General features: G+C 40.9%; 1 pseudogene; it reads right to left on the bottom strand.

Annotated features, from left to right (window-relative positions):
* Positions 1-41,498: 41,498 nt before the first annotated feature.
* Positions 41,499-62,642, bottom strand: LOC147466101 (uncharacterized; annotated as a pseudogene).
* Between the last annotated feature and the right edge of the window lie 9,447 nt (positions 62,643-72,089).

Genomic DNA, 72,089 nt, shown 5'->3' with positions numbered 1-72,089 from the left:
TTTTGCCTCATGCTCCAGGATGTAGCTATCTGTCTCACTTTTTCTGCTTTCACACTCACAAATTTCATTAGCTTCCTTCAACACTTTCAACATAAAACATGAAACTAGGTCGTAGCCTTCTTCATCACAAAACTTGGTTGGAATTACCTCATTTACAGACACATCCAATGTTTCCAGTATTTGAGTCCATCCAAATGGCTCAAATAATTGCTCTGGAAAGGGCTCCGCTATGTTAGCTTCATCGTCCATTGATCGTTCTAGGATGCAATCCTCCTTCACTAAGCTTCCACACTTCGAAGCACCACACATCCAAAGTTCTTGTTTGGTTTGTAGCCACGCAGGTATCTTTTTCCCATTGACTATAGTAGACTCAATTTCTTCTAAAGGAGTTCTATTCACATCTCTATAGCTATGGTATTTTATGCTTATTTTTGTGGTGATATTTTTATGTCTCAAGTAGATATAGTCATAGCCCCAATCTTGAACCATCTTAAGTTGACGCATGAAAGGTCTTCCTAAAATGATATCAAAATTTTTCGCTTTTCCAAAATCTACTATTGCAAATGTATGTTCATATTCAATTCCGCAAGAAGTCACAATAATTTGCTCTAGGGTACCCAAAGGTTTTTCTTTGTATCCATCTGCAAGTTGCAGCTTCATTCTAGTTTTCCTAAGCACTGGTCTACCCCATTTTTCCCAAAAAAATTTTGTGGCTATGGCTACTCCAGCCCCGCTATCAAGTATAGCCAATGTTTTAACTTCTTTGTATTCCACAGGTAAGGTGGTGTTTCCTTCTTCTCCTTCGCAATATTCCCCCACCTTGTTTATTGGCACAGGTTTAGCGTTTGCACTTTCTTGTTGAGTTTTGTTTGATTGTTCATTTAAGGGTAGATCTTGAAGAGGTATCTTTAATCCCATCTTCCCAAAATTGTTGCCTACTTCATCCCATACATGTGGTCTAATCTTAAGCAGTTCAGATAGAGTAATGATGCTCTGTATTGGAGCTGACATCAACTCTTGCATACACTTTGTATCCATCATCTCGGATATGGCTTTCCTCTGAGATGGCACCACTCTAGTCTCTGAGTCTGCCTCATGTTCTCCTATGTATGAGGGTAAGGTCTTCAAGGACTCTGGTTTGCTTTCAATTGAAACTTCCGTCCCTGCATCTCCATTTAGAGATTGAATGTCTCCCTGATAGACTTCATGCCCTGTATTGACCTCAGTTATGGGTGCAGATTGGAAAGTCGCACTTTCATCTTTTGCACTTCTAATTGCTTCCCACAATTCATTTGGCCATGGTTCATCTATCTCTGGGATAGGTGCCATAAATTGTGATCTTGACCTTGCATCATTAGTGGTGTTGGCCACTACTTGATCATCTAGCTGAATTTCTAGGTTGTTGGTTTCTTGTGTTGCGGTCTTCTCTTGCACATCCTTTTGTGATTCTAGCTCAATGTTTCTTTGAGTTAATGTTTCAACAACCTTTGCCTTAGGCATTTCAAATCCAACACTTTTTGGTTTTGTTTCTGGAGGTGGAATTGGTGCTTTAGGCTCCATCATTGCCTGTGCAGTTTGTACCAATTCCTTACACATTTTCAACCTCTCAATCTCTACCTCAGCATGAGGATATTTCATCCCTCATTGCTCTAGGCTTTGGTTGGGTTTCAATCTAGCCTCATATGCTTCCAGTGCAGCGTCTAATGGCTCTAGGACTTTGTCTACCAACACAGATCCTCCGGAAGACGCCTTCCTTGGTTTCTTATCGCTCACCACCGTTTTGTTTTCCCGTTCTTGTTTTAACTGCTCCTTTGTCTCTTGTAATTCTGTTTGAAGTGTAGTTTGATTTGTAATTTTTTTTTCTTTAAATCTGTCTCTTTTGGCTTTCCAGGATTTTCTCCCAGTCCTCACTGACACACTAGTTGTTTCCCCTTGTTTGGGTTGTTGATCTTTCTCCTCATTAGCTTGGTCCTTAGCATTTTTTTTTGCTTGTGCTCTAGTCACTACCTTCACAAGAATTTTGTGTTCTACCTCTGATCCACTTAGAGAAGGTAACACTCCCACAACATTCATTGTTGTTTTCCCCTGTTTGTTTGGGTGTTTTGGACAATTAGGAACAACGTGTGTAATGGGACACTCCAAACAATATCCAATTATCTCTACACGAGAACAATTCTTGGCCCAATGATTGCCTCCACATTGTAGCATGGTCCATCTTGTTGAGTCACTCGTGGCACAATTGATGGTTGTTCTTGCTTAGCCAGAATGGTCTCTGGTCTACGCTCTTAATTGGCTATGGACATCAGAGTGTCCTCATTCAATAAATAGAGTTTTCTCATAGGTTCTTGACCTAGCCTAGGTTACCTTAGCTCTTTGTAAAGCCCTTGATACAACCCTATTTTGAAATAATGGATGATTTGGTAATGGCATTTGTTTTTCTATTTGATGTCCAAATAGTATTCCCCTCATGTATGTTTGATTATAGTAGCACTCACTCATCTCATGATTGGTCCATTTTTGCTCAATGGCACACCATTTTATTCGTTGTGCTACTTGCGCTGCTAGCTCATCTAGGTTGGTCATTAATTGAGACATAACCACTTGCCTTGTGTTGGTTTCACTAGATACTAAAGGAGCATTATCCAGAGTGATCTTTGTATCACCAATTTCCTCGCCATAGGCTTTACCATGTTGTCAACTAGGTATAACGCTTCTCTCGTGACTTGCTCAAAGGAAGTACATCCTTTTAAGTGCAAATCTTTCTTGAGAGTCTCATTTTTCAAACCCTCTATGAAGAAAATTGATAATCTTTCATCCTGTGGTAACTCGCGTTCTGGACATCTCTCTATATATTGTTTGAAGCGTAGCGATGCTTCCTTCACTCTCTCACCTTCTTTTTGCTTGAATGCATAGATTTGGGACACTGTGTTATGCTTGATTCCCCTTTTAGAGAACTCCACAACAAATTCTTGCAACAATTGTTTGATTTTTGAGAAGGCAATTTTGTCCAACGGTTGGAACCAATTCAATGCTATCCCTTCCAAGGTTAAGCCAAATCCCTCATACTGTGTATGAAAATAAAATACTTGTTCGGCTCTTAACACTTGTTTGAACAATGATGCATGTACGTATGGATCCCTTAATCCATCATACTTCTTGTTGACACATTTGGCCAATTGATATGGTCTCATTGGTTCTGGTTCAACCATGTATCTTAGCGTGCTGGGGTCTCTCTCAAAGACATCCCTCGTTCCTTCTTCTCGTCTTGGAGCAAATCCTGGTGGAATCCCCTTTGAGACATGTTTTGGAAATGTTGATGGATTTGTAAGTCTAATTGGTGGTCTCTTTCCACTCAATGAGGTAGGAGCTACACTCCCGTGTGAATAGCTATTTTGGATGTTTGAGGTCCATTTGATCCCATAGTTTCAATGTTAGCTTCTTGCAAATCAATCTCCAAAAACCTTGGTATGCTTACACTCGGTTGAAAGTAGTAAGCAGAGATTGGAGTACCCATATATGTATATCTTTCAGTTCAATTGGGCTGATAAGTTCAATTGGGCTGAGAAGTTTGTACTCTCTTCCATACTTATCTACCATTAGAACTTGCACTCCCAGGTCATCTGTGTATGTGAAGGCATAGAGGTTCTTGTAGTCTGTCAACTCTTTAACGATGGAATTTAAATATCTATAGAAGTTTTTTTGATCCCCAATAGGTAACCTATAAAGTCCATCATAAGTGTAATCCGTTAGAAATCTCGTGGCTTCATTGGTTTTGATGAACCTCACGTTGGGTTTGCTGATTAGAGGATGCTTCTCCTCTAAGTCTCCAGCAATTTCCACTTTTTCTCTTTCAAACTCCTGCCTTTTAGTTGATTGGTTTGGCTTCCAGTGAGCTACATGATCACTTGACAAATATCCATGAGCCATGCCTTGAGGTTTGATATGATTGATAAGCCTCATGGTTTGGCTTGATATGATTGATAAGCCTCATGGTCTTGTCTCAAATCTCTTGTTATAGGTGTTGTAGTATTTCTGGTTGTTTGTGTAGGTGGCATAGCTCTGAGTTGAGTGGGAAACCCTAATGATGGATGAGTTGTCATGATTAAGCCTCACTCAATACTCTCAAGATGGTCCTTGATAAGAACACCTTGGCTTAGTGCACACAATGCCTTTTTGCCCCTGGTCAACTCTCTAAAAAGTCAGGAATTTGTGACTTTTTTGGTCTCTGGAAATTGGTTATGGGTATCCTAAAAGTTTGGAATTAGGAAACCTAGAAAAATTCAGCTCTAAAACCTTTCTTCCTAGCTATACCTGACTTAATTTGGAGTTGTGTGTCAAAAGTTAGAGCACTTTTAGTGAACTGCACTTGAAACAGGACTCAAAACAGTCTCAGGACCAGAACACAGGAACTTTTGTGCTTGTATCTTGGCTTCCAAAGGGTATTTTTCACTCAAACTTGAGATTTGGGATGTACTCAAGTAGATCTACAAACTTATGAAGTCCGATACCCCCATGTAGAGGTACACCGATCGCAATCCTTGACCCCATGTCACAGATTTGAAATATTTTTGCACAGTAGCTAGCCCTTGATGTCTTGATACCAAGTGTCTTTGTATTTTTTAATTTGGAGATGTTTTGACCATTGAAAACTCAAATCCCATGTGGTTTTGCCTGATTGTGTAACTGGGACTTTTGACCACTTTCTTTTGCTTTTTTGACCTTGCTCCTTTTGGAAAATATGTTGCACTAGATGTCAGCTACCTACTCAGAAATTTTCAATCCAAAATGTCACTGGGGTACACCGATCGCGATCATAGTTCCAGCTCCTTTTTGCATGAAATTTTAGGAGTTGATAGACATGGGTATGATTAGTCTATTCCCAAACCCACTTTGCATTTGGATCACAAAAACTTGAATTTTCTCAAAATTTTGGTCTGAAGGCTCAGTGATCAGTGTTTGCCCTATTTGACAACTGTCTTTTGGTTTTTTGACCCTGGCTCTTTTGAGAGTTGTTTGTCTAGTTATCAGCTACCTACTCACCAAGTTTCAACTCAAAATGTCACTATGGTACACCGATCGCGATCGTAGTACTAGCTCCTTTTCAGATGAAACTTGTGGATATGGTAGACAATGATGTGTACAGTCTACTCCCCAAATCTTTTTGAATTTGGACAAGAAAAAGTCAAGTTTTCACCAGATCTTGGTCTACTGCAGTGGTTTTCTGACTGTCTGCTATTTTTGGCTATTTTGGTCACTTTTTTTACTTTTGAAAACTCCTGGTATCTTATATAACCTAGGTGTATGTGTGGGTCAAGTCTGGTCAAAATCTGGCACTGAGGTACACCGATCGCGATCGTAGTTCTGAGCCCAAATTGGATGAAACTTCACCAACTTGTTCACTAGGCTAATTGAAGACTACTTGCCGAACACTTTTGTATTTGGACTCAGAAAAGTCAAGAATTTACAGTTTCTTGGTCTGAAGTGCCTGATTTTTCAATTTTATCATGTTTGATTGATTTTGATGTTTGATTTGGGATTTGAGAGATACCTAGGCTTGTCCTACACACAGGCTATCCTGCATGGTTTCTTCCCAGTTTTCATGCGTTTTGGTCTACTAAAAGTCAATTTCTATGCCACTTTAGCAGTTTTTGACTTGGATCTGTATGCAGATGGTTTGACAGGAATTTTGAGGTTTCTGGCTCTAGTTCCTTTAGACTTTTATGTTTGTATACACCTGAGGATCCCACAGATGAAATCTGGTCAAAATCTGGCACTTAGATACACCGATCGCGATCGTAGTTCTGAGCCCAAATTAGACCAAATTTGGCATACTTGTAGACACTGATGTTTTAAGCCTATCCCCCAAGTCTTTTTGCATTTGGATCACCAAAAGCCAAGATTTTGCACTTTCTGGGTCTGTCAGGCTAATTTTACCCAAGTGGCCTGATTTCCTTAATTTTTGATGTTTTTGGGTGTGGTTGCTTTAGACAAACTTGTTTAGAATCTTATCAGGAAGGCACATGTCAAATCTTGTACAATTCTGACACTGAGGTACACCGATCGCGATCGTAGTACCAGAGCCAAATCTGATGAAATTTTTACAGGCTCTCTCTGACAAGTATTTCGCAGTGTTTGGTGCTACCACTTTGTGATTTGAATCAATTTCAGCTCTGTTTGGTCAGATTTTCTAATTTCAGAGTCTTATGGCCCTTTTGCCAAAGTTATGGTTTTTTGGCTCTGACTTTTTCCCCAAATCTGACTGGAATGTGATTTACTTATCCTACTCCTAAGTACAGAAATGAAAGAACATAAGAAAATGAATCAAACAAAACAAACACGATAAAAAACGGATGATGGATTAGTCCTCAATCGATACAAAGAAATTTGAAGAGAAAAAATGCTTAAAGCAACCTCACTCACAACTCCCTATATCTCTCAAGAGTAGATCTAGCCAGTCCACCGACCCTATCTCCACTAAGCACTACACCCCTGTCTAGATGCTTCATTAAAATATGAATGGAATGGAAATTATCTTTTGGAACAATAAGAAAACTCTGAATATGCACTTGGTCACTCATCACCTAAGATTCATTCCCCGGCAACGGCGCCAATGTTTGCGGGTCGCCGCGACGGACGTCCATAGCATAGCTCTCAAGCATCAACATAAAATTATCGATACAGGGGAAGCGACTCGGATGAGGCATGGAAACTCACTAGGGTGTCAATCCTAGTGAAGTGAACTTGAAGAGATGCAACTACTAACTCTACAAGCAAATCAAATGCACTAAAGCCATGTAATCTGCCTATGTCCTTCTACACAGCTCTACAGTCATCACGCCCGTTCACCATGCAAATCATATCGGAATCGCACAAAACTTGAAGGGAAGCTACAGGGGACTATCAGGAACATATCCTATCACTGTCACAGCATTCTCGAGAGGTACATGGATTGCGATCGTTCGTCCCAAAGTACGCAAAAACAGTAAACGGATGACCCTAAAGGGTCGTTTTTGGGTCCCTAAAGCCTCTCCTAGGGTCAAAACAACATAAAATACGTATATAAACACTGAAAATAGCGATTTACGGCCTAAACAGATGCGTTTGAAACCTTCACCGAATCTTGAATGCTTACACTTGAATGAAAGAGCAGAGTAAGAGGAACACAATGCAAGAAACAAAACTGAATTTGGATTACCGTAGCCACAGAAGCGATGATTACAAGTTGGAGCAAAGAGGTAGCTCTCTGTGCGTAATGCAATAGTCACTCATCCTCAAAAAATAATCTCCCCTTTCCCACTAACCTTAGTGTATTATATACCTAGGGCTTTCTAAAGTGGCCGGCGGCCAACTTCTCATGGACCTTTACATACATCATTGGAAAAATTACATCTTTGACTTAGACTTGACATAGACGATTGTCATTAGGCTTTTACAGTGTTTGATGTATTAAACATCGGAAAAATAATGTGACCACATCAAAACTTTGGCCAGCTGACCCAACGGGCGCTTTGGCTAGGTGGGCACTTGTATGTTGTTATCACCTCCAAATAGGTTTGTAAGCCACAACAAGGAGAGGAGAGAACAGGTCGCATGTCAACAAATTCCCTACCCATAACCTCTTTTTTTTAGCAAAGCTCTTTTGGGGTGAAGATTCTCTCTCTCTCTCTCTCTCTCTCTCTCTCTCTCTCTCTCTCTCTCTCTCTCTCTCTCTCTCTCTCTCTCTCTCTCTCTCTCTCTCTCTGTGTGTGTGTGTGTGTGTGTGTGTGTGTGTGTGTGTGTGTGTGTGTGTGTGTGTGTGTGTGTGTGTGTCACACACACACACACACACACAACATTTGTGGCTACATTAGCAAACAAATTAAATGCAATTTACACCAAATCTGTCAGAGTGTGCAATGGTTGTCTGATTCCTAATTTTCCACCCATGCTTGCGGGGTTCACCATTCAATAACCCCTATATAGCGTGCATTCGTGAGGTATTAAAAAAACCCCTCTTTTAACATGTCTGAATGAGTAAAATGACCCCTTATTTTAGGAATTTTTTCCTAAATTGAATATAAAAACCCCTTATTTGAATGTATCTCTATGAAATTGCCTAAAGATTTTGCATTTTAAAACCCCTCCTTTCGAACTCACGTTATGCGTGAACATTATTACGTAGTGCACCCCCCGAGGTAAAGCAGCACGACACCGTCTAATGTGGTCTCTTAGAATGCATTGCTTACATGGCCTCTCTCTCTCTCTCTCTCTCTCTCTCACACACACACACACACACACACACACACACACACATAGCTCAAAATTAGATTGCAAGGAATTTGTCCAAGTTTGTTGTTCCTTAGGTATTGTAAGTTATGTCCACCAATGCAGGCATGGCAAGAAGCTCTATTTGTTCCAATGTACGCGAAGCCAATGATTCTCTGAATGCAATCATCTATGAATACTTGGACTATGTTTATTGCACGATCTTGGAATACAAATGTGAGAAGAGCCTTGGACTTAGTGTAGACTTTCTCAACCGCTTCAGGGTCACAGTGTAACATTGAAAAGTCAAGAATGGTCTCTTTAATAGAAGAGGATAATTTTGATTCCCTAGGATGGACAGGGGATATTATTAAAAGAGGCAACATCTTTTGCCATCTTGGAGCTCAAATAGGAGAAGGAACTACACACAAACAAGGCTTTGAATGGGTGGAAAAAAAAGGAAAGAAAATGAGGTGTTGGGAGTTCATCCTTGTTCCTTTCCACTGCAGAGCCAAGCTAATTAACACATTTATGATCCCTTACATAACTTTGCATCTTCTTGCCTATAGATGTCTGGAAAGAATTGGAATTCCTTCTCGAAGCCTGTCAAGGATTTCCTTTGGAGAAATAAACTAGCAGGAGGGAGGCCATGGCAATGGGTTATTTATGGTTGGCAGTGGCCAAGCCTAAAGGGGATGGGATGCTAGGAATTCTTGACCCAATAAATCATGGGGTGGCTCTTTGTGCTAAACTATTTTGCACTCTAGCTAACTCAAAAGAGAGATAGGCAATCATGGCTAGGGAAATGGTGATGGGAACAAGCATGAAATCTAAAAGTGGGTTATGGATGAACCTCAACATTCACAACAAACTTATGCCTGCTAAGGGTGTAAGGGCTCAGCTAGGACGATTTATTGGGAAATTTATCAACAAATGTTGCAAAGCCACAATACACTAATGTGGAGGGAGGATTCCACATATTGGAAAGGAACAGTTGGCTACTGGTCACCCTGGGGACCTTTACTGGAGGGCCTTGGCTTAAACGACCATTGGCTCAAAATAGCTAGGCTTCTCAACAATAAAGGATTTAACACCATGGACTCATTTTGGAACTATCAAAAAGGGAATTGGTAGTCCTTGGGACACTTACAACAAATTGGCAATTTCTCCCTCCAAGAAGAAGTTCTCATCGATCGATAACTAGGAAAAGTTTCCGCGACTAACGCTTCCTCCATACTCCACACCGATGGATTGGAAAGCATGGAGGTGGCCCGGAGAGAGGATCATTGCCTCGCCCATGACTAAGACTATATATGATAAGTAGTGTTGTACAGACGATTGGATTGATCACCTGAACAAAATCTGGTCAAAAACATGGGTGCGAAGTAAGTGGACTTAGGTTGTGAGGAATATTTGGAAATCCAAGTGCAAGGACAAGGATAAAGTGTTTCAATGGAAATTGTTGTTTGGCTACTTACCAACCAGTGATAAGGCAAAAGCGAGAGGTCTAGGAGATGGAAAATGTACGAGATGCAAGCACCAGGTTGAAGACATCATGCACTTCATCTAGGGTTGCCCAAAAATTCAGTCTTTCACTTAGGAAATCTAAAAATTGGTGGTCACAACACTGGACACTCCTTTCTTTAGACGAGACCTAGCATTGGGCTCTAGGCGCCTTGAAAAGAAGGATATTCTAACTAAAATCTGTATAGTCAGAGCTACATTTTTGAAAGTCCTCTGGTAGTCCAGGAATGAACGGATTTTTCACAACAAGTCTAAGCCGCTCCATGCTGGAAACGTATTAGAGAATTGTTGGTGGCTGATTTTAAATCAAAGGTTTTGGATTAGCAAGCTAGATAAGAATGAGTGATTGGAAGTAACAAAAACTGTTGAAGCTTAACATGGCCTGTATGGTCAGATGTAATTCTTTCAGCACCTTGTGGAAAGGATATGCCAAGGCATATTGTAATCTTTTTCATGGTTAAATATATTCAAGCTCAAATAGAGCACTTATTAAAGATTTATAAATTTTCTTTTTCGGTGGATATGAGATCTCAATTTGTTATAAAACATGTCTACAAGTTGAATTTAATGTTTGGTATGATAAGTCATGCAGAATTGCAAGAACCATGTGTACCGGTCTTCTTAATAGCAAGTTCAAATTTAGCTGGAATTTTTCAATTTGAGCCGGTTAAATTACAGTGTACCCCAGTTTTTTTCTAAGACTGAATCAAAGGGACAAAACATACACACACACACACACACACACCAAAAAAAAATTAAAAATATTATATATATATATGTGTGTGTGTGTGTGTGTGTGTGTGTGTGTGTAGTGTGTAGTGTAGTGTGTGTGTGTGTGTAGTGTGTAGTGTAGTGTGTGTGTGTGTGTATATATATATATATATATATATGTGTGTGTGTGTGTGTGTGTGTGTGTGTGTGTGTGTGTGTGTGTGTGTGTGTGTGTGTGTGTGTGTGTGTGTGTGTGTGTAGTGTAGATTTCCTAGTTGAAAATGAAAATTTAAGTATAAATCCTAGTAAATACCTCCTATCTTGGTGTAAATCTTGGCCGTATTTCCAGATGTCAACTTACAATTCAAGTAGAGAAAATGGTTTTCGAGCACGGTGCATCGCTAAAGAAAAAGTGAACATAGGCTTTGATACAAACCCTAGGAATGGCGACGCGATAGCGACGGGGTGATTTTATTCCGCAAGGCTGAGAGAGAGAGAGAGAGAGAGAGAGAGAGAGAGAGAGAGAGAGAGAGAGAGAGAGAGAGAGAGAGAGAGAGAGAGAGAAAGAGAGAGAGAGAGAGTGCATTATCATCCATGAAGGTCATATATGACCTATGGGACCAAAAACAAACATTACAGCGGTTGTGTTTTATGCAGAGGATGACGCTACATATCTGTCAAGGACTCAAGGTCTATTAGGAGGGTGAAAAAGAAAAAGGTGGAGACAAAACCTAGAGGGGGTCGGCTGTGGAGAGAGCCGGTTTAGGATTTTGAAACTCTTGGATGCTAGATTTACCACTTCAATAGACTGCCCATTTACCTTGTTTATGGGCTTCACGTACCTTCTTGAGCTTTTCACTTTTGCGCTTGAGTTGTAGCGTGGTGAGTTCTTTTGCGATCCAAAACTTGGTGTCTTTGAGAAGACGTCATTGTTGGAGAAGCTTGAGACAACCTTCCCTACTTCTGAATTCCAGGATGGCATGCCCACTTGGTATGGGTTTGTCAGGGTCTCTCGAGGTGATACAATCTATTGCGTTGTAGTCGAGTATTGGCTTGAGGGTTTCATTGAGGAAGTTGATGCGCTCCAAAAAGTCATTCTTGGTCGTATCCCACGCTTGGGGTAGCCCACCAATGCGGACCTTGTGGGCATTTTCTTCTTGGAGTCGTTGCTCTCAAAGTTCTACGGTCATGCATGTCTTCACCTTTGCAAGTGTTATCGAGTGGGTTTCCATGGCCTTGGCTTCAACCTCCTTCACTTTGCTGGAGGCAAGATCGACCATGGAATCAAATTGTACCTCAAGCTTGCTAAGGGGAGCTTTGAGGTCGCAATTCTCTTCCATGACCCGATCAAGGGCTGCTTGAAGGCGCTCGATTCGATGAGATTTACTTGGGGCTGCTAGGATGGCATCAAAACTTGGTTAAGTTCTCCCGATCTTCGGGGCCAAAAACCTGAGCAAGAAGACGTGCCCGATTTGGGCTACTAAAGAGGCACCGATAGGTGCTCATGGCGCGATTGAGGCCGACGCAGTGACGCAGTAGGATCTCGAGGCGTACAACAACAGACTGTTGGCGACCTAGTTTGAAGACCGAGGGCGGTTGAGGCGCTAGGGGGTAAATGTAGAGTCTCGTTACTGCAGCAGGACACCGACCGACCGATCGACTATTGGTGACCTTGTTTGAACACCGAGGGTGTTTGAGGCACTAGGGCTTGAATGCGGCTGGGAGCATTTGTCAGGCCAAAACTTGTAACTTATGAAATAGATCTTCTACCCGCAGCACGGAAGATCTTTTTGTTTTAATAGTGATCCTATTTAGTGATCTATAGTCAACATACATGTGATATGTGCCATCTTTCTTTTGCACTAAAAGTATTGGTGAATAGAATGGAGAGGAGCTAGGCCTCACCATCCCTTTTTCCACCAATTCATGCACTTGCCTCATGATCTCCTCTTGTTGATCTTGTGAAACTCAATAAGGAGGTTTATTAGGCGGTGAGTTTCCTAGTAGAAGTTGCATGGTCATCACCCCCTTGTTTTAAAGGTAGCTCACTAGGGATGTCATCAATGAAAACATCTTGGAATCCATTTAGGAAATTAGACACCTAATTCCTCTTGATTCCCTTTATTTCTACTTGTGAAAACATTAGAATCATTTACAGATTCTCTAGCAAAAATCATCTACACAAAAATATAGCTTTTCATTGACTTATCAAAAGCAAGCATATTTATCAGGGATATGGTGTTCCCCGACTCATTAGAATCTATGTACATGCTCTTTTTCCTATCAGTGAAGTAGATTCTCCTTTCAGAGAACTTCATTTTGGCAGCCATGTGGTTGAACCATGGTGCCCCTAGGATAACATCCTCATGTTGGAGAGGAGAGATTAAAAAAACTCTTCTTTGTAGACGTAGCTTTGGACATGAAGCATCAACTTCCCAATCAAGGGAGTAACAGACGCTTGATGTCCCTTGAAAGCTATGTCAGCAGTTACAATATCTCCCATTTCAAAAGCTTGAATGCCCAACTTAGTGGTCAACTCCATTGATATAAAGTTGTGAGTAGAGCCAAGGTCAAAGAGAATAAGGGCATCATGCTCCCTTACTTTTTTCCAAGCATAGGATATTTATGAGCCTTTGCAATGAGTATCCTCTTTTGGAACTTCAACCATGGAAACTCTAGGAGCGTCATTGAGTACATTTCTTTTGGGGCAAGAATGATAACCATGTCCTTGCTTCTTACACTAAATCGTTTATGGTCTTTATGTAAGGCCTCTAATTCTTTGGGAGAGAGCTTATTTTTACCTTTGTAAGCTCCTTTCTCCTTGGCCTTGTTGTTCCCTTTAGCTTCATTTTGATCCTTGTTTTACATGGGCCTGAAATTTCTTCTTGCTCCTTGTTGGAAATTGATCCGTGAAGCAACCATAGTGTGGTGGATGACTTCGGTGATAGTGCTAGGACATTGTGAGTTGACATACTCGACCATTTCTTCAGGTAATACTGTATTAAATTGTTCTTTTGTTCGGAGAAGTCTATCCTTTGAAAGATTGTAGCTTTGAGATGTAAATCCCAAAACTTATCTACATATTTGTAGATAGACTTGTTGAAGAGCAGCTTCAAGCTCCGCCCATTCGGTAAGCACTTTGTCCTTTGCATTGCTTTTCAAGGAATTTCTTCATGACGGAAACACGTAGAGTTTTCCATGTCTTTGGGGCCTTGCCATTGCCACGAAGGCTTACCATTGACGAGCAGATTTCTAGAAGTGCATAGCTATATGGTGTAGCTTGGAGGACTCCGTTGTTACCATATACATGTGGTAGTGATGTCTGTGAACACACTAGGACCGCCAGGGAATTTTTTCCCTCTTTAGGAGGTTTTTCCCCCCGTGCATTGTATATACGCCCATCACTCTAGGTCTATCTATCTTTCCATTGCACACTAAGTAACACACTCTCTATGGTGTGCCTTGAGCTTCCTTCATCTTCTCCAAGCTGTGTGCGTTTCTCTGCAACCCTAATTCCAACAATTGGTATCAGAGCAGGTTTCATCCTCCCGGGCTTAGTCGCCAGCTGCTCCAGCACCTCGGGGCGGTCACTTATCAAAAGCTTCCTATATCACGTGCGTTCAAGAGGTTATTAATAATACCTCAATATACATACTATTTTTACACTACATGCCTATTTTAAAAACCCCCACCCCCCTCTGTATGTATACATTTTGATACATTTTGATCTTTTAATAATCCTCTCCGGTTAACTCACGTGATAGCATACACATTCTAAAGAGTGACCGCCTCGGGTCCAACACACGCCTGCTCATTTTCTCCGATTTCAGTGAGCTTTGGCAAGCGTTCGTAGGTCGACAAATTTTTGATTTGGGCTCATTTCGGCCTTCGTTTACTACAGGCAGTACTACACAGGCTATTTTGTCATTTTGTGCAAAATTTATGTCAGTGCCGTTTTTTGCATAACAGGTGCCTTATAGTCTTCTACAATTTGTGCTATATAGCACGTGTTGTTCCCGCTCCGTTTCTCCTATTTTCGGGAAGTTTTCACATCAGGTGAAGCATTTACCATGGCTGACAACAACAACATAGATGTGTTCAAGATGTTTGCTACTGAGGACAGGTTGGATGGGGACAACTACCCTATGTGGACTTATATGATGCAACATGTTCTTGTGCCAAAGAGCGTCTGGAACATTGTGCAGGGCATTGATGTACATCCTGGTTCTGAAGATGTAGGCGATGTTGAGGATAATGCAAGTCTTGCTGCTGTTAGAGTTGTTTTGCCTATGGCAAAACAAGCTCGTTGGGATGTTAAGGATGCGCAGGCTCATGCATTAATTGCATTGTCTGTGAAGCGCACCATTGTTCCTCACATCCATTCAGCAAAATCTGCAAAACAGGCCTGGGATATTTTGGCTGGTCTTTATGCAAGTTGCAATTAGGCTAAATTTGCTTTGCTGCGTAAAGAGTTGGAGTCGAAGATTATGCATGAGGAAGATGATATGGACACTTTCCTTGCTAGTGTCAAGCATATCAATGAGCAACTTATTTCTGTAGGAGAAGTCATTTCAGACAGTTCCCTTGTGCAGACTGTTCTTGATGCCTTACTAGATTCTTACCAGACTTTTGCTAGTACTTGGAGACTTATGACCCAAGGAAATCCAGAAGTTGTCAAGTTTGATGCATTATGCACATTGTTGTTGCAAGAGTCACTTTCCAAAAAAAACAGGACTAGGCAGCGTGCAATTGAACAGGCTTTTATTGCTTCTCAAAGAAAGGGTGGCAACAGTAATGCAGCCACTTCTTATGGTTCTGCTGCAAGTGGAAAAAATTCTGTTCCTAATGCTTCTGCTGGCAGCAATTCGTCTGGAAATTCTGGTGACAAGGGCAAAAAGAAGATGCGTTGACATTATTGTAAAGCTAATGATCACTTGATCAAGTAGTGTCCTAAGTTGAAGGCCAAAGAGGCTAAGAAGAAAGAGGGTGGTTCCACTACAAATGCTGGTTCCACTACAAATGTAGCCATTGTTGAGTCTTCTATGAAAGAAGACTGTAATGTTGATGTTGATGTAGAATGGGCTTTTAGCGTAGAGTGCACTTACAATCCTAGTGCCCATGATGCATGCTTGTCAGTTTGCTGCAGATTCACATGTGTGGTATTTCGACAGTGGTGCTACAAAGCACATTACCTCACATCATGAATTGTTTAACTCTCTCGAGTCTGTCCCTCATGGGAATTCAGTCACTTGTGCCAACAATGCCTCTTATCCAGTTCATGGAGTTGGAAAGATTGTGCTCATTGCTGCTAATGGCAGCTCCTTCACACTTGTTGATGCACTTTATGTACCTGGGATCAAGAAGAATCTCTTGTCTGTATCCGCACTTGCTAGACTTGGACTTGTAGTCAAATTTGTGGATGACAGATGTACAGTTCATGATCTCAGTTTTCGTGATGAAATTGTTGCATCTGGGCTTTTGTGTCGTGGGCTGTATAAGCTCACTTTGTATGACAAGTGTGGAAAAAAAATTTCAAATGCTGTTGCAGATTCAAGGGCTATTTCAAATGCAAAACTTTGGCATGCACGTTTTGGTCATCTGAATTTTGCCAGTTTGCTGCGTTTGCAAAAATCTGATATGGTTTCTTCTTTGCCGCCTCTTGAAGCACCTGTCAAACATGTTTGTGAAGGCTGTATTCTGGGTAAAATGCAGTGTTCTAAGTTTCCAAAGGATGGTTCAGTTAGGGCCACATGCAGGTTGCAGCTTGTGCGTAGTGATGTTTGTGGGCCCATGCAAACTCCGTCCTTGGGCAATTACCTTTACTTCATGACTTTCATTGATGATTACTCCAGGCATGCATGGGTATTTCCGCTTAGAGCGAAGTCCGAAGTTTTAATGTGCTTCAAACAATTTCTGGCTATGTCTGAAAATGTCTCGAAATGTACTATGGGCACCCTTTGTTCCGATCGAGGGGGGGAGTATATGTCTCATGAATTTAATGCATTTCTGGCTAGTCGTGGGATAAAACACCAATGTACAGTGCCTTATACACCTCAGCAAAATGGTGTTGCTGAGAGGAAAAACATGTCACTGACGGAAATGGCATGATGTATGGTCAAAAGTCAAGCTTTGCCGCATTCTTTTTGGCTTGAGGCCATCATGTGTGCCACTTATGTACTTAACAGGTGTCCTACGAAAGCTTTGCAATCTATTACTCCATATGAAGCATGGCATGATAGAAAGCCTTCTATTGAGCACATGCGTGTTTTTGGTTGTTTGGCATATGCTTTGGTGCCACAAGTGTAGCACAGAAAATTGGATGATAAGGCTTTCAAATGTATTTTTGTTGGTTATAGTGCTAAAAGCAAAGGTTACAGGTTGAATCATCCGCAAACAAAACGTATTCTGGTTTCACGGGATGTAGTGATTGTGGAAGATTCTGTTTAGCCCTTGTTGTCATGTACTAGAGACAGTAATGTAAGCTCACAGGACATTTATGACACTTTGTTGCCTCTTTTCAGTGGTGGAAATATGAATGTAAGTTCCAATGAGGCAAATGTACAGCCTATGGGGGTTTCTGAAAATGTTTTAGATCAGCGTATTACTGATGCGGATGTACATGATGTACTTGATGAGGAAAGGGTTGAAAATGAGCAAGATAGAGGTATGCCAAAATGGCTGGTGCACACTTTGCGTGATAGTAAATTGGATGCACCTTTGTCTAGTCATACTCGTTCAAGCTCTCGCCATGCATCTTATGCATCAGATTGTTATGCTTTGGCTGTGTCTAGCTTACATGATGTTGAGGAGCCTTTGTCTTTTGATGAAGCACATAATTCAGAAAATTGGATGGCTGCCATGCAATCAGAATATGATGCACTCATAGAAAATGACAAGTGGACTTTATGTGATTTGCCTCCTGGCAAGAAGGCCATTGGTACGAAGCGGGTTTACAAGTTGAAACGCAAGCCGGATGGTGAGATCGATTGCCATAAGGCTCGACTTGTTTCAAAGGGTTATGCACAACAAAAAGGCATAGATTATGAAGAGACTTTTGCTCCCACTTGTCGTATGACTACTGTGCATTTTCTATGTGCATTGGCAGCTCATTTTGGTTGGGATGTACATCAATCAGACATTGTTACTGCTTTCTTGAATGGTGACATATTTGAGGAAGTTTATGTAATGCAACCTCGCGGTTTTGTCATAAAAGGACAAGAGGACAAAGTGTGCAGATGTAAGAAGGATTTGTATGGGTTGAAGCAATCTTCTCATGCTTGGTATGAGAAAGCTAACACTCATTTGGTTAAACGAGGCTTTCATAACAGTCCAAGAGAAAGCACATTATATGTAAAGCATGAGGGTGATGTATTTCTCATTGTGGTTCTTTATGTTGATGATTTGCTGATCACTGGACCAAATGAGAGACATATTGCTGAATTTAAGGCTGATTTGAATGCTGCTTTCAAGATGAAAGATTGGGGGTTGTTGAATCATTACTGGGTATACAGTTTAAGCAGTGTGATGGTGGTATTTCCTTGTGTCAAAAAAGTTAAATAGAGACATTGCTATGTAAGTTTGGACTTGAGGATTGCAAACCTATTGACACTCCCATGGAAACAGGTTTGAAGTTGAGTCTACATGATGCTGGCGATCCTGCTGATGTCACTCTTATGTGCAAACACAGGACAACCTTGCAGATCTTTTCACAAAGGCATTGCCTCGTGAGAATCTTGAAGCTTTTCGCAAAGCTTTGGGCTTACTCCCCTTTGTGGACTGATCATGTCCTCAGGGCATGGCACTTCCCTTTACTCATGTGCCAGCTCTCATTCACCGCATCACTGTAGGGGGGATTTGTTACCATATACATGTGGTAGTGATGTGTGTGAACACATTAGGACTGCCGGGGCATTTTTTCCCTCTTTAGGAGGTTTTTCCCCCCGTGCATTGTATATACGCCCATCACTCTAGGGCTATTTATCTTTCCATTGCACACTAAGTAACACACTCTCTATTGTGTGCCTTGAGCTTCCTTCATCTTCTCCAAGCTATGTGCGTTTCTCTGCAACCCTAATTCCAACATCCGTGAAGCCCTCGTCCTTAAAGGCTGCATCAAATTGTTGGATGAATGCCAATACTTTTTTTGTGGCACCAAAGGTGCAATCATAGGTGAGAAAAGAGATACTCTTTCCTCCCTCTTTGAACTTCTTGAACTTCTTGTGCAATCATAGGTGAGAAAAGAGATATGATTTGCGATGTCCTCCCCTCTTGTTTTCTCTAGGAGAATAGCCATAGATTTTGTGGGAAGAGGAAGAAGGTGAAGAAGAAGGAGAAGAGTGGACCTCTTTCTTGACTTTTTCTTCCTTTGTTTTCTCTCTTCCCTTTCAAAGTGACAAGGAACAGGACTATGGGTTGACCGTTTCCTCTTCGAAGGAGTTGGCGCAATAGTCTAGAGTCATATTTGTGGAGCCACATGTTTAGAGGAACTTAGGGATTCACTTCTTTCTCGTTCTTTGGATTCCTCCTCTCTTATGGGAGAGAGTCTTCTTTTGGGAGTCTCATCAACATGCCTCCTAAAGTCTCTATCTCATCTTGGAGATGAAGGAAAATCCCATAAGCACAAAGTTATTGAGTAACTTTGGCTTGCAAATTAGGGTTGCCCATAGCTTGATGCAACCTAGTAATAAGATGTTAGCAACGGCTAACACAGGTTACACCGGTTGTGCATCAAGCGAGAGATATGCTATGGTTTTGCATAATATTTTCAACTCACTTTGTATAAGTCTTGGGCTCACTTGGAGTTCCAAAGTTGTATGTGCTAGTTAGAGGGCTCAAGATTAAACCCATAGTAGAAGGGATTGTGGTGAAAGCATTTAAAAGGAAGCCTTTATGCAAGGAGGCTTCATTCTTGAGTATCCACTCTTGAGTATCCACTCTTGAGGATTTACTTTTGAGAGCTCTCTCTCTCTCTTGAGTGTTCACTCTATGTCCTAGCCTTGAGCTTAATGCCCATGCTTAAGAGGCTAGTGCTAATCCATTGTAATTATAGTAATCTCTTCTTGATTAATCTAATTCCTATTTTCTCATTAGTTTAGTTCTTCTCTACATTTTATTATGTCATGAAGTAGTATTACACTCTCATTATCCTAGATTTGAGAGAGGTATGTACTTCTTGCTATTAACCAATCCTATTATTCTATAAGAATTCAATTTGTGATATTTAGCATCACTAATTAGGTTGATTAATTAGTGTGTGTGCCCTATTGTTTGCTTGTGTGTAAATAGGTTTTATGAAACTCTAGCACCATTCATCTCGTGTAGGTAGCTATTGATGAAGTGCCCTGATTGACATGTGGTGATTGGAGAGGCCAATACCAATGTAATTAGTGCGTGCTTATCATAAGTGTGCTTGAGGTTTCTAGTCTATGGTAAGTTGGACTTTGGTGGACTTGATGTGTGTATGAGTTGATTCATTAGTGATTAGAGTATGTTTAGAGTTAGTCTTGCTATGGCTAATCTCTACTTTCGTTGGAGAGGTGATCTCTTGAATCCTCTATTTCTATTCATCCGATGCTCGTGCTTCCATGTCCTAGGCAGGTTGCCGATCGAGGAATTTGATAATTTTGTGTGGGTTGCGATTAGGTCGTGCTACAACGCCTCCCAACACTTGTCGCCATTGTCGGGGATCGATAACCTAAGCTATTGAGTATAGGATGTTTAGAATAAAGTAATTTCACTATTAATTTCGTTGGTTTTTTAGTGTGTAACTAAATTTTGGTTTGATTTGATGATGTTTATGCAAGAAATTGAAGCTAATTGTTGGGTTATGAATATCCCAAACCCTCAATTCCACCCCCAATTTCATTAATTTCATACTAACCCTTGCTAATTTTGCTTCATTTCCATGCTGATTGTACTAATTTTTTTAAAATTTTGATTAACTTTGCTAACCTTACCACTAACAATTGAAGTGTAATGTATGATTAATCCCCTTGTAAGAGGTGGAATCATCACTCTAATCAAGTTAATTGTGCTAATTTATGCCTAATTTGATGATTTGAGTGTTTGATTTTTTGGCCTACAATGGTCAATTTTGGAGTCGATTTGATGGTGCACACACGTGTGTGCAATGATGCATCTTTGTGTGGAGCAAAGAAATAGCTTGGAGTGTGATTTTGATGTATGTACACTCACTTGCTCATGTCAATTCTTGATTGATTAATGTGGTTCAATGTGTGCTAATTATTTGCTAAAATTAGGTGTGTAATTCAATTGATCTACACTTTGCACCTAATTTGATACACTTGGAATGAATTGATGGTCAAATTGCGATTAACAAACTTTGTGTGTATCAAGATAATGCTTAATTCTCATCAAGAATTCATGTGTGTGCATAAAAATCATTGTGTGTGTAATACACCAGAGAGGGAAAAAAACTGTCAAAAATTTCAAGTGTGTGTGCACCTAACCTTGAGTGTGTGCATACATAGAAATTGATAAAATTGATGATATATGAGTATGAAATCATGTAATTGATGAGTGTTCTAAGCTAATTCAATCATTGGATAAGCCTAATTGCCAAAAATTTGGGCAAAAATTGAGTGTGTGTGCCCATCCAAGGCCACTTGATTTTCAATGATTGATAGTCAATTGGGGCACCAAAATGATTTTTGATTGTGAAATGTTCGTAAAAAGTGTGTGAAATCATTAGGTGTAAGCCTAAATGCATTGCCAATTGAGCCAAATTTGATCATTTGTGCTTAATTTTTGAGTGTATGCATTGCTTGATTGAGTAAAAATAGTGTAATTTTTAAGAAATTGAGCATGCATGCATGCACTATGCTTGATTGAGTTTGCAATGTGGAATTGATGTAATTTTTGCATAAAATTTTGGCCTAAATTTGGGTGTGTGTGCCTACTCAATGGCATGTGCAATCCGGTGCTTGAATGAATAATTGGTATTTTTTACCAATTATGATGATTATTTGGCCAGATAGTTGATGTGTTTGACACAATTGGCTTTGAGAATTGAGAAAGATTACTCAATTGGTACACGATTGAGAATGATTTTTGTGCATATTTATGGCAAATTGATTGGAGATCGCAAAGCATGTATTAATTTGTGCAATCATGAATTGCCATAATCAACTATGCATAGCCTTACACGCACCAAAATGGAAAATTCAATTGCGGTTCGAATGGCTTTAATATAGGATATGAGCAATCAAGTTTGCTATGATTATGCCTGTGGTCATGAAAATGGAAAATAATTTTGCCTTGCATTTTGTGTATATGATGCTTGATCCGAAGTTATTTTCAATTGGAAAAGCAAACGTGTTCGGGCTTGCATTTGAGTATTGGTGCATGAACGACATTAAACAACATTTCTTATTCAATTAAGGAATTTATTAATACACAGAAAATTGGCTTGAATTTGGTTGAGGAATGTTTCAATGATGTGGAACGGAAGGAGATCTATGTGTGACCATTAAAATAGACCGCAAAATTATTCCATATGGCTTCACAATTGTTTTTTTTTTTTATAAAGCATCAAAAGTTTATATGCATGTGCATGATACTTAAGAATTTTCATGATTAATTGGATTTGTTGCGCCCTTAAGAGAAGTGTGTATGCCAATGATGTGCCCAATTGCTTTGAGCGTGAACATACTCTTAGTGGACTTTTTCACCCAAAAAGTAAAATAAAAAAATTTGACTCTCTGAGTCAGCATACCATTGCCTCTATTTGCGCTACTAGCAAGGCGATGTTATCTGTTGCCGCCTCAGCGCTCACAACAGACACACGGGCGTGCAACCTGCCTCTGGAACCTAGCCCGTAACTACCGCCTTGGTCTCTGGACGGTGGACCCAACCACACACACACACACACATGCTCTCGAGTCCTCTCTCTCACTCTCTCTCTTCCCCATATCCCCTCATTGGGCCCTCGAGCTCGTCGAGTTGTCCTGCACAGCTGTAGCCTGCCAGTGCCGCCACCTCAAAACAAAAACAAAGCATTAAAAAGAAAAGAAAATAAAAAACTATTTAAGGTTGGATTCCCACCCCATGGCTTGGCTCAAAAGGGAGTATAGGAATGTGAACACTCATTATGTATATTGTGTGACAATCGATAGTTTCTTCTATCGGAGATTGTATCTTTGACTTATGGCTATGGTGCCTCATTTAGATGCATGGAGGTGAATCAAATTTTAACCACTCATAGGGGAGTTGACATTTGAGGATCTTTTTCTACGATGACTTTAAACTTTTACATGCAAAACTAAGCTAACCGCCTTGTATACATTCATTGGACAATCACATGTTCTCCTTTTTATGATTTGTATGAAAACAATTGCTAGTTTAAGAGCACGGATGTGGGCATTGATTGTGTGTGCTATGATTGTGTCTATGCACAAATGACCTTACTTGCATCAATAATTTGACTTGTGCATGGTGTAGTGCTCGGCTTGATTGAAGTTTTCATTACACTAAATGTCAAGCTCTTTTTGAAATGCATATGAGCTTCATGTGAGAGTAACATTGTGGATAATGAGTGGTGCTTTATGCTTGAGGTTGGCATTGCTTGATACATTTTAGTGCTCAACTTGAATGCAAAAATCACTGCAAGCACTAACATTGAGCTTGTTTGATAGCCATAAGATAGCATTACAAATTTCAGGCTTGTAATTAATTGTGAACTCTTTTAGTGCTCGTATTAAATGACCAAATGTTTAAAAACACTAATCATCGAGTCTGTTTTGAAAAGATGCGGCAAGGTTGAAATTTCATTTATCCAAGAAGGGGTCATCATTGTAAAAAATTACAAAATTTGGCTATTTAGAGCCATTTCAAGTCTTTGGATGAAAAGTTGTATACATGCTAGCTCATAGTGTTAAGTATGGAGCCTGATTTACCCTTGTAATTTTCTGTGGTAAAAGCGCACATTTGTAAGGCCCCCATTATGAGGAGAAGCCATCGTGCGTGAAGGAAAATCACTCACCGGAAACCAAAATTTTCACGGACAACAATCAGGGGCAACTTTAGAGGCCTTGGGGGCGGAGACCCCCGAGACTTTTTTTTTTTGTCGGAATATTCCTTTTCGCCGGAATATTATGGCCGGGCGGCGGCCAGAAAGTGGTCGGAAAACAACCGGTCAGTTGGCCGGTGGCCGGTAGTCAATGGCCAATGGCCGGTGGTCGGAAGTCAATGGCCGGTGGCCGAATTCAAAAGCGGACTTGTCTTCTCAAGGGCAACCACACATGGGCGGATTGGAGGGTCTGATTTGGACTTATTCGCACAAGGGCAGCTACACATGGCTGTCTCTCATAAGAGAGGGCAACCCTTTTGGCCTATAAAAGGAGGCCATTTCTACACACATTTCATAGTGTGAAGTTGATGCAACAAGGTGAGTGTGAGGTGGTGAGAGTGAAGCAAGTCGGGAGCTCCATTAAGGGTATAATCCCTTTGTAAACTACTTCTTGTTTTGAAGTACTAAATCCATTGAGTGGTTGCTTTCCCGTGGACGTAGCCCACATTGGGTGAACCACGTATATCGTGTGTACTCTCTCTCTCTCTCTCTCTCTCTCTCTATAATCTCTTGTGTGTGAAATCTATCTCTCTCCATTAAGTAATCTACTCAAATATCTATTTAGCTATGTCTTATATCCTAACACATAGCTTGGTCTAAAGTGAAAATGTTTTCATATGAGCTAGTGTTTTCCCAACTTTTTTGAGCACTTTCAAAGTACAAAATTTGGCTATTGAGAGCCACTCGTTCCATTTCAAAAAGTTGCAGTCATCTCTAGCTCATAGATTGCTCTAAAAATTGAAAAATTTCATGTGAGCTAGTAGTTAGCCAACTTTTTGGAAAGCTTTAAATTGTAAAATTGGCTTTCAAGAGCCACTTCATTTCATCAAAGTTGCATTATTTCTAGCTCTTGACTTGTTTTTAATTCCATAATTCAAGTGCGCTAGCACTTAATCAACTTTTTGAATCATACATGAGAGATTGTAAAAATTGCAAAATTTGCTTATGTAGAAGCTCATTCTCTCTCATTTTGATATGTATGCATATATTTGCTACAAAGAGCATCATGTGCATAACCAAAGGCATTTTTTTCCCTTGGGTGTTTTCCCTTTGGCAAATTCGGGTATGCAAGACCCTAGCTTTAGGTTTTCATTAATGTTTTTTTGTGGCTTTTCAATAATTGGCTTTTGTAGCTTGTGTTTACACTTAGCTTCAAAAAGATTCTTTTGCAAATAAAAAGATCGAGAGACTTCTCTACAAAGGGGATTCTTGCTAAAGGATGCACAAAGAGCATGAACAGGTGTGATCCTTCCATGATTTTTCTCTTTTGTTCATCTCTCCATTCTCTATGCTTGGCTTAAGTAACTTTTGCTTCTAAGCTATGGTTCTTTCATGTTCAAAAGCTAGCCATCCTAAAGTTTCAACACTTTGCTTTGTGAATATTAACTCATAAAAAAATTAGGTTCTATATGTGCTAATCATAGGTAATTGGCCTTGATGTTAGGTTAATGTAGGTTCATTTCTCATTAGTCCTAGATTGTTAGTGATAGTCTTTTTACTCCATTAAGAGAGAGAGAGAGAGAGAGAGAGAGAGAGAGAGAGAGAGAGAGAGAGAGAAAGATAGAGAGAGAGAGAGGGGGGAAAGAGGGAAATAAATAGAGAGAGAGAGATATAGAAATAGAGAGAGAAAGAGAGAGAGAGAGAGAGAGAGAGAGAGGAGAGAGGGAAATAAATAGAGAGAGAGAGATAGAAATAGAGAGAGAGAGAGGGAAATAAATAGAGAGAGAGATAGAAATAGAGAGAGAGAGAGAGAGAGAGAGACAGAGGGAGAGAGAGAAAAAGAGGGAAAGAGAGAGAGAGAGAGAGAGAGAGAGAGAGAGAGAGAGAGAGAGAAAGATAGGGAGAGATAGAGATAGAAAAAGAGAGGAAGAGAGAGAGAGAGAGAGAGGGAGGGAGAGAGAGAGAGAGAGATAAATAGAGAGGGGACAAAGGGGGTGAGAGAGAGAGAGTAGGTGACATAATTAATCCATTACTAACTTTGCCAAGAAACTAGAAATTATCATTAATTCACTATAAACATAGTGGATGATTGCTCAGGATATACTCAAACCAAGCCCTCTTGTTCCATTCATGCCTTAATGTTTTACATGTGATTAATTCAGATAAGGAGACTAATGCATCAAACAATGGAAAAATATCACCAGAGATTGAATTAGAGAAGTGGATGTCCATGTTACCTGTCACCATCACCACAAATAAAAACATGAGAATGTTAGTACATGTTGGTGGAAGACAGGTGTCTTAAGAAATCCACACTTGTTGTTGATGTCACCCTAATGCAAAAAAGAACTCTAAGTGATAAATGACCTGAGAGGAGGAATCCATGAGGTGAAAGTTTTGTGGTAGTAGTACCCTCAAAAAAAGCCTAGCATGTACCTTCTTCTTCTCTATCCTTTCTCTCTTGTCCTTTATAGAGAGGAGTCCTCTCATGCCTTGCTTTTCCAAGAAGTGGTATAGTTATGTTGGTAAGAGTGGTGGGGTCCTTTTTGGGAGTGGGAGGTATTCTTGGAGTCCAACGGTTTGAGTTGGTTAGAGAGTGGGGTCTTTTGGTTCCAAGAAACAATAATCCTTTGTCCCACGACATCCCTTATGTAATCCTTTTCATTTTTCAACAAATAGGTTCTATGGGTGTCCTTTATCCTAAGGCTAAAGTGTTTGGGTAAAAAAAGGAGAGAGAAAAAAGGTGGAGATAGATAGAGAGGGAGAGAGAGAGATAGAGAGGCCCTCCACCACCCACACTAGGTATTGTGTAAGAATATCCCCGAAATATGGGGGGCACTAGGCCCCCCATAGGGGTACTAGTGCCCTCCAATTTCCAAAGTTTGCAGTATTTTGTTTGGATCACAAGTATGTGGGGAGGCTATGCAATTTTGAAGGTATCCCCTCACTAGTCTCCATAGTTTGGCACGTTCAAATCCATTAAGGCAGAAGGCTTGAATTATATTGGGAGAATAGTGTATGAGCTTGATTGTTTGTAATATGTGAGGGTAAGCATATACATTGATTATTAATTAGGTGATCTAATACTTGGTGAAGTTCATTCATGGCTTGTTCAAGATTAGGAGACTTTGAAGGTATATGTCCTAAACCCTGTTTGCATAAGGTAGAGAGAGGGTTACTCATGAATGTTTCCAAGTTGGTAGAGATGATGTGTCCCCAAATGTCATCTACTTCGTTAGAATATCTCAAGCATTGGCATCCATGTTTATCTTGCAAAGTGAATACTTCTCTGGAATTACCAATCGTAAGTTTTAGGGGTGGGTCAAATGACCAACTAAGCATGCATTCTCCCCACAGGGGAGTAGTGATCACACTTAGACCAAAGAAGAAGAAGCTGAAAAAACATTTCCAATTAGGTAAATCTAGTAAGGGGTTTACAAAACGGATGGGGATGAAGATCCCTTTTATTTTTTCCATCTTGGATAAGTGCCAACGACCATGCGAGAGAGAGAGAGAGAGAGAGAGAGAGAGAGAGAGAGAGAGAGAGAGAGAGAGAGAGAGAGAGAGAGAGAGACAGAGAGAGAGAAATAGAGATAGAGAAAAAGAGAGAGAGGTATAAAGAGATAGAGTGAAAGAGAGATAGAGAAATAGAGGAGAGATAGGGAGAGGGAGGGGGAGAGAGAGAGAGAGAGAGAGAGAGAGAGAGAGAGAGAGAGAGAGAGAGAGAGATAGATAGATAGATAGATTTTATTATCGTCCTCGGAGGTCAAATATGACCTATGGGACCAAATTTACATGTGATGTAGTATGTGTATGGCTGATGAGTGACTCTCGATGCTCCAAAATTGTAGTGATGAGAGTCGCAATAGAGAGCCCACACTTTGGCTGGGAGAGGAAAGTGTGTAGGTCTAAGTTATGGCTGAAAATGTGAGAGAAGCAAGTTCGGATGTGATCAAAAGCTGAGCACTCTAGTAGTGTGTGGTACTTAGACTCTCGAACTTGCAGTGAGCATAATGTGCACAATCAATTTGACTCTTCTCCATTTCCCCAACGCCCTATCTCGCATCGAAGGAAATGGGAGCTAAGCCGAATTGCTGCGATAGTGCGTATCGCGGACAAGGGAATAGGCTCAAGCATGTAAGTGTGAGTACGGTTTCCTCTCTCAGCGAAGAACATGGTTTTGTAGTTGGGGGCAATATAGGTGGTGTAATGTATGAAGCGTGACCCACCGGATTTCTCCCAAGCCGTAAGACATTGGCGTTGTAGAAAAGCTTCATTCACTTGAGAGTCAATTGAAGCATCATGTAGCAAGTGTAATGCATCCCATCTCCCAAACCACTTCTTTATGTCTTGCATCCATCTCGTGCTCAAGATCTTGCTTTTATGCGTCTTTTGAACTTTTTTGCTTGCTTCCCATGCAATTGTAGGAAGTCGATGTGAGGGGTTTTGACGCATCTTTATCATGTACTCCACAACCCTTTCCATGCCCATAACCTCAATTGGAAGAGATCCCGACTCAAGAAGTAGGAGCATATATGGTGTTTGTGTCTTAACTTGGAGAAAGTTAGTAAGAAAACGCTTTTGGACATTCTCAAACTCTTTCCAAGTAGACTTTGAGATGCTCCCGCCCCACACTTCAACTCCATAAAGAAGAACCGGTGTCACCAATGCATCAAAAAGATACCTCTTGAGAACCCAACACTTGATGTTTCCCGCATTACACATGTTCTCAAATGCATAATATGCTCTCTTTCCCGCTTCCAAACGACGCATAGCACATTCATGCCACTTGTGATTGGATGGAACCTCAAGGCCAAGGTACTTAAAGCTCTCAACAACTTCAAGTGTCTCTTTGTTGTACACAATGTATGGCTTCTCCTTATGGTTGGTTTTCACAAGCATAACCTTTGTTTTGGATTCATTTACAATCAGCCCACTATGCAAGCAAAAGTTCTCAAGGACAACCATAAGCTTTTGTGCATCTTCTAAAGTGTGTGCTAGAAGCACTACATCATGTGCATACAACAAAAGCATGATTACCGCATTGCAAATAGTGACCTCTTCAATGCCTTCTTCTTGCATAAAGTCAAGTACCATTTGTTCCAATTGATCGATGCATAGACCAAAGAGAGTTGGTGACAATGGACATCCTTGTTTAACCCCAATAGTGCTTACAAAAAATTCTGAAATTTCTCTTCCCATGCGCAATTGACAAATCACCTTCTCATAGATTCGAGAAACTGCAAGCATAAACTCACTTGGCACTTGGAGTTCTTCCATCCTTCTCCACAAATTGTTACGTGGAATCATATCAAAGGCTTTCTTAAAGTCCACAAAACAACAATACAATCGCTTGCCTTTCAACCGAATTTCCTCCATGAGAACACAAAGAGTGACAAGATGATCAATGGTGCTATGGCATCGACGAAAACCCGCTTGTCCCTTTGCACGCTTGTCATTCTCTTCAGCCCAATCACTCAATTTCATCTCCATTATGCACCCAAACAACTTTGCCATAAGAGACCCAATCATTATAGTCTGGTAGTTGCTTACATTCTTTACATCCCCTCCTTTATGCAAAGGCTTAACCCAATTAGTACTCCAATCATAAGGCATACCATGTTGAAGTGCAAGGTTGAACATATCACACATCCACTCATGGGTAAAATCTCCCGTCCATTTGATCATCTCCGGCTTGATACCTTGAAGATCTCGCGCTTTGCGAGTGGCCAACTTTTCAAGCCCACCGCATACATCCTCAATAGTAAAAAAAAACGGCATACATGGGAGTGAACCATAAAATGGCATTTTTTCAGTATTTGCTTGCTCATATAATTGCCTACAATGTGTGTACATATCCACTAGACTCAAGTTACCAAAATTCTCAACCCGCTTGCCTCTCAAGTTTCTCCAAAATCTTCCACATGCATGTGCCTTTTCTTGGACTTGAAATTCTTGTTGCTTTACTTCCCATCTTCTTCTCTTCTTTTGAATCAATTCCTTGTATGTATGCAAATGACTTTGATAGTTGTCTTTGTCCATAGTTGCATCAAGCTTTATCAAGGACTTTCGAGCATCTTGACATTCTTTATCAAACCACCTTTTGCGTGATCTATCTTTGTTGATACCATGGAGATGCTTTATGGCAAAGCATTCTTCCGCACAAGAACAAATAGCTTTCTTGAAAGCTTCCCATTTAGTTTCCAATGGTGCATCACATTGAAGCTTTGTCATCCATAATTTTTGCTCAACCATTTCAATGTACATTGGTGCCCGTTTGAAATCCATACATAGTGATAACTTCTCTTTCCTTTGGCTGAGATTATCATGCTTAGTTCCTTCTCCACATGAAAGGTCAATACATAAGGTGCAATGGTCGGATTCTGGGGTCCATTGACCAAACATAAAACTCTTTATGCGATACATGATGGCTTCAGAGAGTAGCATATAGTCAATCACACTATCCCCATTATGTCTCCTACATGTAAATCCATTGGTTCCACTCCACAAAGATACACCATTGGCAATGAGCATACCCGTGCTATTACACATGTGTAAAAGTAACTTTCCATAGTGATCCGGCTCTTTCTCATCCATTGAAGTACGATCATACAAGTGAACTTCCTCCAACTCCCTTGAAATGTATGGCATATCAAATTGTTGAGTATCATGTTGCAATGTTTTTGTGCGAGCATTCATATCCCCAAATACAATAACATCACCTTCACCTTGGAAATAAGCAATGTCCTCTTCCAAATCAAAAAATGGTTGATCTCTATCCATGCAAGCATAAAAGGGAGAATCATGATGAGGAATGTAGCAACCGGCTACAAAAATGGGTGCTCTTTTTGGTGTCATAATTTTCAGCCATACATAACGTTTGTACTTGTCATCTTTCACAATTGATACAAAATCTTCCAATCCTTTCTTAACCATACATGCTAACCCTCCTTGTCCTATTTGTTGCTTGAGATTCTTTGACCACATCAATGAATGTACATTGTAATCCTCCAAGCCGTTAATCCTTTGTGTATCATGCTCCCAAGTTTCAACAAGAAGTACAACATCGGCTTTGCTTGTTAGTTCATCAATGCCAACCCCCGCATTCCATGGGTATCCATTACAATTCCAAAAGCATATTTTCAATTGTAACTCGGTCTCATAGGTCACGCATCCCTATTTGCTTGAGAGACTTGCCTCCTCCTTGGGCACATTTTCTTCATGAGAGATCTCCTTGTTTTTATTATTATTTTCCTCATATGCCTTGCGACGCATATTTTGTTGCTTAATAGTGCAATCTTCACATACAAAACATTTTGTATCCCTCAAATAGATCCAACTATTATCAAGGATAATCTTTCGCTTGGTCTCATCCGGCATGGTGCATACAATTGGCCGTTCTCCCGAGCGAGGAGCTCCTTGCTTCCCCACTCTATGTGCTCCATAGACCATAACTCCGGACATGCCAAAGTGGGTTTTGAAGAAATCTACAATAACAATGGCAAGATAAGGAGGTGTCTCTAACTTCTCTTCGGGAATTTCACGAATAACAATGTTCTTGGAACGTCGCTCCCGTTCCTTCAACTCCTCCACATCCACATTCTCAACATTCTTTGTTTGAACCATAGCTTGCATGAGTGCGGAATTAGAAACCACATTGCTACCACATACATCAGCCCAAGACTTGTTTGTGCATACATTTTTCATGTCGCATACATCCCGGCTCATAGCGTCAAATTTCTCCTCTTTCAATACATGGTCATGCTCTACTTTTCTCATCCGCTCCTTCAAAGCATTCAAGTCCACAAGAGAGCGTTTACATTCCTTGACTTCCTCTTCAAGTTGCATCAAACGTGTTGTTTGCATCTCAAGTGTCCTCTTGAGATTCTCATTCTCAACCACAAGTACCCTTAGTGTGCCATTCTCCATTGCAAGTGCTCGTAAGTCTTCGCCTTGTTTGTTTACGGTCTCTTGCAATGATACCAAGTACGCCATGATCATGGTTTCCGATGTCGTTGGTTGGGTGGTTGTGTTGCTATCTCCACACTTAGGAGATTTTGGATCATTTTCCACAATGGTTGTGGACCTTGTTGAAGAAGAAGAACCCTTGTGAGTGCCGGAAGACATTGTATGTAAAATAGGAGATGAAAATCAATTTTGTTGAACCTGTTCACTTCGGAAATGCTGCTACAGAAACTCCTTCCATAATTCTGAAAATTTATGTCTTTACATCAATGCGTAGAGGACTTTGTGCTCTTCGATTGAGGCTATAGATCACCCAAATCGGAGTTCGGATGAAGAAGTTATGATCAAAAGAGTGGACTGTTGTCTACTAGGTCAAAAAACGGCTGCGTTTTTGTGTGTGTGTGTGTGTGTGTGTGTGTGTGTGTGTGTGTGTGTGTGTGAGAGAGAGAGAGAGAGAGAGAGAGAGAGAGAGAGAGAGAGAGGAAAGAGGGGAAAGAGAGAGAGAAAGATAGTGAGAGACATAGATAGAGAAAGAGATAAAAAGAGGGAGAGATGGAGCTAGAGAAAGAGAGGAAAATAGGGGGAGAGAGAGAGAGAGAGAGAGAGAGAGAGAGAGAGAGAGAGAGAGAGAGAGAGAGAGAGAGAGGGAAATAGAGAGAAAGAGGCAAAGAGAGAGAGAGAGAGGGAGAAAAAAATAAAATAAAATAAAATCATATATATATATATATGAATGAGAGAGAGAGAGAGAGAGAGAGAGAGAGAGAGAGAGAGAGAGAGAGAGAGGAAAGAGGGATAGAGAGATAGAGAGTGAGAAATAGAGAAAGAGGGAGGGGGGGAGAGAGAGAGAGAGAGAGAGAGAGAGAGAGAGAGGGAGATTGAGAAATAGAGAAAGAGGAAGAGAGGGAAAGAGAGAAAGAGGGAAGGAAGGGGGGGGGGGGGGGGGGGGGGGGGGAGAGAGAGAGAGAGAGAGAGGGAGGGAGGGAGAGATATAGAAAGAGAGGGGAAAGAGGGAGAGTGAGAGAAACCCTAAACTGGCGAGAGGGAAAGAGGGTCTCGAGAGAAATAGAGATAACCATTGGGTGGGGAGATAGATAGAGAGAGGAAGATAAAGAAATAGGGAGATAAAGAGCAATGGTTATAGGCGAAGCAACCATTTTGTGGTGTGCATCGTGCAGGATGCTCCCACTTCTGTAGAGTTCTTTGTAAGAGGCCTTCTTTACGTGAAGCTGATGAACTCTCAAAAATCACTTTCTACTCTAAACCCTCGACCCTCGAACAAGGAGCTGCTATGAAGAGATGTTGTGCAAGAAGCACAATAAAGAATCTCTTCTTCACATCACTCTATAGTAGCGGGAGCACTCTCGCACTACGCACAACACAAAATGATGGTTACATTTACTACCATAACTATTTATCTATACTCAAAATGATGGCTACATTACATAATTGTGTGTGTGTGTGTGTGTGTGTGTGTGTGTGTGTGTATATATATATTTGTGTGTACATATATATTTGTTTATGCATGTATGTAGGCAGTAAGTACGGGAGCATAACACCCGAAGGTTAGACGCTTCCTCTTGGGTATAGTCCATTTTTTATCATGGCATTGCGATCGTTGATCCACTCATGCATGGATTATCACAACGTACCTTTGGTTTTACCATGGTTGAGAATGTGATGATATCTAAAGAGGTACCACTTGACCTTTGGTACTACTAGCCTCTTCTTAGGTATACTAATATGTATATGTATCTACGTGTTCGTGTTCTAATATACTTGTGTACGTATTTATAGATGAGTGAGTAGGGAGGGAAAACTAAAGCTGATATTGCTCTTTGTAATGTAGATGTTAGATGAGAGACCATTTGATGGGGAGTAGCCATCTGACTCTTCTTTTGGTTGGTTCACATCCCAAGCTCCCACCTGGGGTGGACATCGCCTTCAATGGACCCGAGTCTTGAGGCAGTGAGAACAAGCAAATAAATAAATATTGTTTCTGGCTAGTTAACCCTAAACCATGAGTATCATAGGTTTATTTTTGTTATTTGCAAGCATGGCCATCCTACGCCTACTCTACTCAGGTTCCTCTACCAGTCGTAGATCCAAACCTACAATGGGATCTCTCTTTTCGAGACCAGTACCTCCATTCAACCACTACAACAAAAAAAGGTGCCTTCGGCGCAGGTTTCAACGCGATCCATTGAAAAACGCGTCGAAATACCCGTCCCTATGAAAGCGTCAAAATAGGTGGCGATATACGTGTCGAAAGGCACAGTTTTCAACGTGTATTTCGACGTGCCTATCGACGCATATTTCGACGACCATATCAAAAAAAAAATCTTGGGCAGAGGACAAGCAGCCTGGCCTGTGCCCAATAAAAAGATAGACACAGCCACAGCCAGACTGCCTATCCTCTGCCCAAGAAAGCGAGCAGCACCAACATCAACCGTGCTCCCGTAGAAATTTCGGTAGAGTTCCCTTCGTTTTAACATAAACTTTTCAAAAAAAACCATATGTACGTATACGCCTCCTACATGATATCCATGTAGGATCTCACATGAGATTTAAGGCAAATGAAAGAAATGAAACGAACTTTGTGCAAAACCATAACCAAATTAAAACCATAACTGGCCATAACCATATCGATCAAAACCATAATCATAACCATAACCATAACCATTTCCAATTGACTGCAAATCATCTCATGAAGCTAGATTGTCTTTCATTCCCATGATTGTCTTCCAGAGGAGCTCTCCCACATTCTTGAATATATGCATTGGATCCAGCAAATGGTTAATTAGTAGATCACCCCAGTACGGCAACATATGGAGAATGGACAAACATTTCAGTCCTGGAACAGGTTGCCCCTCATGTTGCTCCCATCGGCAATGCTACTCTTGTACATGCATAGGACGACATTCGACGGGACCAGGCTGACCTTTGCACAAGTGATTGCCATCTGGAAGATAACGGTGGTGGCCTTGATAAATTGTCTTTAGAAGCGAGGCAAAATAGCACACATCCAAAGACGGCCCGCAAATTGGACATGCATTGTATCCCGAAGTTGTAAGCCCTGCATATATTAAAGCATGATTCAGGCCAAGGCAAAGTGCTTGCGAATAGCGAGAATTTTGGAAATCAAGAACCATTACCAGAAGCTTCACCGTATCCTGGCCAATCATGCATAGTCCACATAAGAAGTCCATGGATCCTTGCATGCTGTTGTCCTGCTCGTTCAACCGCATCTACTATGTTAATCCCATGCCATAACTCCTGGAGCTCGTCAACTAGTGGAGCTAGATAAACATCCATATTTTTTGCCTTGAACTTACCAGCAGGTACAATCAAGCCTAATATCAAATGACCCTTCTTGATGGCAAGCCACGGCGGGAGGTTGTAATTGATAAGGCACACAGGCCAAGTGCTCAATGACGAGCTTCTCAAGCCAAATGGATTGACTCCATCCATTGCCACGCCCAAACGCAAATTGTGTGGTTCACTCTTAAAATGTGGCCAGGTATCTTCAATGTGCCTCCAAACCTTTGAATCAGCGGACACCCTAAATGTTGCATCAGTGGATCTATTCGTAGAATGCCACCGCATCAACTTTGCAATGGAACCACAATGAAACATGCTTTTTATCCTCAGAATAATAGGGAAATGCCGCAACACTTTAGCTGGCACTGTCTCGCCAACCGCATCTTGTTTGTAGCGCATTGCTCCGCACTTAGGACACGACAGACAATCTGCGAATTCATTGCGAAAAAGAATGCAATCATTTGGACATGCATGAATCTTGTTGTAGTCCAAGCCAACTGAGGTCAATAGTCATTTTGCGTCTGGCTTGGAGGGGGGCATTTCATTGCTAGCCGAAGAAGTTGCTCCCGCAACAACCTGTTTAAGCCACATTAAATTAAAAAGCTCCCCAAGCACGTCACCATTGCAATCGGAAAATCTCTTTTGTAAGTTACGTACCTAAACAAAGCAGTGACACTTGCATCTGATCACCCGTACACTGACTGCAGATTCAAGAACGTCAGACAAGTACGAAGCACATATATTTTGGCACCTTCATAGATTGGTTGACGTGCCAACTTCCTCAACATGTCTTCAGGAGATAGGCGCACGGCTTCTGGTGCTGCTTCGTTAGCGTTTTCCTTGCTTGTCTAGAAGAAGGCATCTAGCATCTCCTCCATGCCGTCGTCTTCTGTTTGTAAGCCCTTTTCTGCTTCCATCCTTGGCTCTATATTGGTCGAACCTTCACGCATAATCCTTTTTCTCTCTCTCAGATGTAGGTGTTATGTAGCGAAAATCAATGCCCGTTCCATAGGAGTCGTATCGTAGATTCTGTACGATTTCTCTAGCAAACTCTCCGTACTTGTGCACATGCTCATTACATATCCTACGCTTGCGCACGATTTGATACTTGCAGAGTGTGCACGAGCATGCAATCTTTTCCTCCATGTTAGTTGATGACGTTGCCATCTACAATGATTATGAATTTTGTTTTAATATATATACTCCTCACAATGTAAACTACCTCGCATTCTCTAGCCTTGCCCGATCTCCGTACACCTCGGTCCAGAGGTATACGGAGATCAGGACCACCGGGTCAAAATCTCGTCTTTATTGGTCAAATCCTATATGGGTAGACACATACGTGCTCTCCCAGGTGTACATGACAATGCATACGTGCTCTCCCAGGTGTACATGACAATGCATGTAGCGGGCAAAACCCCTTTGCCTCTTTTAGTTCCATAGTTTTTTTTAGAGGGAGAGAGAGATAGAGAGAGTTTTTGTCCTTTTCACACAATTGGTCAGCCAACCTAACTGTTTCACGCCGACTTTCTCTATCTACTATCTCTCTCTCTCTCTCTCTCTCTCTCTCTCTCTCTCTCTCTCTCTCTCTCTCTCTCTCTCTCTCTCTCTCTCTCCTCTCTCTCTCTCTCTCTCTCTCTACGTACCCTATCTCTCTTTCTTCTCTTTCCCATCTCACTCTCGCTGTCTCTCTTTCTCTTTCTCTCTCTCGATCTCGCTCTCGCTATCTCTCTCTCTTTCTCTCTCATCTCTCTCTCTCTTCCCTCTCTCTCTCTCTCTCTCTCTCTCTCTCTCTCTCTCTCTCTCTCTCTCTCTCTCTCTCTCTCTCTCTCGCGTCTCTCGCTCTTGCTATCTCTCTTTCTCTTTCTCTCTCTCTCGATCTCACTCTCGCTCTCTATTTTCCTCTCTCTCTCTCTCTATTTCCCTATATCTATCTCTCTCTCTATTTCTCTATTTTCCTCTCTCTCTCTCTCTCTCTCTCTCTCTCTCTCTCTCTCTCTCTATATATATATATATATATATATATATATATATATATATATATATATATATATATATATATATCACTCTCTTTCTCTCTCTCTCTCTATTTCCTATCTCTTTCTCTCTCTCTATTTTCTATCTCTCTCTCTCTCTCTCTCTCTCTCTCTCTCTCTCTCTCTCTCTCTCTCTCTCTCTCTCTCTATATATATATATATATATATATATATATATATCACTCTTTATATCTCTTCTCTCTCTCTTTTTAATTTCTACGCACATCTCTCTCTCTCCCTCTCTCTCTCTCTTTAATTTTAATTTCCTACGCATACATTTTCTCTCTCTCTCTCTCTCTCTCTCTCTCTCTCTCTCTCTTTAATTTTAATTTTAATTTCCTACACATACATCTCTCTCTCTCTCTCTCTCTCTCTCTCTCTCTCTCTCTCTCTCTCTCTCTCTCTCTCTCTCTCTCTCTCTCTCTCTCTCTCTTTAATTTCCTACACGCACACACATCTCTCTCTCTCTCTTTTTAATTTCTTACACACACACACACATTTCTCTCTCTCTCTCTCTCTCTCTCTCTCTCTCTCTCTCTCTCTCTCTCTCTCTCTCTCCTACACACACACGATGTAGACAGAGAGAGAGGGTTTGGGGGGGGGGGGGGGGGGGGGGGGGGGGAGAGCTCATAATACCTGCGCAGCAGGTTTCGGCTAAGAGCAGATCTGAGCACGTCTTAGGCAAAAATGACTGCCTGCGCGCGGATTTCCTTTTTTTCTCCGATTTTTTTTCGTCGAAATATGCGTTGAAAGACGCATGGGAATACCTGTGGAAATTCGCGTGGTAATATTTACCTTTCCACATGCATTTCGACGCCCCTTTCGGCGTGTATATCGACGGGCTGCAAGTCCATCGAAAAACAAGGTACGGCCGTCGAAATCTGGTGCGTCGAAATCTTGGTGGTATGTTGTAATAAACGGAGGATTTGTTTGGCCGCTACAGTCCACAACAGCTTGCAACCTACGGTCTTTCTCCGTAGACCACACCATGGGGGAGTCAAGGAGGGACTCCTTACCTTCAGAGCCTCGCACTGACGGCACCTTCTTATCGTCCTACTCCCCTTCCGTCATAGGGTCCCACTTTGATCGCATCACAAGGTCCTACGCCCCTTCATTCCACTCCTGCTTTGCCAGAACATCGTGGACGAACTTCCTCTAGCAGCACGCGTCGATGCTTGTCTCAAGGCAGCGAGTGCCGTGAGACACAAAGTGGCAATGGATCTTGTGGCTTCACCTATTTTGGTAGTGGCGGGGGAATCGAGTCCCCACTTTCAGAGTGTGCTACCCTTGACGCAGAGGACAAGGATACTGATGCACCCATGGTAGACACGCATGGACGCTACTACAGGGTTAAATATGGTGGGGAGCTGGACTTCGGCACAGCACAGGACTGGGCATTTTGACGCCATCTTCAAATTCTTATACATTCAATGTATAAGAACTATTTTGTAAAGTTTAGAGACCAACTGCTCGATCATGCATGCTACATTGAGAACGCATTGTTAGCTAGATTTCCAAATGCCCCCAATCAACGTTTTTCACGACTGTGGTTGGAGGGCTACATAAAGACATTTTTGAAAAACAAGCATTCCAATGTGCGGTGCACAATAGCCAACCAGGTTAGAGATCCAGACAGGAGCTACCACTGTGGCAACATGGCAGACGCGAAGTGGAAGTGGGTAATGCAAGAAAAGAGCGATGAGGCATTGCGATGGGCTCATCCTACAGACAACAATGCAAGGCCCGTGCCAGAAAACCTCCCACACACTATGGCTCAGGAGGCAAGGCACCTATAAGGACAAATATGTAAGGTTGATTAAATTATAACATCGATTCGTCATTATAAAAATTGTAGTTGATGATTTTTATTGTTATTGCTAATTTAGGAAAATATCACTCTTTCTCGAACAACCAAGAGATGGTCAAGTATTGGGAGCGACATACAGAATTTGATACTTGGCAATGGTTGTTTGAGAACAACCACATCTCTCGCGAGCAATTGGACGCGGCGGTTGGATCACTACAAGCAGTAAGTTTAAACAAGTAATTTTGTATCAATTGTTTTGAGTTCTTGATAATTGTTTAATCTAGTTTGGGTTTACGTAGAGTCAAGGTGATCAAACGTAATGATCTTCTACATATTTAATTGTCAAGGTAAAGTAAATTCAATTTCAATTCTTTGGTTTTTTTGTATACTTTTCCAAAAAACAATTGATGTTTCATTGTTTTATGCAGGTAAAAAATAAAGGTGCTCATTTGAGCCACCCAATTTTGGGTGGCCCAAATGAGCACCTTTATTTTTGAATGGGCGTTTAGCAGCAATAAGAGCGGTAATATCTATGATAAATAACACGGTAATAGCTGCAGATATATTGCCGCAGTTATTACCACGCTTATTGCCTCCAAACCACTATCGCATTAGTTGTTGTTATTGCCGCAGAGCAAATTTTTTTCTCTCCATTTTGCTTTTTTTTTTTTGCGGCAATGCTAGCGGTTATAGACTACTCCTCTTATAGTGATGGTCGAGGCGTGTGCGCAACACAGAGACTCGTGCTTGAGATTGGCAAAGTTCGATTATGCCAAATTCAGCTTGATTATTTCTTATTGAAATTGGGAATACCCAGGGCACATCTTGGGAAATCCTTGCAATCGTGAATCCTTGTATCCGTGTATTCATTCTATTAAGATTTATCTTCTCTATTGCTTATTGTGTTTCGTGTCTTGAAATCGTTCCTGTTCCCTCCCATCTCTTGCATTGGTCTGAGTAGCTAGGGGCCCGCCGCCTCCTGACCGTTCCACATAATTTTTGCAAACAACCTGAGAGCGGTATGAATGTCTTTTGCTGCTAAATGATGCTTTTGTTGTGTACTTTCATGGTTCTTGGAACATGCCTAGGTATGATAAACTCTTTTTTGCTGCTCCTTTGAAAACTAATTATGCTACTTCTCAACTGTTGATTAACTCTTGAAAAATTCTATGCTCTAAATTGATTTGGAATGGCCGTATGCATTACTTTGGTCACTCACTACCTTCTGAAGATCTCTTATGTTCTTTTGTTTTTCAATTACCTCCTGCTTCTTTGCTTAAGAAAAAGGCTTTGTATATGTTTAAGGAGTGTGTGCACTGCATTGGTCAAGTTATGGACTCTTAGGGGGTTTCCAAAACTCATATGCAGCTTTCACAAAATATGGTTTACAAAGAAACTGAACACAACAATGGGGACTAGTGTAGGCATGTACTCACAATTTGCAAATTCCCTTGGTGCATAATGAGGAGGATAGGCAGAGACACTCGAATCTTCTTAATAGCTCAGTTAATTGGTGGACTGCATCTACAGGTCACATTTATAGATTATTATTTTTGGACTCTAGCCATGTGTTTGTTAAAAGCAATAAAGTTTGGTTTATGCAAAAAGATCAAAATTGGTGGAATAATGTGCTTCCAAATGTATGGTCTTCCTGTATTACTTTTAAAGGTAGGGTCTTTCTTTGGAGAGTAATCTGTGGTGCCCTACTTGATGCTAAGAAACTACATAAGAGAAATAGTGGTGAGGTAAATATGTCAGATGTAAAAGAGTGGAAAGCCATAAACCCTTATTTTGGCACTGCAAGGCTATTGATGAATGGTGGAGATGGGAAAGACTATGGTGGCATGACACCTGGGGTATTAAAGTTACCATGTGTAAGATTATCTTTGGGTTCTTGCAGGATATAGTTCTTGCAATGTCATTTTGTTTGCAATCATCTAAGCACCGGTTTAGGTGGTTTATAGGGGACATGTGCAGGGTAAGATTTGCGATGTTCTCCACTCTTGTATTCTCTACTTTCTCACTTCCCTTCCTGTTAGGCTTTTCAAGGATATAATGACTGAGGAGATCCCCCTCTTAGGGAAAGAGCCATGAATATTGTACACAAATTGTAAGTTAATAGAGGGAACAAATTCCAGCAGGAGAGAGAGAGAGAGAGAGAGAGTTTTAAATATGACCTTGTGTGTGTTGTACATACAAAGATTGAGGTCATATATTTCTAGGTGAAACCCATTTCTTTGAGAGAGAGAGAGAGAGAGAGAGAGAGAGAGAGAGAGAGAGAGAGAGAGAGAGAGAGAGAGAGAGAGAGAGGCATAGGCAAATAAGGGCCATTCTTCTTTGCTTGGACCTTAATGAGAAGATGTTGCCTTGAACCTTACTAATTGTAAAAAGACTAGTCTCGATAATTGGGTATATGTAAACTCGTTTTACAAAAAAACTTTATATGGAATTTCCTAAAGATGGAAAAACTAATTATCATGTTCAGGGAGGTTCACGTACCGATCCAGTTTTCTTAGATTGAAAAAGGATCAAGGTAATTCACAAAGAGGGAATCTTCCACAAGCCTAAATTCAGATCATTCATAAATTAGCAACAGTCCTAACACTTGTGGTGAAATTATAAATACCTTATAGACTACAAGTGATGTATGTTGAGAGACTCGCATATTGATAACTAGCATTGTTGTACATGTAGGAACCATATGAACAATAGTTGCATTCCACATATCTAAACATCACAGGAGCATGCCTTATCTATAGGTACTCATTTTATTCCAACCTAAGAGGCTATAGATAGCCATGCCCTTAGAGAGCATGATAGGCAAGTGTGGTAAGGTGATTTGGACCAAAGAGCTAGTTAGTTGTTGCTAAAACACAAGTGTGCTCTCTTCCACTACTCCATTGGGCTGTTCAGTATTGTTCCCTTTGAAATGATGAGCTGGAGGGATATTTTCATAATGAGGTTCGACTAGCATAACAGGCTGATCCGCCTCGTGATGTGGAAGGCCATTATTGTAATGAGAGTTGATATGTACACCATTAGATTCAACGTGGCAACCTGCATTAGTAGCCGACAAACTAATGGGCTCCTTAGGAATAAGTTCTCTTGATACAGAAGCTTGTGGAGTACCCTAATTTACTATCTGAACGTCCGTGTAATCCACTCCATTGTACATATTATTGATTGAGTAGCTAAACACACCGCCATCTTGGAGGGTGATTTTCATGGTGGCCTCGTAGTGCAGGGATATGGTTTCTCTCCTAGTAAGAGCTTGTATAGAGATCCACTGGCCAAGCTGTAGGACTCCAGACTGCTCCCACTAAAGGGTGCGAGTTTCGGTGTGGGTGGTTGAGAAGGTGGAGCTAGTGCTCAGGTTCCATCCATACGGCCCCTGCACCTCGATGAATGTAGGGATCCCCATCGTCATGGTAACACTGGCATGGAGCTCTATGCCCGTTGTGAGAGACCAGGTAGAGGACATGCTCACCTCTTGGCCACCTTGAAATACCCAGTTCTTGGAGATGGTACCCACATTGTTGCTGTTGGTCATGGCGTCTAGTGTGACGGGCACAATGTTGTCGGTCATGGCATCTAGCGTGACGGGCACAATGCTAGCCATCTCAATGCCTAAGGTTGGGTAGCTGACATTGATCATGCAAGTGGATGCTATGGTGAAAAGGAACATGAAGCCAAGGCTATCAATGTGGTGGCCATTCTTGTCGATCAAGCCAACACAGAGGCCAGATTCTATAATGATTGGGTACTCTTGTTTCAAGCCTCGGGATGTCATGTAGTGGAGAAACTCCCTTCCATTGCTGTGAAGAACCAGAGCCACCAGAACACGTACCTGCATGTGATCATGATGCATCTGAGTACAATGCCTTCAAGCAATTAACATGCATGATCGAGTGTAAATACCAGAGAGAGAGAGAGAGAGAGAGTCAAAATAAGTACCTGCACCGTTGTCCTAGAGAGAGAGGCTAGTGATGCGCTCGCCATCCTCGAATGTGACGTGACACGAGAAAGGCAAATACATTGATAATGAAAAATACAGAGTATGCAGAATAAATAAATGAAGTAAAGAGTCCGTATGGATAATAATTACAAGAAGAGCATAGCTCCATTCACAACCTCCCGACCACCCCCGAGCTATCTCCATCTCAATCTCAATCACACTCTCATTCTCAATCTCAATCTCAATCTTGTGCACAATCTCAATCTCAATCACACTCTCATTCTCAATCTCCATCTCAATCTCAATCTCTTGATGGCAACAACGATCATAATTGGAATCGCAACACGATCACAATCTCAATATCATGATACCTTGCACAGATCCTGTTTCACACATTGATTTCTGCCCCGTCTACAAAATAACCAAAAGAACATACTCGTGCAACCAGTTCAACATGATAATCAAATTCAAAAACATCATTTTGTACCGTCATAAAAGAGTGAAATCACTTCTTGATTGGATGAAACAAAAGAGATATTACCTGTGTATATTTGTTTGTAAGCTAACCTGTTGTTGCTTGTAGGCTAGCCTACTGCTCTTGGCAATTTGTTTGTGTCATAACTTTGTGATACAAACTTAGAATATAGACTTCCAAATACTGAAAACGATGGGAACAGGTCTAGTCTACAAGGTAGTACTGATAGAATTGCAAAAAATTCATTTGTATGGCTAACAATGCAACTTTTAGTTCACGTTTCATAAAACCACTATTTTCGGGTCTCCATAACTTCTTCAACTTATTTTAAGCTTGTCCATGTGTTGTAAGCTAAAACACATGATAAGAAAACATTGATATTGATGAAAACAATAATTTTGACTACATGTTTACTCTACAGTCTACAACCAAATGATCTTTTATTAAATAGTATTACTAAATACATCTTTTTGTATTGTGAAGAGAATATATTCTCTTTCTCGATATCTCAAACTTATAAATGTGCACGACTAGTACTCTCTATCTCATAAACTATTCAACAATCTATTAAACCATATTGAACAAAAGATCTAACATATTGCATTCTTTCTACTTTAAGAACTTGGAAAAATAGTCCTATTACATTCTCCCCTTATTAAAATTAACTTTTTCCTCAGAGTTGGAAAGAGAGGTTTTCAACATACAAAATATCAAAGTCAATCGAAAAGGCATATTTTACAGGATACATCTCACTTAACCAAAACTACAAGAAGAATCTTACTTCTAAGCTACCTAACTCTACAATCAAAATGAGCTCTAGTTCTGTCTTTAGAATGACTATTTCACTATTTCACTATCTTAATACCTTTTATTTAAAACAAGATTATCTAAAGAATATTTCTGGCATCCTCACAAAAGTTGATATTTGAGAGAGGAATTTACAGAAATACATAAACAATCATGATAATACAAGTCTCAAATATCTCACACATGAGGATTTAGATAAGAGTTAATGCTAGAGTAGAAATTATCATTATTCACTTCATATCAAACTTAATGAATTAAATCAATAAGGACCACATAAATGATAATCGGTCTTGGACATTAGTGACCTTGTCTCTTTTCTATCCAAATATTTTCAGTTAAAATTATACTCACATAAACTTATACTCACATAATAGTTGAAGCCATCACTTCTACCTATTATTGACTAATGGATGAGTGAAGATATATTCTTAACTAACACTATGAAAATATTCAAGTGTTTATCGCGTTGTGTTACCGTGTTTTGTAGAGAGAAGGTGCAAATTCAAGTAGAGAAACAAGAGAGAGGAGGGTGGGGGGTTTTCTTTGTGTTTAAAATATTACCACGATTGTTTCCGTTGTTATTACCGTTGTTATTACCATGCATATTATCGTTATTATATCCAACATCCAAATTTAGTGCCTAAACATTCAAATTTTCGCTTAACACCCCCCCCCCCCCCCCCCCCCCCCCCCCCCCCCCCCCCCCCCCCCCCCCCCTCCTCTTCAAAATTTGGTGTTTCCCTCCTCTCAATGAAAATTAAGAATAAAGAGAGAAAAAAAATTGTTGTTTGTGGATGCATTGCCTTCATCATCTTCGAGTTTGTCATCCTCCATCTCATCATCTTCATCATCATGACAATCATCCTCGCTAAGACTTGTTGCCGCCGGACTTGATTCATCGACCTCCCTCTCCTCTATTTCCACCTCATCCAAAGTCGGGGGTGGAAGAGGGTTGAAGATAGTATCCACTTCATTAGTGGAAAAAATGGTTCTCCCCCGAGGTGTTACGGTAATTACGAACCAAAGTTTTGGTTGGTGGATTGTTGGGATATAGATGACCTATAAAATAGAAGCTCAAAGTTGTTACCATATACATGTGGTAGTGATATGTGTGAACACACTAGGACCGCCGGGACATTTTTTTCCTCTTTAGGAGGTTTTTTCCCGCGAGCATTGTATATACGCCCATCACTCTAGGGCTATCTATCTTTCCATTGCACACCAAGTAACACACTCTCTATTGTGTGCCTTGAGCGTCTTTTGTATTCTCCAAGCTGTATGTGTTTCTCTGCAACCCTGATTCCAACAATTCATATCAGAGCAGGTCACGTCCTCCCGGGCTTAATCGCCAGCTGCTCTAGCACATGCCTGCTCACTTTCTCCGATTACAGTGAGGTTTGGCAAGAATTCGTAGATCGACAAATATTTCAGGACTACTCGTAGAGCTTAGTCTGCTCAGATTTTTGATTCAGGCTCATTTCGGCCTCCGTTTCCACTATAGGCAGGTCTGCAAATGAAATTTTGTCATTTTGTGCAGAATTTTTATCAGTGCTGTTTTTTGCATAACAGTTGCCTTACAATCTTCTGTGGTTTCTGCTATATGGAACGTGTTGTTTCTACTCCGTTTGTCCTATTTTCCAGCAGTTTTCACATCAAGTGCAGCGTTTACCATGGCTGACAACAACACAGATGTGTTCAAGATATTTGTTGCTAAGGACAGGTTGGATGGGGACAATTACCCTATGGGGGCTTATATGATGCAACACATTCTTGTGTCAAAGGGCGTCTGGAATATTGTGCAGGGCATTGATGTACGTTCTGGTTCTGAGGATGTAGGCGATGTTGAGGATGTTGCAGGTCTTTCTGTAAGGATTGCTGCTATTGGAGTTGTTTTGCCTACGGCAGAACAAGCTCTTTGGGATGTAAAGGATGCACAGACTCATACATTGATGCATTGTCTGTGAAGCACACCATTGTTCCTCACATCCGTTCAGTAATATTTGCAAAACAGGCTTGGGATATTTTGGTTGGTCTTTATGCAAGTCGCAATGAGGCTAAAATTACTTTGCTGTGTAAAGAGCTGGAGTCAAAGATTATGCATGAGAAAAATGATATGGACACTTTCCTTGCTAGTGTCAAGGATATCAATGAGAAACTTTTTTCTGCAAGTGAAGTCATTTCAGACAGTTCCCTTGTGCAGAATGTTCTTGATGCCTTACTAGATTCTTACCAGACTTTTGCTAGTACTTGGAGACTTATGACCCAAGGAAATCCAGAAGTTGTCAAGTTTGATGCATTATGTACATTGCTATTGCAAGAGTCACTTTACAGAAAAAACAGGACTAGACAGCGTGCAATTGAACAAGCTTTTATTACTTCTCAAAGAAAGGGCGGTAACAGCAATGCAGCCACTTCTTATGGTTTTGCTACGAGTGGAAAAACTTCTGCTCCCAATGCTTCTACTAGCAGCACATAGTCTTACAATTCTGGTAATAAGGGCAAAAAGAAGATGTGTTGCCATTATTGTAAAGCTAATGATCACTTGATCAAGCAGTGTCCTAAGTTAAAGACCAAAGAGGCTAAGAAGAAAGAGGGTGGTTCCACTACAAATGCTGGTTCCACTACAAATGCGGCAATTGTTGAGTCTTTTGTAAAAGGAGAGTGTAATGTTGATGTTGATGCAGAATGGGCTTTTAGTGCAAAGTGCACTTACAATCCTATTGTCCATGATGCATGTATGTCAATTGCTATAGATTCACATGTGTGGTATTTCCACAGTAGTGCTACAAAGCACATTACCTCACATCGTGAATTGTTCACCTCTCTCGAGTCTGTCCCTCATGGGAATGCAATCACTTGTGCTAACAATGCCTCTTATTCGGTTCTGGGAGTTGGAAAGATTGTGCTTACTACTGCTAATTGCATTTCTTTCACACTTGTTGATGCACTTTATGTACCTGGGATCAAGAAGAATCTTTTGTCTGTATCTGCACTTGCTATACTTGAACTTGTAGTCAAATTTGTGGATGAAAAATGTACAGTTCATGATCTTAGTTTTTGGTGATGAAATTGTTGTTGCTGGGCTTTTGTGCCGTGGGCTGTATAAGATCACTTTGTATGACAAGTGTAGATAAAATTTTGCAAATGCAGTTGCAGATTCAAGGGCTATTTCAGATGCAAAACTTTGGCATGCACATTTTGGTCATCTGGATTTTTCTAGCTTGCTGCGTTTGCCGAAATCTGATATGGTTTCTTCTTTGCCGCCTCTTGAAGCACCTGTAAAACATGTTTGTGAAGGCTATATTTTGGGTAAGATGCAACGTTCTGAGATTCCAAAGGATGGTTCGGTTAGGGCCACATGCAATTTGCAGCTTGTGCATAGTGATGTTTTTTGGCCCATGCAAACTTCGTCCTTGGGCAATTACCTATACTTCGTGACTTTTATTGATGATTACTCCAGGCATGCATGGGTATTTCCGCTTAAAGTGAAGTCCAAAGGTTTCATGTGCTTCAAACTATTTCTGGCTATGGCTGAAAATGTCTTGAAATGTACTACTATGGGCACCCTCCGTTCCGATCGAGGGGGGGAGTATATATCTCATGAATTCAATGCATTCTTGGCTAGTCGTGGGATAAAACACCGATGTTCAATGCCTTATACACCTCGGCAAAATGGTGTTGCTGAGAGGAAAAACATGTCACTTACGGAAATGGCATGATGTATGGTCAAAAGTCAAGCTTTGCCGCATTCTTTTTGGCTTGAGGCCATCATGTGTGCCACTTATGTACTAAACAGGTGTCCTACAAAAGCTTTGCAGTCTATTACTCCATATGAAGCATGGCATGATAGAAAGCCTTCTATTGAGCACATGCGTGTTTTTGGTTGTTTGGCATATGCTTTGGTGCCACAAACACAACGCAAAAAATTGGATGATAAGGCTGTCAAATGTATTTTTGTTGGTTATAGTGCTGAAATCAAAGGTTACAGGTTGTATGATCCGCAAACAAAGCGTATTCTGGTTTCACGGGATGTAGTGTTTGTGGAAGATTCTATTCAGCCCTTGCTGTCATGTACTAGAGATAGTAATGTAAGCTCAAAGGACATTTATGACACTTTGCTGCCTCTTTTCGATGGTGGAAGTTCAAATGAAAATTCCAATGAGGCAAATGTACAGCCTATGGGGGTTTCTGAAAATGTTACAGATTAGCCTATTACTGATGCAGATGTACATGATGTACTTGATGAGGAAAGGGCTGAAAATGAGCAGGCTAGAGGTATGCCAAAATGGCTAGTGCATACATTGCATGATAGTAAATTGGATGAATCTTTGTCTAGTCATACTCGTTCAGGCTCTTGCCATGCATCTTATTCATCAGATTGCTATGATTTGGTTGTGTCTAGCTTACATGATGTTGAGGAGCCTCTGTCTTTTGATGAAGCACAAAATTCAAAAAATTGGATGACTGCCATGCAATCAGAATATGATGCACTTATAGAAGATGACACATGGACTTTATGTGATTTGCCTCCTAGCAAAAAGGCCATTGGTACAAAGTGGGTTTACAAGTTGAAAGTCGGATGGTGAGATCGATCGCCATTAAGGCTCGACTTGTTGCAAAGGGTTATGCACAACAAAAAGGCATAGATTATGAAGAGACATTTGCTCCCACTTGTCGTATGACTACTGTGCATTTTCTATGTGCATTGGCAGCTCATTTTGGTTGGGATGTACATCAATTAGACATTGTTACTGCTTTCTTGAATGGTGACATATTTGAGGAAGTTTATGTAACACAGCCTCACGGTTTTGTCAAAAAAGGACAAGAATACAAAGTGTGCAAATGTAACAAGGCTTTGTATGGGTTGAAGCAATCTCCTCGTGCTTGGTATGAGAAAATTGACACTCATTTGGTCAAACAAGGCTTTCGTAATAGTCCAACAGAAAGCACATTGTATGTAAAGCATGAGGGTGATGTACTTCTCATTGTGGTTCTTTATGTAGATGATTTGCTGATCACTGGACCAAATGAGAGACATATTGCTGAATTTAAGGCTGATTTGAATTCTACTTTCAAGATGAAAGATTTGGGGATGTTGCATCATTACTTGGGTATATAGTTTAAGCAGTGTAATGGTGGTATTGCCTTGTGTCAAAAAAGTTACATAGAGACATTTCTATGTAAGTTTGGACTTGAGGATTGCAAACCTATTGCCAATCCCATGGAAACAGGTTTGAAATTTTCATGACGATGGTGATCCTGCTGATGTCACTCTTTACCAAACTGCTGTTGGATGCCTCATTTATGTATGCAACATGAGGCTAGATATTCAGTTTGCAGTCTCACATGTCAGCAAATTTATGCATAGCCCAAGGTCTAAGCATTGGCAAGCTGTCAAGAGGATTTTTTGCTACCTTAATGGCACTTTACATTACATCTTGGCTTGGTTTATCCCAAGGGGGGATCATTGCCGCCAGACTTACATGCTTTTTTGCACTGAGATTGGGCTGGTTGTTTTGACACATGAGTGTCCACAAGTGGTTTTTGTTTCATGCTTGGTAGTTCATGTATATCAAGGGTGAGCAAGAAGAAACCTACTGTGGTTACTTCAAGTTGTGAGGCTGAGTATAGGGCAGTCTTCACAGCTACGGTTGAGTGTGTATGGCTCAGACGCCTTATGGCTGATTTGAGTGTTGGACAGGACACTGCCAACACTATCTACACTAATCGTCAGAGCGCATTGGCAATTGCAAGGAACCCAGTTTTTCATGCTCGCACAAAGCACATTGAGGTGCATTACCACTATGGCAGGGAGAGGCTCTCAACAGGAGAGATCAGCTTGGCTTATGTGCCAACACAGGACAACCTTGCAGATCTTTTCACAAAGGCATTTTCTCGTGAGAAGCTTTAAGGTTTTGCAAAGCTTTGGGTTTACTCCCCTTTGTGGACTGATCATGTCCTCAGGGCATGGCACTTCCCTTTACTCATGTGCCAGCTCTCGTTCACCGCATCACTCCAAGGGGGATTTGTTACCATATAGATGTGGTAATGATGTGTGTGAACACACTAGGACCGCCGGGGCATATTTTTCCACTTTAGGAGGTTTTTTCCCCCGAGCATTGTATATACACCCATCACTCTAGGGCTATCTATCTTTCCATTGCACACCAAGTAGCACACTCTCTATTGTGTGCCTTGTCTCGTGAGAAGCTTGAAGGTTTTGCAAAGCTTTGGGCTTACTCCCCTTTGTGGACTGATCATGTCCTCAGGGCATGGCACTTCCCTTTACTCATGTGCCAGCTCTCGTTCACCGCATCACTCCAGGGGGGATTTGTTACCATATACATGTGGTAATGATGTGTGTGAACACACTAGGACCGTCGGGGCATATTTTTCCACTTTAGGAGGTTTTTTCCCCCGAGCATTGTATATACACCCATCACTCTAGGGCTATCTATCTTTCCATTGCACACCAAGTAGCACACTCTCTATTGTGTGCCTTGAGCTTCCTTCATCTTCTCCAAGCTGTGTGTGTTTCTCTGCGACCCTAATTCCAACAAAAGTGAGTAACATTGGTATAACTAACGCTACAAGAAAATAGAAATAAAAAAGATACATGTCACTTAATTGCTCACAATTGTGTGGTAAAACTAAATTGTCATACCTCCCTGTGTGATGCACACTAGAGTCCACCATGTAGAGGTCATTCTCATGTCATCTAAACACATTTGCAAACCACTTTCATTCAAAGATGAAGGTATGAAAGGTTCTAAAATTAACCTTTAGTATCCTTTCAATAGTTTTGCAGTACCTAGCTTCATCACCGTCTGTGTCAAAGTTGCCCATGATGGCACAATCCATGGTGGTTCTACGCTCATCAATGCGGCACGTATGAAAGTGACAACCCTTTGACCACACAGAGTTAAAGGAAATGCACTACAAAATAGAAAAATATATTAATTTATCAAATACATATTAAAGATAATTTCAAGAAATAGCATTACAATATGGTTTAGGTATATGAGTACTCTACCTTTGGTACGCATCCTCGTGCATACTCCCATTCTTTGCTAGTGATGTCTTCTCCACGCGCTTTTTCCTTAGTCATTCTCTCATGAATCCACTCTGCACTAATGAAATCTGGGAAACATGCAAGGTGTCTAGGCAATGGGGGTGCCCTCCTTCCTCCATGTGCTTGTTTCCATGCTTCCCTCTCTTGCAAACACCTTGCTTTTTCCACTATCCACAAGTCCACCCACTTGGTCATAATCTTTTCACTGAGAATGTAAAAGTTATCAACCACTCGGGATAGATTCATATCCATGTTAATTAGTTTCCCCTTTCCACTTGGCAACTCTGAAGTCATCCTTGCATCTTCCTTGTCTGACCACATGCGAGGCATTGAAGGATCAACTTGTGCCAAATACTCTGATATGTAAACAAATGCCTCTTGAATGATCCACCCTTCGGCCATACATGCCTCTGGTTGAGACCGTAGTGCACAAAATCTCTGAGAGTCTTTAAAAACCTCTCTAAGAAGAACATTCATTGTGCGTGCACTACTCCACATATAGCGATCTCTTCCACCACGTGAACCAAGAGGTGAATTTGACTAAGAAAGACCGATTCGAGGAAATGCATCTTCAATGGCACACACAGTTTCTGTTGCAAGTGTTTGAGCTGCAGGGATAGCATCTATTTTGATTTCCTTGGAGCTCACAAATCTGTACAAGAAAACACGCAAGGATATACTAAGTGCTAGTTGAAATTATTGTATACATAAAAAAAGGTATAGTTGAGTGGAGTCTTGTGGTGTACCTTACTAGCTCTCCTAGTTTGAAAATAGCATCTCTGACGTTCTTGTCCCGACATATACACATAGTCCTCACCGGCAGAATGAACTACAATGTAAATCAGGGAAAGGGAAAGGGAAAGGGAAAGGGAAAGTGAGTGATAGTCATACACACAAACTATAGATAGAATAGGGAGTATGAAGATTACCTGAAGCACCTTGTGCCAATCATGGGACTTCAACCCATACAATTGAACGCTTCCACCCTTCTTCACTTTTGATAAAGCTCCCTTTAGCGACCTCATGTATCCTGTTGGTGTGCGAATAGAGGCAATTGTACCCTTCACCTTGTCTAATTCTTCTTTGGCTAGCATCCATGGTGCTTTAGGAAGCACAATCTTTCCATTTGGGGCACGCCATGGAGTAACAAAGGCGGGGAGACGTTTTTAAAAGCATCAAATCCTCCCTCGCACCCAAAGAGTCCTTCTTGCCAATAATGTGTTCCCATACTGTTTGGGCTACATTCTTGAATATGTGCATGGGATCCAAGAGGTGTTGTATTTTTAAGTCCTTCAATATGGAAGCCTTAAAAATATGGAATACCTTGACAAACCTTTTCGTGGAGGACGCGGAGCCGGATTGTTGTTGTGGTGTTCTTCCCAAATGGTTGCCCAATCTGTCATTGTGAGCTTTAGAGGAGTCTTCCCATTTGTTGGAGCCTTGTGCTTGTTATGCCCTTGGGGTAAGAAATGATGGTTGTTTGGATAGATTACCTTACGCAATGAATTGGGCCTCTCTGCCACCAATGATGGCCCGCAAGTAGGATATGCATTGTGCCCCAATGTGGACAACCCTACATACATATCATATGGCTAGAGAGATGAGTGAACTAAAGGGAGAGAGGGAAAGAGGAAAAGAGAGATAGAGGAAAGAGGGTTACCAAAAATCTCTCCAAGCCCAGGATAGTTGTGCATAGTCCACATAAGGATTCCCCTCACAATGGCCTCTGTCCCCCCTTTGCAAGTGAGGCATCGACAACAAGAATGCCTCTCCATAACTCCTCCAACTCCTCGATGAGGGGCTTGAGGTAAATGTCAATATTTGACACTTTGTACTTCCCTAGAACAAGCAAGGAAAGAAGTATATTGCCCTTCTTGGTTGTCTCCCATGGTGGAATATTGTAGTTGACGATCACCACAGGCCAAGTGCTCTATGAAGTAGACTTAGTGCCATAGGGGTTGACACCATCACTTGCTAACCCAAGCCTCAAGTATCAAGGCTCCAATCCAAACTCTGGCCATTGAGTTTTGATGTGCCACCATGCAGGTGAATCGGTAGGGACACGCATCATTCCATCATTTGAGCGATGGTTTGCGTGCCATGTGAGAAGCTCCATGGAAGACCTGCTTTTAAACATGTGTTGGATATGAGGAATTCATGGAAAATGTCTCAATACCTTGTGGGGTATTTGTGCCCCACTCAGTACTGTCTTTTATCGTGCCTCCCCATACATGGGGCATGAGGTAGCATGCGCATGCTCATTGCGGTATACATCGCGGTATAGCATGCAATCGTTGATGCATGCATGGATGTGCTCATACTCCATTCCAAGTGCAATGACATACGATCTAGCTCATCGACGATCTGGAGGCATGTGGTGATCTTCTAGCAACATTTTGCGCATCAAACTACAACAAACATGCGTATTAGTATAATTTCTAGAAGACGACACCATAAAGAGAGAGGGAGAGAGTATATAAAAGCCACATTCCATACTTATAGAAGTAGTGCATCGACACTTGCATTACTCCAACCAAATTTTGCTTGCAAGTTGAGGACTTCCAACGATGCTTGGAGCATCGAGTACCGTGCACCATCGTAAAAGAGGTGTTCAGATACTCGTCATCAGTCTATCCTCCGTTTTGGTAGCCCGTTTAGTGTAGGACTGACAATCCTCCTCGCACACGTTGCACTCATGAGCTGGTAACTCATCACACATGTCGAACATGTGCTCATCCTCTGCCTCAAAGTGCGACGAAGACGCCATAGAAGTTGTCGACGTAGAGCCAACGGAAGGATCACCATGCGGTGCACCCAAATCGCCGAGTCGCTCTTGCCTCTACCATTCGACCTTGCGGGCCGATGCACCACCACCAAACACAAACCAATGGGGCAACTCCTTAAGCGACAGGTGAGTCGAGATACCATCTCTCCGAGCGCTTTTTCGAGGATGCCAAAGCCCTTCATTCTCCGCGTGCTCCAAAGCAATGCGCCTCAAGCAAGGGATTGCCCTTTTGCACTTGGCGCAAGAACAAGGTAGTTTTTCCTTGAGCCAACTATCTCGCTCTGGGCCTCCAGGGGGACCACGATCATCCCATTCGATGTTCTGCACACATGAAATGTTGTTTATTTAGTCATGTGTTCTAAAACATAAATAATTAGAAAAGCACTTAATTCCATTAGAAAAATTACATATAGTATAAGTCAAAGGGAATAAATGACAATGAGTGTTAAAATTATTTTTTAACTAAAAGATAATTTAAAAAATACAATTAATAAGCATTTAAAAGTACTACAAAATAAAGTATCCATAAAAAAATAAAAATCTTACTCAAAAGGCTAAAAAATGAAATAATGTATAGCTAAGGATAGAGGGGGTGGTTTGTACACCTCCCCCCAACCCCCCCTGCAACCTCGGATTCACAAGTATCCGTTTGAAATGACTGGCCGCAGCTATATAGGCGGTAATAATCGCGGTAATGGGCGCGGTAATAATTGGCGCCTAAAATAGGCAAGAAGGCAGAGTATGCCGTGTTTTTGCTACATACTCTACATTCTTGCTCTCCTCCATTGCTCCCAAGCTCCCCCCCCCCCCCCTCCCCTCCCCACCCCCTGTCTCCCTTTCCTCTCTCTCCTTCTCCAAGCCCCCCCCTTCCCCCTTCCCTCTCTCTCCTTCTCCAAGCTTCCCAAGTTTTATCGAAGAGGGTTTCATCCAAGTTTTGGCGAAGGAGGTATTCGCCATCGTCTTTGGAAGCTCAACCGTGCTACAAAAAAAGAGGTAAACACAAAAGCACATCCCCCCTCTTTCCCTTTTGTTTTCTACTACTCACACACACAGACACACACACAAATCCAAAAAAAGTAGAGAAAATAGAGAATCCATAACATACCTCGTTCGTTAGGAAACGGTTTCTTTTCACGGCTTGTTTGAAATGGTTGCTTTGCTAGACACGTTTGGAAATGGTTGCTTTGCTAGTCACGTTTGGAAATGATTGATTTGTTAGGCACGCTTGGAAACGATTGTTTGCATAGAATGTTAGATAGAAATAGAGAGAGAGAGAGAGAGAGAGAGAGAGAGAGAGAGAGAGAGAGAGATAAATTTAAAGAGAGGGAGACAAATGGAGAACGATAAATAGAGAGAGAGGAGGAGGGAAATAGATAGAGAGGGAGAGAAAGAGAAAGAGAAAGAGAGAGAGAGAGAGAGAGAGAGAGAGAGAGAGAGAGAGAGAGAGAGAGATAAAGAGAGTGAGAGAGAAAGAGGGATAGAGGTAGATAAATAGGGAGAGATAATTAATGAAAGGGAGATAAATGGAGAGAGAGAGAGAGAGAGAGAGAGAGAGAGAGAGAGAGATAAAGAGAGAATGAGAGAGAGAGAGAGAGGGAGATAAATGGAGAGAGATAGATAGATAAAGAGAGAAAGAGAGGGAAAGGGATAGAGAGAGAGAGAGAGAGAGAAAGAGAGAAAGAGAGAGGGACATAGAGAGAGAGAGAGAGAAAGAGAGGGATAGGGATATATATATATATATATATTTATATTTATATTTATATTTATATTTATATTTATATTTATATTTATATTTATATTTATATTTATATTTATATTTATATATATATATTTATATATATATATAAAGAGAGAATGAGAGAGAGAGAGAGGGAAAGAGAGGGATAGAGATAGAGAGAGAAAGAGGGAGATATATATATATATATATATATATATATATATATAGAGAGAGAGAGAGAGAGAGAGAGAGAGAGAGAGAGAGAGAGAGAAAGAGGGAAAGAGAGGGATAGGGATAGAAATAGAGACAGAGATAGGGATAGATAGAAATAGAGAGAAAGAGGGAGAGAGGGAAAGAGGGACATGGAGAGATAGAGAGGGAGAGAGAAAGAGAGAGAGGGAGAGATAGGAAAGCAAGAAAGAGGGAGAGATAGAGAGAGGGGAAGAGGGAGAGATACAGAGAGACAAAAATAAAGGGATGGGGGATAGAGAGAAAGAGAGAGGGAAAGAGGGAGAGAGAGAGAGAGAGAGAGAGAGAGAGAGAGAGAGAGAGAAATAGAGAGGAGGGAGAAAGCTATAGAAAGAGGGAGAAATAGGGAGGGAGAGAGAAAGAGAGAGGGAGAGATAGGAAAGAGAGAGGGAGAGAGAAAGAAAGAAAATAGAGAGATATAGGAGTAGATAGAAAGAGGGAGAGATAGAGAGAGAGGAAGAGGGAGAGATAGAGAGAGAGAGAGAGAGAGAGAGAGAGGATGAGGGAGGGAGAGAGAGAGAGAGAGAGAGAGAGAGAGAGAGAGAGAGAGGAGAGAGAGAGAGAGAGAGAGAGAGAGAGAGAGAGAGAGAGAGAGATAGGGAAAGAGAGAGAGTAAATAGAGAGAGGGAAAGAGAGGAATAGAGAGAGAGAGAGAGATAGAGAGAAAGAGGGAGAGAGAGATAGATATATAGGGAAAGAGAGAGAGTAGATAGAGAGAGAGAGAGAGACAGAGAGAGAGTAAATAGAGAGAGAGAGAGAGAGAGATAGGGAAAGAGGGAAAGAGAGAGAGAGATAGGGAGAGAGCGAAAGAGGGGAAAGAGGGAGAGAGAAAGAAGTTGAGGAGATGAAAATCAGGCTCCAAAGTGATACTTGAGCAACCAACACCAAGATTTCCTTCAAGGCGAGGATGTTTTGTTAAACGAAGTGCTTGCTTTACATGGAGGCGCATGCATGACTCTGGGATGGAGCTTCCGCTTCATAGTTCAACTGCACGATTGAGAAGGGAGAGTGAGAGGAATAGAGAGAGAGAGAGAGAGAGAGAGAGAGAGAGAGAGAGAGAGAGACTCAGTGAGAGAAATGGAATTACTTATTGCATTACATTAGAATTGTAATGTTACGATCAATTGATCACTTAAACGTTGAATCTAGGTGCAACCAACACAAAATGATGGCTACATTTACAACCATAACATATATGTGTGTACATATATATTTGTTTATGCATGTATGTAGGCACTAAGTACGGGAGCATAGCACCCGAAGGTTAGACGCTTCCTCTTGGGTATAGTCTTTTTTAATCATGGCGTTGCGGTCATTGATCCACTCATGCATGGATTATTGCAATGTACCTTTGATTTTACCATGGTTGAGACTGCAATGATATCTAAAGAGGTGCAGTTGACCTTTGGCACTAATAGCCTCTACTTAGGTCTACTGGTATGTATATGTATCTACGTGTTTGTGTGCTAATATATATATCCTCTGGGAGATAATTGTAATGTTACAATCAATTGATCACTTAGATGTTGAATCTAGGTGCAGCCAACACAAAACGATAGCTACATTTATAACCATAATATATATATGTGTGTACATATATATTTATTTATGCATGTATGTAGGCACTCAGTACGGGAGCATAGCACCGGAAGGTTAGACGCTTTCTCTTGGGTATAGTCCTTTTTTAATCATGGCGTTGCGGTCATTGATCCACTCATGCATGGAGTACTGCAATGTACCTTTGGGTTTACCACGGTTGAGACTGCGATGATATCTAAAGAGGTGCAATTGTATTGCTTTTTGTAATGTAGATGTTAGATGAGAGACCAACCGGTGAGGAGCAGCCAGTTGGCTCTTGTTTGGTTGGTTCACATCTCAGGTGGGCTCCCACCCGAGGTGGATATCGCCTCCAGTGGACCCGAGTCTTGAGTCGGTGAGAACAAGCAAAGAAATAAAGAATGTCTACGTAGTTAACCCTAAACCATGAGTGTCATAGGTTTTTTTTTAATTATTTTCAGGCATGGCCATCCTACACCTACCCTTCTCAGGTTCCTCCACCAGTTCATAGATCCTGACTTACAGCGGACTATCTCTTTATAAGAGCAGTATCTCCGTTTGATGGAGGATTTGTTTTGCCCCTCCACAGCAGCTTGCGACCTACGGTATTTCTCCGTAGACTACACCATGGGGGAGTGAGGGAGAGACTCCTTACCTACAGAACCTCACATTGATAGCACCTCCCTCTACTCTCCCTTCCTATCATCCTACTCCTATCCCATCGTAGGGTCCTACTCCCATGGAATCACAGGGTCCTACGCCACTCCATTCCACTCCTGCTTTGCCAGAACATTCTCGATGGACTTTCTTTGGCAGCATGCATCGACGCTCGTCTCAGGGCAGCGAGCGCCATGAGAGACAATGCAGCGGTGGATCTTGTGGTTTTGCATGTTTTGGTAGTGGCGGGGGAATGGAGTCCCCACTTTCAGAGCATGCCGCCCCTGAGGCAGAGGACGAGGATACTGATGCACCCGTGCCAGACACACATGGGCGCTACTACAGGGTTAAATATGGCAGGGAGGTATAAGAATTCAACGTATAAGAATTGTTTTATAAAGTTTAGAGACCAATACCGGATCATGCACGGTACATTGAGGACGCTCTGTTAGAGCTAGATTTCCAAACACCCCCGATCAACGTTTTTCGCAACAATGGTTTAGCAACCAACGAGGTCAGAGATCCAGACAGGAGTTACCATGGTGGCAACATGGCAAACGCGGAGTGGGAGTGGGCAATGCAAGAGAAGAGTGATCAAGCTGCGATGGGCTCATCATAGATACAACAACGTGAGGCTCGCGCAAGACAAACTCCCACACACTATGGCTCGGGAGGCAAGGGACCTTGGAAGGATACATATGTAAGACTAATTGGATTATAATGTCGATCAGTGATTAGAAAGATTGTAGTTGATGATTTGGTATTGTTATTGCTAACTTAGGAAAATATCATTCTCTCTCGACCAACCAAAGAGATGGTCAAGTATCGGGAGCGGCATATAGAAATTGATACTTGGCGATGGTTGTTAAAAAACAACCACATCTCTCGCGAGCAATCCGACGTGGTGGTTGGACCACTACAAGCGGTAAGTTTAAACAAGTAATTTTGTATCAATTGTTTTGCGCTATTGATAATTGTTTAATTTGGTTTGGGTTTATGTGGAGTCAAAGTGATCCAACATATGTGCCTCTGAACGACGACGAGATAGAGGAGGATTAGATAGAAAAATGTTTTGTCCAAACTTTCGTAGAGTCCCAATGTGGCACAATGTATATACAACTATTTACTTTTTATTGTAAATTTTTTAAATAGTTGATCTTTTATATGTTCAATTGTCAAGGTAAAGTAAATTCAATTTTAGTTTTTTGGTATTTTTTATACTCTTTCAAAAACAAGTGATGTTTCATTGTTTTATGCAGGTCAAAAATAAAGGTGCTCATTTGGGCCACCCAAAATTGGGTGGCCCAAATGAGCACCTTTATTTTTGAATTAGCGTGTAGCGGCAATAGGCGTGGTAATAAACACAACAACTGACGTGGTAGTACCTGCGGGTATATTGTCACAACTATTACCGCGCTTATTGCTGAGAAACCACTACCGCGTACACAGTCGCGGTTATTGCTGCCCCCGCAAATTTTTCTCTCTCATTTTTCCTTTGTTTTTTCACGGCAATGTTAGCGGCTATAGACAACTCCTCTTATAGTGTAATCCTCAATCATACCCAAGATAGTTCAAATCATGTCTTCTCCACTGTCTATATTCATATATCACAACTCTTTCCTTCTCATATAAAACACACCCCTTGAATCACATATAACCAAAGAAGGTTTTCCTAATTCTAGAATCTTCAAAATATAATTTTCAATCCTCTTCTTTCAGTGTTTCAAATGTAAATTTACATGCTTTAGATTATACAAATCTCTTATTTTTCTTTGTAAGGTCAATTAGACATCTCACAATCTTAGAAAAATTCTTTATATGTGTTCGCTCATATTATGCATCCAAAATACTCCTCATAGTTTTTGGTATCGACAATTTTCAATTGCTTGGACCTTGTCAAAATCAATATAAATTTTCTCTTTGGAGATTACCCTTTCCATATATACAATTCATGATATTTTTTATTCTTAGAATAAACAAGTATATTATTCAAAAACACCAAAATAAAGTCATCAAAATATGGATGAAATATATTGCTCATTAAACACATGGATATCACGGATGGATTAGTCAAACCAAAAGCCAACTATAAACTCGAAGAACCCATATTGTGTACAAAAAGCAGTTTTGAAAAAAACTCCTTCCTTGATTCTGATCTGGTGGTATCCAAATCAAAGATCAAGCTTTGCAAACACTTGCGCACTGCTAAGTTGACTTAGCAACTCATCAATGTGCGAAAGGCGATATTTATTTTTAATGGTTTGTTTATTAAGATCCTATAGTCAACGCACAGTCTATAAGTCCCATACTTCTTTCTCTGAAAAAGAACAGGGCTACCTCAAAGAGACACACTAGGTTTGATTAGCCCTTTTTTCAACAAGTCCTCTAGTTCAAGTTTAAGTTCCTTAAGTTCATCTATGTTGAATCTGCAAGGAGATCAAGAGTACAATTCAAATTGTGGATATAGACATGTCCCATGGTCTATTGATTTAGGAGGAGGCATACATTGCGGGTCATCAAGAAAAATATCCTTGAATTCATCAAGAAGCTTTTCTACATACAATCGTTTTTAAATTTATTTTTCTTAGGTTTATCTTTTAACTCATTTATAAAAGTTATACAAGTCTCATACTCTTATCTAAGTCACCTTATCAATTTCATGGCCAAAACTAGATTTAGAATCTCTTTCTTTCTCATGAAGGGTGTGACTATCGTCATCAAATGATTAGAGAGATATTTTTCTTTCTTCACAATCAATCAAAAGATGATTTTCAATCATCTAATTATTTCCAGTAATTACATCATGCATACCTACGTCTATGGCATAAAAAAATTCTCTATGATTTTGACCATTCAAACAAAAAGACAGATTTTTAATTAGTTCTTTTGTGAACCTTTTATTATCAGTAGAAGTCCACAAGTTTTTTATTTCTTAGTCAATTCAAAGGGCAAGAAGTAATGTGTACTACACGACTCAATTAAGAAATTCAATTTCAAGTTTTGATTTTAAGCATAAATTTAATCACAAAAGTTTTCAAATGACGTACCAAAGACATAAAGCATCACAAAGAAGGGATAGCTGACTTACCTTTATCATCCGCATCACCAAAAGTCTCCAATTGAGCCATCTTTACGTGTGGCCTTATCAGTCACTTTGCTCCAGCATTCGAAAGTCTGGTGGTCTTGTTCTCGATATTAAAAGCATAATCCAAATCTTCAAGTTCTTCAATCCACGCTTCTAAATCTTTGCATGTCTTTCTTATGCCATCAAACTCTTTAAGCTTAGCTTTCTTTAAGAATGATTTGGTTGTCACTTCTCCCGTATCATCATTCTCATCATCGTCATTGTTTCTTTTTCGCTTCTTCTTCTATGATCATTTACTTCCACTTTCATCTTCTTCTTTCTTCAATAATTTCTCGTAATCTTTCACCGATGTCGCAAAATTGAAACTGCTCTGATACTACTTGTGACGCGACACGGAAAAGGCAAATACATTGATAATAAAAAATACAAAGTACACAGAATAAATACATGAAGTAAAGAGTCTGTATGGATAATAATTACAAGAAGAGCATAGCTCGTTTTATAACCTCCCGACCACCCCCGAGCTGTCTCAATCTCAATCTCAATCACACTCTCAATCTTGTACACAATCTCAAGCTCAATCACATTCTCACTCTCGATCTCAATCTCAATCACACTCTCAATCTCTTGATGGCAACAACGATCATAATCAAAATTGCAACACGATCACAATCTCAATATCATGATACCTTGCACAGATCCTGTTTCACACATTGATTTTTGCATCGTCTACAAAATAGCCAAAAGAACATACTCGTGCAACCAATTCAACATGATAATCAAATTCAAAACATCATTTTGTACATCATAAACGAGTGGAATCACTTCTTGATTGGATGAAACAAAAGAGATATTTCCTGTGTATATATGTTTGTAAGCTAACCTCTTGTTGCTTGTAGGCTACCCTGCTGATGTTTGCAATTTTTTTATGTCATAACTTTGTCATACGAACTCAGATTATAGACTTCCAGGTACTCGAAATTCTCGAAACAAGTCTGGCCTACAAGGTAGCGTAGACAGAATTGCAAAAAAATCCCTTCATGTGGCTAAAAACACAACTTTTAGTTTGCATTTCATAAAACCACTATTTTTGGGTCTCCATGACTTTTTCAAATTATTTTAAGCTTTTCCATGTAATTTAAGATTAAAAACATGATAATAAAACATTAGTATTGCTAAAAATAATAATTTTGACTACATGTTTACTCTATAGTCTACAACCACATGATCTTTTATTAAATAATTATTACTAAATACATCTTTAATGTATTGTGAAGAGAATATATTTTCTTCCTTGATGTCTCAAACTTATAAATGTGTACGACTAATACTCTCTATCTCATAAACTATTCAACAATCTTTTAAACCATATTGAACAAAAGATCTAACCGATTACATTTCTCTACTTTAAGAACTTGGAAAAATAGTCCTATTACATCAAAGGTGAATTCCTTGTAGGAGCCGTGATTGGACCTGCCAAAGTAATTGGGTTATTCAGGCTTGCCCACCACGCACGGATCTCTCCCAGGTACCACTCGCCCGCCCACACTCCGATATTCCTCAAGATGCATCCGCTTGTTCCTGCATTGTATGAGAACGCTCCTCCTCCCTGGCCGCCGATCACATGAGCTGGTCTATGAAAGATGGACATCCTTTTTTCCCTTCTGCAGGCAATGCAACATCAGTGGTATGTTACATTCACAACCGCAAAAAAGAAAAGCCACAAAAAAAGCGGGATGGAGCAGCAATTAATTTACACGGACTTCTAATTGGCAATTACAACTCAAAAGTTAATTGCATCAGATGAATGTGCATGTTTTGTTTTGTTGTTGTTGCAGCTTGCTCTTTAAAAAGAGTAGTACTATTTAAGGCGATAATCAAGTAGAAAAAGTGTGGAGTAGGAATAGCTTGTGTTATTAATATAGGAGCTTCTTTTGGATTCTTGCACTTTAGTTAGTGAGTATTTTGCGGATCCATATATATTGCTCCTAAGAACGTAAGCTTAGCATAAGCTATAATAGAGGATATTAAGTTGTGCTTTACAATTGGCTGACGATAATTGAACCTATAATTACCTTCATTTTTATAGGAGAGAGAGGGAGAGAGCCATAGAAAGCTAATTAGAACCTACTATTGGTTGTATGTTGCAGATGACTCTGAGTCTTGAGATGAGGAGATTGTGGAATCTTCTTGCTTTTATAGAATTTTGAGCGGCAGAGAATACTTGCAAGTTGCCACATCTCTCTCTCTCTCTCTCTCTCTCTCTCTCTCTCTCTCTCTCTCTCTCTCTCTCTCTCGTTGTATTCACTTTCCATTAAACCTGCACATTTGGCTAATGGCGCACTCCTCAAATGGCACAAATGTTACCCAGAAATGAGCCAAATATCACCTTCACATTGATTTGGACAATGAGTACCAACCATTGATTAAGCGTAGTAAAACAAACACACATATACCTCCCGCTTCCATAGACACGCTCAGAGCTCAGGGAGCTAAACACATAAATATCTGGACGAGAGGCTCTCTCTACCCTAAGAATCCAATGACTAATGTGTCTCCACCGTTTGTCAATCCTACAAGCTTATTGACCTTTGCTGGTGATGGAGAAAAGGGCCTTCTGGGTTATTGTAAATCTCTTACAAGAGAAGCTGAAACTTATAAGGGCATTCTCCAAGCTCAACAATGTGAGATTGTTCGCCTTTCACATTTACATTCTACAGATCAGGTTACCATTTTGCAACACAAAACAGAGGTACAAGAACTGAAAGGAAATGTACGAAGTTGTCAAATGAAGGACACCATCTTGGGTGGTCGTATCCGAAAGAAGAAATTGTGCAATCTTGAAACATTGCAGGTTGCATCCGGAGGTCTCAAGAAAAGAATCCGAGCATTAAGGTGATGCTTCTTGGTTGGCTACATTGTCTTAGTTAAGTAATCTTTTTGTTTTTTCTTGTTATGCATTGTTTTCATGTGCCTAAATAGTGTTAGTGAAGCAAATTTTCTGTTATTTACTTATGCATTGTCTTCATGTAGAGATTCAATCTATCCTGACAAGGAAAACATTGACCCAAAGCCAATATAGGAAAGAGATTGAAGCCACTCATAAGTAGAAGCCTGGCAGCAGATATAGTACATGACAAGAAGTTTAAGGTCCTACAATGAAATGTAGTGGACCGCTTTATTTCAGAGAACTCAGTGCCTGCAAAAGAGATACAAGGCACATTTGATTCACTTGGTGTAAGCAAAAGAGGATATTCAACTATACAACAATCTGTCTCATCCGTCTTTGTTAAGAAGGGTATAAAATCCAAACTTTTACCATCAGCCTCAAGTGTTTGGAAAGAGAGGCTTCAGCTTAACGAGGCACAGGGAGACTATCTTGGACAACCCTTTCATATTAAAGCAACTTACAGTGGCCATGGAGCAAACATGGCATATGATGAGTTCAATAATATTTTTATGGACCTGCAGATGTTACAGAAGAGAATGGTGGAGTTTTACAACATCACATTTGAAGAGTCACGAGGGGTATTACATTTTGTGTTAAAACTGGATGAGTGTGAGCTTGTTAAAGAGAAAAAGCTAAAGCGTGTTACAATTACTTTAATGAATAGAGCCCTCTCAAAGTGTCCCAGTGATGATCCTTTGTACTTTAGTGTTCAATCAGAATCTAACATATGGTGGCTTGGTGCATTTGAGGTAAGCGAGATTCTCAGGTAAGCTCAAATGTTCACATCTACTTAAGTCTCATTTATTTTGTGTTGCAAGTAAAGAAAGAAGATCATGAGATTCTATATTGGGTGTTCCATCGAACTAATATTCCGGAGGTGATTGATAGACAGACTAACCAGGGAGAGGTACTACGTCTAGATGGAAGGGGAGACTTTCAAGTTCAGTGGCATCTTGAAGGTGACCTCAAAACATTAAAATGCATGTATAATTGTGGAATGGGTGCAATGGCAAAGTCGCCGTGTTTGTTCTGCATGGAGCCTGCAAAGGTCATGGACCCAAAGTGGTGGAGAAAAGCTCCAACACGTCACATTGAGGACCCTGCTTTTCGATCGGTTTTGAAAATACCACTTGTGAATGTCCACATCTGTACAATGCATGCCCTTTGTAGAATTGTGGAGAAATTGGTCTACTTATATATCGGGTTTGCTTGGAAGATTAAGAACTCAACAGAGCGACAAGTAGCCCTGCAGTGCTTAGAATTGGTACTGTCGGATATGGGGCTTCATAGTGGCAATGTGAAAATCCAGCGGGATGAAAAGAGATCAACTGCTGAGAAGGATGTCCCATGCAAACCATCCATCGGTGGGGTGAAGGCACGGAGGTTTTTATCTAAACCCCAAGGTACAAGAGATCTGAAGCTAACAAAACATGGAAAAATATATAACACATCTTATGTTAGCAAGGTAGAGTATCAGAGCTGGAAAAAGCTACATATTGCAATCAAAGACCAAGAACCAACTACTCGTAACGCGAAGGCTGAGGTTTGGCGATCAATAGACATCCAATTTTTGATGTGCGACAAAGATGACTGGTCACAAGGTGATATGAACAAGTTCAAGGAGAATCTCAATCTTCTCAAAAAATCATTCAAGACAGCATGGACAGACACCCAAATTACTCACTACATGGTATTATCGTGTATTTGATTCTATTTTATGTGCCACTTTGTGAGTGTAAAACATTCTAACTAATCTGTTTTCATATCCAGCACATCATCTTCAATCATTTACCATATTTTATACAAAAGTATGGGAACCCGGAAATATGGAATACCCAAGGGATGGAAAAGTCTCATTACATGGCGAGAAATGCTTATTTCAAGCACACACGACATGGTGGCTCTCGAATCAAGGCTAACAGTTTGAGAGAACTATTTGAATGGTTCTATCGTAGAATCATTCATCGAATGCAGGCAAAAGAAGTCTTGGCCTCTTCAGCAACAGCACAAGCCATCAGACATTTACAACAAGAAAAAGTTAAAAGATCAATGGCATACAACAACTCAGGTGCTCGTGAAAGTCAACGAAGGTGGAGAGAGACAATGGTGTATGTGAACCACAAGTGGAGAAAGATACTCTGAGTGGATGACATTGTACAAAATTTATTTAATACATGATCTTATACAATTGCTACTTGAAGTGTATCAAGATTTTGAAGGTTCAATTTTGTTTTTTGGCACATCACCCTTGTAACGAATCATGTGATGTTTGCCATACTCTAAAAGTTCATCTGGGTTTTGTTTACCAAGAGCTAGTTCCATTGCTGTATAAGTGTAGTAATACGCTGCCCGACCACCTGTATAGCCCGGGAAGTAACCAAAACAATCTCTAGCAAACACTTTGTCCACAAGAATGACTTTATCTGCACTTTTGGGCAGCACAGGTCCACCCAAGAAGCGTGATAGTGTCTTGAATGTGTAAGTTGCTATTGAACCCTCTTGTGACATGGAATTGTGAAAAACTACTATCGGCGACTCGCAAAGCTTTGAAAGGTACTACACTAGGACCGCATCCCTTCCACGATACTCTCGAGTCCGCCGCCGAAGGAAGTCATCCTTGTCAGCAATCCAAGACTGCACATATCAGGTCAGAGTAAGTCACACACACACACACACACACACAGAGTTACCATGAAGCTCTCATCCTGCAAAAAGAGGTTTTCCTACCACAGGTCTACAGATGTAGTTGACCCCTGACCTGAATGGTTAAACCAATCCTCCACTTCTTTGTTACTTGTTGATGGACTTAGGCTTTGTCTTATTGCTTGGAAGGTGGCTTCATCAGGTAGTGTCTCCTTGTATTTTTCAGCTTTCTCAAAGCATCTTCGGAGGCATTCCATTGGATTGCTGGATGTTTCCATTGCCTCATCATCACTACTATCCTCTGAAACAAATCCACTCCTCTCCTCTTGGACTCTGGAAATGATAGCCAGGGAGAAGTCCTCCCTTAAATAAAATATGTTTTGCACATCATGTAAAAAGATATAGTTCCTCTCTCCAATCCTGAAGTCAGGCACAGCAAGCAGCATCATCTGAACATGCTTCTCAGTGAAGTTACTGACATCCAAAGGTAGTTTGATTTCTGTGGTTTTCACAAAGAGCATCTTACTTCTTTGTACTTCAATTGCCTCAACCTCAAGGTCGACTGTATCTTCAACCTCCTCGACTTCTTGTATATGTGTTGTCTCCTCGCATTCTTCATCTGGTGCTGCATCCTGCTCCTCTAACACCTCATCAGGATTCTGCATGAGGAATCCAAACAGTCTGTTCAGGTAAATCATAAAGCCAAAGGATTCCTGAATAAGTTTGCACTCTTTTTGGTGCAAAGGGCAGGCTGAATGTCAGCAAGCAGGTGGTAATTCCCTATACTTCTTCAGCCCCTGTCCCTTTCCACCACAGTCATTTAAATGCACAATAGTCATAGTGGGCAGAACAACCCTCCCTACCTGCACCATCGCTTCAAATTTATCTCTGTAGGACTGCAAGAATTCACTGTGCTGAGCTAACAGGTCTTCAATGTCAAACTTTGGGTTAAACATAGAATGAACTAGATCAAATTTGTCCCCAGCACCACAAGATGCTACAAAATCGAACAGCCTCTCATCAGTTGCAGCTGGGTCTTCCAGAGAAGACACATCCTCTTTGGCTTTACCTTTAGTTGCACAGGGACTGCTTTCTGGCACATCGGCATCATCTGAGAAGTCTATATTCCTCTTTCTTGTATTTTTCGTGACAAGTACTGTAGAGGGTGAGGGACCCTTGTAGGGTGAGGGATCCTCTTGGCCTGGTGACCTCTCTGATTTATCTTCACCATTTGACTCTTCTTCAGATATGTCCTGACAAAAGCTAACAGTTCTTTTGGCAGAAACATTAAGCAATTGAGCCTGCAAAGGCCGAAATCCTGGCACAAGCTCTGGGTCTGGTTTCAGCCTCTTCTGCCTACTGGACCTTAATCCTATTCATCAGGAAACATAACAAGTCTCACTCTCTCTCTCTCTCTCTCTCTCTCTCTCTCTCTCTCTCTCTCTCTCTCTCTCTCTCTCTCTCTCTCTCCAAAGAACATTAAAAAATACACATAGACTCTCTCTCTCTCTCTCTCTCTCTCTCTCTCTCTCTCTCTCTCTCTCTCTCTCTCTCTGTGTGTGTGTGTGTGTGTGTGTGTGTGTGTGTGTGTGTGTGTGTGTGTGTGTGTGTGTATGTGTCTCTTTGTACTAAAGGCATGCATAGACAAAAACATACTTTTTACAACTCTCTACGCGCGCCTTAAGTACAATTGAGAGAGAGAGAGAGAGAGTCATAAATTTACTATAGGCGTGCGGAGAGAGCTGCAGCCAGTGTTTCGTTGGCTCTACGCACCGTTACTACACGGGGACACACACACACACACACACACACACAGAGTGTCTATGTAAGTATGTGTTGAGGTGTGTGTGTGTGTGTGTGTGTGTGTGTGTGTTGAACAACAGTATGGGTTCTTCTTTGTTTACACACACACACACACACAATTTGCTACCAACTATTGGAAATATAGAGAGACGGAGTGAGAGATCACCTTTTGTTGGTGGAGTTTGCAGAAACTCCATGGGAGGTGTCTCCTCCATTGCTTTTTGTCTGTCAATCTCTCTCTCTCTCTCTCTCTCTCTCTCTCTCTCTCTCTCTCTCTGACAGTGATGAGTCCCCCTCTCTATCTCTCTCTCAATCTGTCTCTCTCTTTCTGTGGTTCTCTCTCTCTCTCTCTCTCTCTCTCTCTCTCTCTCTCTCTCTCTCTCTCTCTCTCTCTCTCTTTCTCTCTCTCAAAATCACACTTATAATGGATACACACGGCGCCGCCCCACGTGTTACTATAAAATAGAATATAATTGCATGTTGTCGCACGTGCGGTCATTATTGAGCCCGTATACTTTTGTACGTCACATATAAAGGTCATGAGAGAGAAAAACCACACCGCGTCAAAGAGAGTGAGTTAGTGAGAGAGAGAGAGAGAGAGAGAGAGAGAGAGAGAGAGAGAGAGAGAGCCGTCGTCTGCGTCTCCGACAGAAAGCCGACCCATCTCCGACATAATGCAAGCCTGCGTCCTTAGAAGGTTTGGCCCTCTCCCTCTCTCTTTCTCTCTCTCCCTCTGCATCTGAAATGTCCCTCTATATGTCCCTCTACCTTTCCCTCTATCTCTCTCTCTGTTTCTGTCAGAGTATATTCCATATCTAGCTTTGTCTTAACAAACAACACACACATACACTCACAAACACACACAAATACAACACACACATACACTCACAAACACACAAAAATACAACACACACACACACACAAACACACAGACACACAAATATAACATACACACACACACACATACAGACACACACACACACACACAGACAAATATAACATACACACAAACACACTGAGACACAAATATAACATACACACACACAGACAAATATAACATACACACACACACACAGATCCTCTTCCCTCTCTCTCTCTCTCTCACAGCCGTTTTTTGACCTAGTAGGCAGCAGTTCACTCTTTTGACCATAACTTGCTCATCCGAACTCCGATTTAGGTGATCTATAGCCTCAATCGAAGAGCACGAAGCCCTCTACGCATTGATGTAAAGACAGAATTTTTCTGTGTAATGAAAGGCTTTGCTGTAACAGCATCTCAGAACTGAAAAAACTGTCAAAACTTTGCGTTTTTGTTGCCGACTTGAAGGCAATGTCAGACAAAACTCGCAAGGGTGGAAAAGCCACACTCGCCATGGAGAATGATGCAAAATCTCCAAGGAATTTGGATGCTAATCCAACCACATCGTCTACAACAACGGAAGCAATGATCATGGCTTACTTGATCTCGTTACAAGAAACCGTCAACAAGCAAGGTGAAGAGTTGCGCGCACTTGCAATGGAGAATGGTACTTTAAGAGTTCTCGTTGTGGAGAATGAGCACCTCAAGAAGGTTCTTGAAATGCAAACAACACGCTTGATGCATCTTGAGAATGAAGTTCAAGAATGTAAACGCTCTCTTGTGGACATGAATGTAGTGAAAGAGCGCTTGAGCAAAGTTGAGAGTGATCATGTATTGAAAGAGGAAACGATAGATACAATACGACATGATGTATGTGAGATGAGAAATGCATCCAAATCATGGGCTGATATATGTAAGGATAATGTGGTTTCTACATCTCCTATCACGCAAGCCGTTGTCCAAGCAAAGAATGTAGAGAATGTGGACACTCAAGAATTGCAAGAACGACAAAAACGCTCAAAGAACATCGTCATTCGTGGAATCAAGGAGGAAAGCATGGAAACACCCCAATCTCTTGCGGTTGCTATTGAAGAGTTTTTTGCTACACACTTTGGCATGTCAGGAATCATGGCTTATGGTGCACATCGAGTTGGAAAACAAGGAGTCCCTCGCTCGGGAGAAAGACCTATTGTATGTACCATGGCTGATGAGGTAAAGAGAAAGATCATCCTTGACAATGGTTGGATCTACCTCAAAGGAACGGGTTGTAATGTATATGAGGATCGCACTCTTATGCAACAAAATGTACGTCGCAAAGCATACGAGGAAAGAAGCAAGAAGGTTAAGGTATCATCTCAAGAAGAAAAGTCACTTGAGGAGGATGCAAGTCCACCCAACAAATAGGGACACATGATCTATGAGACCAACTCACGCTTGCGAATAAGCTTTTGGAATTGTAACGGGTATCCATGGAATGCGGGAATTGGCATTGATGAGCTTACCAATGACTCCGATGTGATACTTCTTGTCGAAACATGGGAGCATGATGCGCAACGAATTCTTGGATTTGACAAATACGATGTACATTCTTTGATGTGGGCCAAAAATGCAAAGCAACGAAGAGGCCAAGGAGGCGTAGCATGTATGACCAAAAAGGGTTTGAAAGATGTTTCCATTGTCAAAGAAGATAAGTATAAACGCTACTTATGGCTGAAAATCAGCCCACCAAATGGTCAAGTCATGTTTGTGGCCGGCTGCTACATTCCTCACTATGACTCCAACTTTTATGCTCGCTTGAATATGGATAGAGATCAGCCCTTTGTTGAACTAGAGGAAGACATTGCTCATTACAAGGATCAAGGTGAAGTCATTGTTTTTGGAGACATGAATGCTCGCACAAATATGTTACAACACGACACACAACAAGTCGACATGCCGCATGTATCAAGAAGAGTGGATGACTCATACATGTATAATCGAAGTTCTAATGATGCAAAAGAAGTGGATCACTATGGAAAGTCACTTCTACATATGTGCAATAGTACCGGAATGCTCATTGCAAATGGTGTATCTCTATGGCAAGGCACCAATGACTTTACATGTAGAAAGCACAATGGTGCTAGCGTGATTGACTATATGTTGTTCTCAGAAGCCACTCTAGAATGCATACAAAGCTTTACACTTGGTGAATGGAATCCGGAATCGGATCATAGGATGTTATGTATTGACCTCAAGTGTGGTAAACGGCCCGAGCATGTAGCCTCCAATCATGATGTGAATCATTTGTACCTACGTCTAGACTTCAAACGAGCACTTATATATGCTGATATGGTGGACCAAATGTTAAGCATGATAGAGCATCAAGGGAGCCCAACATTAGAATGCAAGTGGAAAGTTTTCAAAGAAGTAATTTTCTCTTGTGCGAAGGAATGCTTTTCGGTGAAACACATGTCTTGCAAAAGGTCTAAGAAGGGTAGCACCAAGAAGAAATGGTTTGACATGGAATGTAGTCAAGCCCGAAAACACTTGCTAAGATTGGATGCAATCAAAGACAAGGAAGTTTACTTGGAATGTTCACACACATACAAAGCACTTGTTCAAAAGAAGAGGAGAAGGTGGGAAGTCGAAAAACAACTTTTTTTAGCACAAGAGAAAGCACATGCATGTGGCAAGTTTTGGCAAAATCTAAAAGGCAAGCGCGTTGAGAGCTTTGGTGACTTGACTCTTGAGGATATGTATATGCATTGTAAGAACCTCTATGAGCAACCCAATGTTGATAAGATGGAGGGTTGTAGCTCCCTTCCATTTATGTCTCCCTTCTTTACCATTGAAGATGTATGCCGT

This window comes from Adiantum capillus-veneris, chromosome 1 (assembly GCF_014529385.1).
Source record: "Adiantum capillus-veneris isolate H3 chromosome 1, ASM1452938v2, whole genome shotgun sequence".
Lineage (NCBI taxonomy): Eukaryota > Viridiplantae > Streptophyta > Polypodiopsida > Polypodiales > Pteridaceae > Adiantum > Adiantum capillus-veneris.
The sequence above is the reverse complement of the archived record's forward strand: the minus strand, read 5'-3'. Positions and strand labels throughout refer to the sequence as shown.